The sequence below is a fragment of the Carassius carassius genome, chromosome 9, assembly GCF_963082965.1.
Source record: "Carassius carassius chromosome 9, fCarCar2.1, whole genome shotgun sequence".
Classification (NCBI taxonomy): Eukaryota; Metazoa; Chordata; class Actinopteri; order Cypriniformes; family Cyprinidae; genus Carassius; species Carassius carassius.
This window is the reverse complement of record NC_081763.1, coordinates 22562496-22623443: the sequence shown is the minus strand read 5'-3', so window position 1 is coordinate 22623443 and position 60948 is coordinate 22562496. Positions and strand designations below refer to the sequence as shown.

General features: G+C 36.2%; 3 protein-coding genes and 2 long non-coding RNA genes across 11 annotated transcripts in view; 2 read left to right on the top strand and 3 right to left on the bottom strand.

Annotated features, from left to right (window-relative positions):
- Window positions 1–213: 213 nt before the first annotated feature.
- Window positions 214–20855, top strand: LOC132149320 (mucin-2-like). The gene is made up of 14 exons (XM_059558470.1): window positions 214–417; window positions 9380–11388; window positions 12598–13414; window positions 13526–13627; window positions 13825–13931; window positions 14394–14452; window positions 14541–14686; window positions 15550–15684; window positions 16067–16109; window positions 16544–16581; window positions 16679–16775; window positions 16895–17084; window positions 18246–18260; window positions 19892–20855. Exons 1-14 carry the CDS (start codon window positions 369–371, stop codon window positions 20012–20014), a joined length of 3930 nt encoding a protein of 1309 aa, XP_059414453.1. The 5' UTR covers window positions 214–368; the 3' UTR covers window positions 20015–20855.
- Window positions 18011–28740, bottom strand: LOC132149321 (uncharacterized). The gene is made up of 3 exons (XR_009435016.1): window positions 28492–28740; window positions 28253–28383; window positions 18011–18303 (listed from the first exon to the last, which is right to left on the bottom strand). It is a non-coding gene; the product is annotated as an uncharacterized LOC132149321 (long non-coding RNA).
- LOC132149318 (MAGUK p55 subfamily member 3-like) lies at window positions 22734–42182 on the top strand. Of its 4 annotated transcripts, XM_059558464.1 has the most exons (19): window positions 22734–22872; window positions 28126–28181; window positions 28274–28392; window positions 28585–28662; window positions 29602–29682; window positions 29773–29910; window positions 30193–30274; window positions 30797–30882; window positions 31398–31472; window positions 31593–31789; window positions 32907–32971; window positions 33453–33473; window positions 34456–34497; window positions 38359–38520; window positions 38943–39023; window positions 39478–39571; window positions 39678–39786; window positions 40762–40890; window positions 41220–42182. In XM_059558464.1, the coding sequence occupies exons 2-19, from the start codon at window positions 28145–28147 to the stop codon at window positions 41397–41399; spliced, it is 1776 nt and encodes a 591-aa protein (XP_059414447.1). In that variant the 5' UTR covers window positions 22734–22872; window positions 28126–28144; the 3' UTR covers window positions 41400–42182. The 4 variants fall into 4 exon arrangements, 3 of the variants coding, with proteins under 3 accessions (XP_059414447.1, XP_059414448.1, XP_059414450.1); XR_009435015.1 differs by lacking the exon at window positions 41220–42182 and having other exon boundaries at window positions 39678–40139; window positions 40762–40876; XM_059558465.1 differs by lacking the exon at window positions 34456–34497.
- On the bottom strand, window positions 29905–36882 carry LOC132149322 (uncharacterized). Of its 2 annotated transcripts, none has more exons than XR_009435017.1 (3): window positions 36692–36882; window positions 31071–31121; window positions 29905–30841 (listed from the first exon to the last, which is right to left on the bottom strand). It is a non-coding gene; the product is annotated as an uncharacterized LOC132149322 (long non-coding RNA). The 2 variants fall into 2 exon arrangements; XR_009435018.1 differs by lacking the exon at window positions 36692–36882 and adding an exon at window positions 33190–33286.
- A 16630-nt stretch (window positions 42183–58812) lies between the features above and the next one.
- The window catches only part of LOC132149314 (acid-sensing ion channel 2-like), a 405895-nt gene continuing 403759 nt past the window's right edge, over window positions 58813–60948 (bottom strand). For all 3 annotated transcript variants that reach the window (XM_059558461.1, XM_059558459.1, XM_059558460.1), the window contains one exon: window positions 58813–60948. This exon is cut by the window's right edge and continues 397 nt beyond it. The gene's annotated coding sequence lies outside the window, so the exon portion shown is untranslated.

The window sequence follows — 60948 nt, the reverse complement described above, 5'->3', positions numbered from 1 at the left end:
CTGTGATTTTGATTAAACAAACAAACAAACAAATCTTGTTTGTTAAGATTATTAATATATACGTGCATTTCTTAATGTTGGGTGTGTTGGAGAAAAAGATTTGAATGTGCCACACTGATTTCAAGAGCCCTAGCTGTTTCGTAATCTAGGTGGTGTCCTCCCCCTTCAGGCGTATTTAACCCGCTGCCTCTTCAGAGCCACCTGTAGCGGATCTCTATCCTCCAAAGGAAATTAACCTCCGAAAGCCACCGAGTTAACGGACACAAAGCTCTTGACAAGGAACACATCTTCTGTTTTCATTATTTTTGCATCTTTTTTTATTTTTATTATTATTATTATTTGTATAAACGACACCTACGCAGAGAACTATGTTACTGTCGCATCAACTATTCCTATTGATATTAATCTCGACTTCAGGTAAGCCTGCGATCTGCATGTGTTTGTGTGTGCTGATGGGTTTATTGTAGATATACAATAAGCAATCAATATTTGAAAAGAAATACTAGTGATATTTTATATTGTAGACGAACCCACGTGTAATGATTTGACTTGCGCCATGACCGTGCTTTGTTTTAAGGACCATGGACAGTCTCAAGTGCTAAAAAAGCTCCACAGTTACATTTTTAGTTTTATACTAATAGTCGACTGTGTTTGTAATAGACAAAACTTTCGCCTGCAACAACAAACAAAACGCGAGGCACACATGAATGATCCTGTGGAAGACTGAGTACATAAGACTTTCCGCAGTCGATCCGGCTTTTTAAGCGGAATAACACGCAAAACCTAGTGAGTTGACTACCTAGACAGTATTTTTTTTAGCCATGATAGGCATTCGCCGTTGACATTAGCTAAAATGTGTTACTCAAATGTAGGCTACTTTGTCTTGATTTCATGTCAACATTTTAAATAGTCTGTTTGTCCCTCTAATGAGCTCTGTAAAACATGCAGTAGATACAAAGGCTACATTTAGTAGATTAAATATAGGTGTAATAATGAAAGGGCCTATTACTGTTTTTTTATGTCATTGGTCACTCACAGTTGTGGTTAGAGGGAAACGATTTAAATAACTAACTGAATGATTCACATTATAGATCTCAAAGTAATTTTACATTAAATGAAACAAGTAATACCTTTAATAAACATGCATTTATTCTTCAATTAATCCCCCTTTATCCACAAAAAAAATCAAAAAGAAAAGAAAAATAAAGTTAATTTATTGTTTTAAACTTTCTGTTCTTGTTGACTAATTGAGCCTTTTTTGACTCTTAAAACCTGGAATCATTCGACTCGCAAAACCCCTGGATTTCTGGGCAGGATATTACAGCTCCATTCACACTGTATTTTAACTAAACAGAAAAGATCAGAAGTTTCAATGATATAATGTTTTTGCATGTTGTATGGTGTGACGGTTAGTCTGTGGTGAGTGACTGTACCATGACTATGAGATTTTTATACACACACACACACACACACACACACACACACACACACACACACACACACACACACACACACACACTCTTGGGTGTGAGTGAGCACTCTTGGGATTGACTTTGTCACAGCCTATAGTTTAGTAGCTACCACAGATATCAAATATCCTGTGTTTCATTCAGAATATGCACTTTTGTGTTGCATCTCTTATTGTGATCTCACAGCGTTAATGTGATATTCACTGATCATGAACTGATATGTTTATTTCATAAATTTCACTCAAATTTCAAATGATGAATCACCATTATGGCAGACAGGAGTCCTAGTTAGACACATAATAAACTGTGTATAGATATGTCACCACAGTATGTACCACCTTTTGCCTCAGGGCATGTTTGTGTTTCTAATAAAGTAAGTCCTACTGTGACATGTCAAAGACAGAAAGCAAGGGAAAGGCAGACAGATGGTAAGATGTTATGTGTGAGGGAAATGACAAACGTGTGTGTGAGACAGAGATAGTATTTAAAATATGGCATTAAATGTATCCAACATATGTCTTTTTGAGTAATCATTTGAATCATTAACTCATTAACTTGATTCGTTCAAAAACACTGATTCATTCAGGAATGCAACGAAGTGACCAAACCCTTTCAGAAAAAAAATACTGAACTGTCACTGGGGTGGTACCTTTTCAAAAGCTCCCATGTACCATTGTACCATATTGTTACTAATATTCTTTGTGTGACTTTTTATCAGTGGACAGAGTAGCCAGTAGTAATGTGTCTAAAATGTACATTAAGTATACTATTAACTTCTTGTTTATTGAACTGTTGCATAAAAGCAAAGTCATTAATTTGCTGCCTCCTTGGTACTTCAATACCTAGTCAGAAACAGACCTGTGATGTGATGTTTTTGAACAAGTTATAAATTAAATTGTGTTATTGGACCATTTTAGGCTGGGAGAAGGGAGGATTGTGGAATAAGGCCTTTGTTTCAGGGAGAGCTCTAATCCAGGCAAAGTGCTGTAATGCTAATCTGGGCATTTGAGGGATAAAGAAGCTCTCTAACACAACCAATATAGTTAATGAATGTCTGTCTGGTTTATAATTTAAGAATATTATATAAAACTACAAGAATATAAATAAGTGTTCTTCACCGTAGGCAAAAATATATAATTTTGAGATTTCCAGTTTTCAGAAATTGTTTATAACATGTATTAAATATTTTTTGTAATCAGTTTCTTCTTCTCCTCTCCTCTCCTTGTTTTTTTCTTTTTTTTAGATAAGAGGTTGTAAATCTGCCCCTTTAATTGGACAGTGCAGGAGATGGTTCTCACTGCAGAACACAAGATCCAGGGGGTGTGGTTGGATCCAGATCCAACTCCTCCCACCTTACATATACCCAAACCTACCCGTCTCCACCCCCTGATGCCTAAACCCACCCATCTCCACCCCTAAACCTACCAATCTCCACCCCTAGATGTGGATCCAACCACATCCCCTGGATCTTGTGCTCTGCAGTGTGGGACTACTGCAGTATAGGCCGACTGTGCTTTAATTGGATATGATTGAGTGACTAGTTGTACTAGTGCAGAAGTGCTTCTCCAGAGAACCATCTGTTACATTGCAGTCATTTAGAGATTTGTAAGCCTGTGTAAGAGAGAATAAGGGAGAGTAAATGGCATTATAATAATGGCTTGTTGTGTCTACACATCCCCGGAAAAAGAAGTGTGGTTAAGGAACAAAAAAAAATAAATAAAAAAATTGTAAAAAATGGGGGTACTTAATTATTTAAAACAATAATTTAGCTCAAGTGCTATGTAAATCAAAAATGCTATAACTAGATGATAAAAAAATTTAGTGCTTCGTGCTCATGCAAAAAATCCTGCTAGTGTTTTGGTGTTGTGAATGTTTGCCAAGATGTTTGCTAAGAGGTTTAAAAGGCTTTCTTAGCTTGTTAGCAGGGTGGGGTTGTTATCACGTTGCTATGTGGTTGCTAGTGTATAGGATTTGAGTTATCATTTATGGCTATTGCATGTTCCTAACTTAATGTTAGTGATTTGTTCAAATACCAATAGCGATGATGTTGCTTAAAATTGAATCAGATATTAATTATTATTTTAATTCATGTCACAGCTCTATAAGTCCTTTTTAGGTAAATTTGCAGTCAGTGTTAATTTTGTATTGTTTATATACTTTTAGTAGATAGTACAATACAGTATTTATTTTTATTATATTTTACTTTATTTTTAGATTTTCTATTTTCATTTTCATTTTTGATGAAGCCAGTAATTTATAATTTATTTTATATTTAATAATAGGGTAGTGTTCATTGTATTTAGTTTTCTTTATTTACTTACTTTTTTTTTTTTTTGGCTAACTGTTAAAAAAAATAATTTTCTGATATTGCAGTACCTGCAAAAGTACCTTTCAGCATGTAAATAAACATGATAAACAGCTGCCTGCGATTGGAAGATGCGAATGAATTTTCATATGCAAAAACTATTCTTGTATTTTAAAGTAAATGACAGATAAAGTAAGTTTGAACATGACAGGTCGAATTTATCTTGGTTTTATTACAAAGAGAAGGTATCTAAGGCTCAAACATCAACAACTACAAATGTACAAAGCATGCTACTAATGGTACTACTAATCTTTTTTTGTGCCTAAAATTAAACTATCACTAAATGGCGTTTTTAAACATATTTTTATGGTTGTAAAAAATTAATCATCAGATAACAGTGTGTGTAGACTGACGTACTATTCTACTCACACCCTTGCTGTAAAAAGATTAAGGTGTAAAGAAACGTCAGTTCTCTTTCCATTGTCGTTAAACATGATATGATTATATATATTTAAATAGTTTTAGCTGTAGCTGCTGTACAAAATTGTAAGTGTACTGTATTTAACAGCTTGTCCGATAACCAAAACTCATCTTTGGCTATTGACTCGGATGAAGCATATTTTCTTACTTAACAAAGCACTTTAATTGAGTCATGGAGTGAATGGAGGAGATAATTAAACTAAGAGGGCAATCAGTGTGTCAGAGAAAGCCAGACATGGTCTTTGTGTTGGGTTATGAGAAGGTTGCGTGTGTTTTAGAGAACCAGGATGATAGTGAGTGTGGGTGTGCATGTGTGTTTATCTGTGGGAGGTGGAGGTGAAAGAAGTGCGCAGTTGTTAGGTTTTCTTGATTCCTGACGTCAAGTTTGCTGCTTTGAAGCAGAGAGCCACAACTGCAGAAGTTTCCAGCCTCAGGACATTTCAGGTCTGAATGTCAACCCCGACATGTCACTCTCTCCACACACACATAAGCCATCTTATTTTGTTTTTCTTATACTGTCTAATCCTCAGTGTGTACATGTACGTTCTGACTAAAAATGTATTATTGGGTTTGTATATAATATTGCTTCATAAATATCAGATACAATTACAACACATTAACTAACAGATATTACACTTAATCTTATTGCCACATCACAAATCTAGTGGGTGTGTTTCTGTGTGAGAGGGAGTGAGACAAGCTCCAAGGTCATTTTATACCTGCCACATACACACACGTTAGTTGAGAAATAGAGGGCTTACTGTACATAGCAGTAGTGGAATTTGGTTAGAGGACAGGGTGTTGAGACATCAGCGACTTTGGTAACAGAAAAGAAGCAACTTGATTTCCTTTGACCTGAATGAATGCTTACTGTGAGCGTGTGGTTGAATTCTAGGGCCACCCTTACAAATGTATCCACTGAGTTCCCTCAGGAGGCTATAAGTCTATAATTAATTGACTAACTTAAACTGACAAAGTTATTGGCTTTAATGCCTCACCTCTTATTTGATATTTTATTTGAATCCTTATTGAGCCAGGAATATAAACACTAAGTTAACACGGCATCTTAAGAACTAGTTTGACCAAATAACAGTTGACAAGGGGTAATCAGTCATACTTTCCTATTTAAATTTGACCTATCTGTAACTGAATTTAAAAAGTTACAACTGGTCTCGAAGAAAATATTAATAATAAATGTCTAACTTTTTAAGACTAGTCTAAGCAGTTTATGCAACTGGCCTGATAATATCTATTGTATTATTTAAAATCTAGAGCAAATCAAACGTGATATGTTGAAATTTTAGGTTGATTTTAAATTATTTGTTGATTTATTTCTTGTTTTGTTGAATATTTCTTATCACTTATTTGACAGTCCTGTTGACAGGGCCGTAGCTGGGGTTTGCGGGGCCCCGGTGCAGGTTGTACCGGTGGGCCCTGTTTGAAATTGTTTAATTTATATGTCCATTCTATTAATTTATTTGTGGTAATTGCACAATGTTTAAGTTGTTTCATGTTTGTAGGTGTACGGGTACAGAAAACAATTAATTAAATATAAAATAGCACTGTCTTCACTGTAAAAATGTAATTAACTGTCAAACCAAAATGTATTCAGACACCTTCAACATTTCTTACATTATCACAGTTTATTTGCTCTAGTTTATAAAATGGTAATAAAATATGATAAGAAATCAGAGTTGAACTGTCAGAACAAATTCATCTTGATAATATCAGATAACTTTGATAAAAATATATTTAATGGATAACAATCAAACCAAACTTCAGACAACTGTTAGTATGGCAATATTTCACAACTATCAATACTTTTACTTACAATTACCAAGCAATGCTTAATTCTGTTCAGTCTGTGGTGTGAAAAGGTTGCATTAGCAATTAAAGAAAAAAAATATATACGCAAAACATGAGGTCAAAGTGTCTGAATATTTTTGGTCCCATTTTTTTTCTATCAATTTCACTAGTTGTCCACTGTATGAAGTTTTTTTTGGGGTATAATATGTCACAGTTCGCTTTATTTTGCTATACTCACTTACCTAAATTAATTATAGTGTCCTGCACCTACTATTAAAACTTTTTTTTTTTTTTTATAATATATGGTGTCTGAATAATTTTTGGCTCGACTGTGCACTCATTCTTGTTAAAACTGAGGAGTAATTCAGTCAAGAGCAGTGAGTGATTTTCTCTCTTTCATTTTCTTGGATTAACATTACAGCAGCTAGTAGCTAAATTAGGCGCTGTCACTTTAAGAGACAATGAATGCATCCAATATAATACACATCCGATTTTCTTCCCAGCTGTTTACTTTCACTTAAGACATAACAAACTGCTTTTTCGAACATACTTTCCAAGACGGGTATTTTGATATATTTTGTATGTGTTTGTCGGCACAAGAGCAAAAAGAGTGGCCCCCACTCATCCGTGGGCCCCTATAATCGTCACCACCTTTCACCCCACTTGCTACGGCCCTGCCTGTTGATAATAAAAAAAAAGTGATTCTTAAATCAAATTGTATGACTTTCCTTTTCCATTGACGTCAGTTAGGACTTAGCTAAATAAATATTGAATTAAACATTTTTGTCATTGCAAAGCTTCAAATAATTTAATAATAAGAGATCATATGTTTGTAATAAATGTAATTACCATAGTACATTCCAGTAAGATCACATCTGACCTGACCTCTGCTCTGGTCATAAGAGAAGTCTTATGTGCTCTTTGACCCAGACAGCCTCATTTCTCATTCAGACTTAGTTTCCTGGCCAATCATCCTAAGTCACACACTGCCCTTGTGAAAACAGACAAGATATGTTATTAATGTCATTGTTTAATACAAAATGCAGGATTAGTCAGTATTTTTTTAGCTGTATATATCTGTAATATACTTTACATAAAATGTGCATATACACACACACAATTTATGTCGATACCATATACCTTTTTGGTATTTGGTAATTGAAATTATGTAATTTTTGGGAATATCCATTATGCTTCCACTTTTTTTGTCCTCAGAATCTGATCAACTATGAAGGGAAACAGATGTTTCTAATTTGAATGTAGTGCCTCTTGAGTCTGGTGGATCTCAACTTTAAAGCAATGCTGCCTTAAATCCACAGGGCATGTGAACGTGTCATTATTTGCTGAAAATATTAAGACACGGCCCACTGTATTTTCCATCTAAAGGTATCCATTAAAACAGATTTTCCTTTACCAAGGTCTCCTAACATGGGAGACATTAAAAGCAATATAAATGTTTGTTCGACCTTTTGTGTGGTTTCCAAGTCATAAGACAAGCAGAATATAACTGCAGGTGTCCTTCACCCAATATGACTGTTTGTTCTTGAAAGCTAATGGAATTACTAACAGGATGCGATGCATGTTTTGTACAGTTTTTTGTGTTTGACAGTAAATAGTACTTGATTGACTACTGAATTAGTAACTGGGTGTGCCTGATTGGATTACATGAGACAGACTTACAGGAACTGATTGAAGATTGAAACTTGTGTTCCAAGATAGTATATACAGATGAAGTTATCATATCAGACTATATATATATGTATATATACATACTAACACATAAACCAACCTCAGCTACCTCAAAATATTATTGCTGATATGCTGTTCATTCAGAAGTTACATGAAGCAGAACACTTTTATCATAATACATTTGATCTTTCTTTTAAGTGAAAATAATTTTGTAGAAAAATATTTCGTTTTCTTATTCATGTCATTTAGAGTTCAGTCATTCAGTCCTCAGCTTGAGTCCTCACTCAAGCTTTGCATATGCTTCTGAAAACAAATTAACCAAAACATGTCTGCATTGTTCAACTTGTGTGATTGCTTATTTTATAACTGGATACTTTCTCTTGTTGTTTTACTGTCTTTTGTGTGTTTTGTGAAGTACAGTTGGGCTTTGAGAATTTTAGAGGAGCAACTATTATATGTAGCTATATATATATATATATATATATATATGGAAGAGGCTATATATAGATTATTTTTACACTAAGTGAAAATAGTATTTTCTTAGAGATATTCTATTTACACTAAGTACAAATAGCAATAGACAAAAGTTACTGTCACACTCCTTTCTGCTCCACCAGTACTGCTATTTGATGGAAATCTTTTGTAATGTTGTCTAGCTCAAACACAGTGGTGGGCGGAGTTAGTATAAATAACCTCTGCCAACAAGGCAGAGAATAGACACTCGATAAATATTAGCACACTTATGTTGAAGAATAAACTTTGAAGCCCTTTTGTTTGGACACACTGGCCATTTTTATTTATCTTATTTAATTCAGATATTTGTTCACTCTCACATGCTCATTTCCATAGTAATGCCAAATATGTTACAAATAGCATGCTATACACTAAAAAAACCAAGAATAAAACTAACTAACAAACAAACAAAACTATTTGGGTTGTTTTGCAACCATATTCCAGTACAAAAGTCGGACACATACTTTGTGGCAACACCAGTCTATAAAATACATAAAATGCTTAATACCAAAGTATCATGTCCACAGATAGAGGTTAGATTAGTACTGGGTGTATTGCTTGTGGGGCAGTCGTGGCTTAATGGACTTGTAACCAAAAGGTTGCGGATTTGAGACGGTACCGGCAGGGATTGTAGATGTCACTTTCACTTTGGTTTTAGCGGTCAGTGAAATTTACCCAGCCAAAAAACTACTTCTTATATATAGATACATATACATATATGCATACATACCCACAGATTAAGTTTGTCTAGCATGAATGATATGTAATTGCAAACTTCTATATGACTTGAGACTCTTCAGACCAAATAATCAGGAGGGCAGCGGCACGCCTGAGCAGAACAAAGGTATCTCTAGTCATGTTTTAAACAATTAAAACACGGAAACTACAAGAAGCAACTAAATAGCCAAAGACATCCATCTAGCATACTTGCATAGACAAACAACTAAAAAACTTTGCAGGCTGACACAGAATAAACACTTAATATAAAATGACTATGTGAATAAATATATCTGTGACACATGCTCAGATAAAAAATGTTCATTTTAAGTTGCTTCTCAAATCTTTATGCAATCATCTTTTTTTCTGTTTCTGATCATGTGTCTGTGGTTGACAACAGAAGTAACAAGCATTCCATCTGAGAATACAGCTTCACCATTTGCAAACAATGCCACAACCCCACTGCTGTCAACGCATGATGCTAGTAATGTCCCATCTCCACCTTCATCTACTCAAGGCAACGTGACAAGCTTCTCTACAGTTGTACCCGAAAATGCTACCAGTTCATCACCGATTACACCAGGAAATGCCACGGCTTCACCTGCACCTGTAACAACAGCAGCAGCCAGCACCACAAGTCCACTTGTGCCTACACCAGAGAATGCTACAAACCATCCTGTAACTTCACCAGACAATGCCACAACTGGTTCTTTACCTGAGGCAGGCAACAGCACAACCCCACTCCAAACTACAATAAGCAATGACACTACTCCTCCCATTAGCACACCAAGCAACAGCACAGCTTCACCAATTACAACACCAAGCAATGTCACAAATACAACACAGAATACACCAGGTAATGCTACAACAGCAAACCATGCCACATCTCCACCCTCAACCACATATATTTCAAATCAAAATACACCAGGGAATAATGCTACAGTCAATGCTACCATACCACCCCTGACTACACCAGTAAATGCAACTGCACCACCTCCAACTACAACAGGGAACAATGAAATAGTAAACACTACCACACCACCCACAACTACACAAGAAAATAATGCAACAGTAAACACTATTACACCACCCATGACTACACCAGGAAATAATGCAACAGTAGACAGTACAACACCACCCATAACTACACCAATGAATGCAACTAGACCACCTCTAACTACACCCAGGAACAATGCAACAGGAAACGCTACCACACCACCCATAACTACAGAAGAAAATAATGCAACAGTAAACACTACTACACCACCCATGACTACACCAGGAAATAATGCAACAGTAAACATTACCACACCACCCTTAACTACACCAGTATATGCTACTACACCATCTCGAACTACACCAGGGAACAATGCAACAGTAAACAATAGCACATTGCCCATAACTACACCAGAGTATAATGCAACAGTAAGCATTACCATTGCACCAATAACCACACCTGGGAATAATGCAACAGTAAACGTTACCACATCACCCATGACTACACCAATAAATGCTACTATACCACCTTTAACTACACCATGGAATAATGCTACAGTAAATGGTACCACACCACCCATGACTACACCAATAAATGCTACTATACCACCTTTAACTACACCAGAGAATAATACAACAGTAAATGGTACCACATCACCCATGACTACACCAATAAATGCTACTATACCACCTTTAACTTCACCAGGGAATAATGCAACAGTAAATGGTACCACACCACCCATAACTACACTTGAGAATAATGCAACAGTAAACGTTACCACAACACCCATGACTACTCCAGTAAATGCTACCATACAACATTTTACTACACCAGAGAATAATGCAACAGTAAATGCTACTACACCACCCATGACTACACCAGGGAAAAATGCAACAGTAAATGCTACCACACAACCCATGACGTCACCAGTAAATGCAACTGCACCACTTTTAACTACACAAGGGAATAATGCAACAGTAAATGGTACCACACCATCCATTACTACACCAGAGAATAATGCAACAGTAAGCAATACCACTCCCCCAATAACTACACCTGGGAATAATGCAACAGTAAATGTTACCACACCACCCATGACTACACCAGTAAATGCTAGTATACCATCTTTAACTACACCAGGGAATTATGCAACAGTAAATGCTACCACACCACCCATAACTACACTCGAGAATAATGCAACAGTAAATGCTACTATACAACCTTTTACTACACCAGAGAATAATGCAACAGTAAACGCTACTACACCACCCATGACTACACCAGGGAAAAATGCAACAGTAAATGCTACCACACAACCCATGACATCACCAGTAAATGCTACTGAACCACCTTTAACTACACAAGGGAATAATGCAACAGTAAATGTTACCACACCACCCATTACTACACCAGTAAATGCTAGTATACCACCTTTAACTACACCAGGGAATAATGCAACAGTAAATGGTACCACACCACCCATAACTACACTCGAGAATAATGCAACAGTAAACGTTACCACAACACCCATGACTACACCAGTAAATGCTACTATACCACCTTTAATTACACCAGAGAATAATGTAACAGTAAGCAATAACACTCCACCAATAACTACACCTGGGGATAATGCAACAGTAAATGTAACCACACCACCCATGACTACACCAGTAAATGCTAGTATACCACCTTTAACTACACCAGGGAATAATGCAACAATAAATGGTACCACACCACCCATAACTACACTGGAGAATAATGCAACAGTAAATGGTACCACACCACCCATGACTACACCAGTAAATGCTAGTATACCAACTTTAACTACACCAGGGAATAATACAACAGTAAATGGTACCACACCACCCATAACTACACTTGCGAATAGTTCATCCGTAAACATTACCACAACACCCATGACTACCCCACTAAATGCTACTACACCACCTATTACTACACCAGAGAATAATGCAACAGTAAGCAATACCACTCCACCAATAACTACCCCTGGGAATAATGCAACAGTAAATTTTACCACACCACCTATGACTACACCAGTAAATGCTAGTATACCACCTTTAACTACACCAGGGAATAATTCAACATTAAATGGTACCACACCACCCATAACTACACTCGAGAATAATGCAACAGTAAACGTTACCACAAAACCCATGACTACACCTGTAAATGCTACTAAACCACCTTTAACTACATTAGAGAATAATGCAACAGTAAACGCTACTACACCACCCATGACTACAACAGGAAACAATGCAACAGTAAATGCTACCACACAACCCATGACCTCACCAGTAAATGCTACTGCACCACATTTAACTACACAAGGGAATAATGCAACAGTAAATGGCACCACACCACCCATAACTACACTCGAGAATAATGCAACAGTAAGCAATACCACTCCACCAATAACTACACCTGGGAATATTGCAACAGTAAATGTTACCACACCACCCATGACTACACCAGTAAATGCTAGTATACCACCTTTAACTACACCAGGGAATAATGCAACAGTAAATGGTACCACACCACCCATAACTACACTTGAGAATAATGCAACAGTAAATGCTACATTACCCATGACTACACTCGAGAATAATGCAACAGTAAATGCTACTACACCACCCATAACTACACCAGAGAATAATACAACAGTAAATGCTACTAAACCACCCATGACTACACCAGAGACCAATGCAACAGTAAATGCTACCACACAACCCATGACCACACCAGTAAATGCTACAACATCACCTTTAACTACACCAGGGCACAATGCAACAGTAAACGCAACCATACCACCTATGACTACACCAGGAAACAATGCAACAGTAAACGCAACCATTCCACCTATGACCACACCTGTAAACGTTACTACACCACTTCTAACTACATCAGTTAATAGCACAACAGTTAATGCTACCACACCACCCATGACTACACCAGGGAATAATGTAACAACAACAGTAAATGCCACTACACCACCCACCACTACTCCAGTAAATTCTACCTTGCTACCCCTAACTACACCAGGGAACAATGCAACAGTGAATGCCACCACACCACCCATATCTACAACAGCAAATGCTATTACACCACCCATCACTACTCCAGTAAATGCTACTACACCACCCCCTACTACACCAGGGAACAATGCAACTGTAAATGTTTCCACACCATCCATCACTACTCCAGTAAATGCTACTTCACAACCGCAAACTACACCAGGGAATAATGCAACAGTAAATGCTACCACACCACCCATAACTACACCAGGAAACACTACAACAGAGAATGCTACCCGACCACCTCAGTCTACACCAGGAAATGCTACTACACCGCCCATAACCAACTCAACAACTGGAACCACTGTCTCTACCACTAACCCAACTAACACTACAACCACACCAGGTGTGTTTGAATGAATGAGTTGCATGATTGTGCATTGCTGAATTGAGTAATTCAGAGTTCACAACTGCATTTAATAAGTGACATGACATCTTTTTTTTTTTCTTCTTTTAGCTACCTGTCCTGCAGTGCCCTGCCCACTACTGAGTGTCTGTGTGAACTCCACCTGTCAGTGCGTGACAGGATCTATTCCTTTAAATAATGCCTGTGTTGAAAGTAAGTATCTGATGCCAAGCCTCTGCCCACTTATACTTTTTCTTACACTGGGCCATGGGACATTACAAAAATCCTTCTTTATTTAATTAGTATATAATTATATGATTATAATAATTATAGGGAAGAATCTTTGTAGTAAAAAACTAAAAAGACAATCACTTTAAAACCCTCGCCTTACATTCTGTGTTTATTTCCAGCTAAAACCTTTACTAGTTCACTTCGAGTGAACCGCACTTTTGTAGATGCCATGAATGATCCCAAATCACCTGATTTCCAGGAAACTGCTAAAGAGATAATTGCTGCGGTAGGTCACAAACTTTCAACTTTACCATTCCACTTGTTACTTTGAAAGATTTACTTCTATACACTGATTTATTTCCATTACATGTGCAGTTAGTAATATGGAATTCATAATTTATTTAATAACTCAAAATAAAGATTTTAATACATATTTGGATAAAGTTATGTAAATCGTGTGTGTGTGTGTGTTCTTAGATACTACAGTATATTCAACTTTGAAATAAATTTGAAATATTACTCTAGATTGCTTTGGTAGTACAGACTGTTTTAGTTTAATTGTCATGTCAATAAATCTTTGGACTGCCAAACTAAAAAAATAAATAAAAAGATTATATATATATATATATATATATATATATATATATATATATATATATATATATATATATATATATATATATATATGCTGGATATCCTTCATTCTCAGTGAGCCTAAATAATCACTCTTTCCTCCCTTTTGCCATAGGTAAATGAAGCTCTACATAACCAGCAAAACTACATTAACAGCATAGTAATTAAACTAATGTAAGTGAACCTTTGAAAACAGTTCTTATCCACAGCTCTTACATGTATCATATTTGCAAATTACTAATCCCTTTGTAAATATGTCCAGGTCTGGCAGTATAGTGGCCTCAGTAAACAGTTTTTTTGAGCCCAATTCTCCAGTCACACAGGAATCGGTTATATCTGCCATGAATACTGCTATAAGAGATTGTAAAGTGACAAACTGTGGCATTCTTGCTAATGCTGAATACACTGGTGAGTGGCTTGAAAATATGTACTATTTAAGCTGTGATATGAACAGAGAGAAATAGGTGTTTTACTGCATATCCATACAGAAAACTATACAATACATTGTACTGGTTCCACAAATAAACTGCTTTCATATTATTGTATAAAACAATTTTCACATTAAATCATTATTTATTTACATTACTTGACAAACATTCTAAACATTAATTCCTGTTTAGGCAACAAATTACCTTCAGAGTGTTAACATCAACAGCTGGTAGAAAATGTAAATTTAATTTCCACAAAGATTGTTAAAGCAACTTCTCTTTGCAGTTGTATTAAATTGCAAAAACAATTTTCCCTCAAATAAGAAAAGAATACAGTGCCAGTGCCTAAACATGGAGTGTTTAGAGATGTTTAGCCATGACTCTGGCCATGTTTTGAAATTTTGAATATTTTAGATCACATAAAAGATTGTTTTTCTATATCTCTAAAATGTACTGGAGTTTTCTACATAATATACTTTTCAACATGCTGATATGAACACTATGCCACACATGCTATCATCTAAAACGAATTATTGCTAAACAATTTAATTTATTTTGAATTGATTTGCATTTGTTATAATTATAATGCATGTCACGTTTTATGACTTTATATTAATTTAGAGACTAAACGGAATATTTATATATTTAGAATTTAATATATAAATTAAATATAATGTAACATTTGTTACATTGTAGCACCATTTAAATTTAACCAGCGAAGGTAAACATGATAAAAATGGCTGAAACAATTAAAGGACAATTAAAGGAGAGACTTTCCATCATACATCTATCTAAACAACTACCCACTTATATGTTGTCTGTCTCCCTGTCTCTTTGTTATAGCTACCAGCCTGTGTGCGCAAGTTCCTCCTCCTTGTGATACTAACACTACAACGTGTGAGGCCAAAGATGGGACCCCTGTTTGTTCCTGTAAACCTGGCCATGTATCTAGCCAATACCAGACCAGAAGCTGTAGAGGTGAGCATGTGTCTTTATTACTCTATTTGTGTAGAGTTCCATCTGTGTTTGTGTATGCATATCATAATCATCCGTGACCTTTGAGTTTGCTGTGGTTTTATCCATGGTAACAGACAAATGAATCCTGGTCAGCTGAGAGAAGTGTTGAGAAAATACAGTACACTCACCAAACATTAAACAATGAAGAATGAGGAAATAAAACAAATGTATAATAAATAAATAAAAGAATAAAAAATAATAATAATACGGTTTCATGGCCAGAAAGAAGTGCTTTTGGCAGATATAGCAAATTTAAAATGATACATAGTTTAGTTCATTGTTTTTCTGTCTGCTTCAGCATCTTTCTATGACTCAGTCTATTAACTCTCTACTCTTTTCACAGTTTGTCCTAGTGGCTACAAAGCGCAAGAGAACGAGTGTGTTAGGTGAGTACCATTTCATTTCTTTGTTCTTAATAAACACCCTCTCTGACACTTCATCTCTAAAACTACAATACAAACTGTTTTATGTTTGTCCAACAGGAAAAAAAAGTACAGTGTTTAAATAAAAGAGATTTTCAGTTATGGCGTCCATTTGTAGGGTAACCTCTAAGGCCTTAAAATAGAGGTTTTCATTTGATTAAAACAAGGTCGGTGTGTAATTTATCTGTTCCAGTAATGTGAACCATATTCATACCTCAAACAAGATAGTTCAGGGATACTTAATGTCTTCCTTGTTACAAACTAAACTGCTCTTTTCAATAGTTGAGTGTATCATCAGTATATTTGTAAAAGAAACTACTGCCCCCTTGTGTCAAGGCAATATTACAACAGCCACATCACTGTTTCAGCATGTTTATGTCCTTTTTCCTTTTAAACAGATGTCCATTTGGCTATTCTGGATTCAACTGTGATGACTGTAAGATATTATTATTACTGTATTTCCTCATTTTTAACCATTAAAGTAATTTAGTGTGTATATGTGTAATGTCTAATGAGCTTGTCTCTCTGCGTAGCCTCTTTGTTGGCTCTAGTGGTGGTGGCGTGTGTGTTAGGAGGAATTCTACTCATTGTGATTTTGGCAGTTCTCATCTACATCTGTGTGACTCATGGGTAAGTGTTTATGATCAGGTCAAGTATAGGGTGTGCATTTCAGTGTCTCTATGCAAGTCTTTTATGATTGTTTAGAGATGAACATTTTCCAATTTGTGTGTTTATGACTTATTTCACAGCAAGAAGTCGTCAAACAGCAATTATTGCAGCAGCCCGTACCCTGCCGAGGAGTTCCAGGCCACGTGGCCCTCTCAGAACATCACCCATATTCCTCGTGTCACTCTGACATCCAGTTCCAGCACTGATGCCACTGGCAACAGTCTAGAGATGGCTGAAGGGCCAAGCAGGAAAGGCCACAGTAATGGATTGGTGAGGGTCTCCTTTCATTCTAAACTTCACAAATAAGCTATAAACCAGTTAAACCCTTTGTTTCACAGAGCAGTTACACTTATCTTTAACTTACAGTGGGTTTTGTATCAATTCAAAGACAAGCTTATTTGTGGACCTTTTTCATTGAATAATAAATGATTGTAAAACTAGGTTACCTTTTAAATCTATGTTCTATGTAAGATACTTTAAGGATGCATAAGCACTACTGTTCAATCTGGGGTCAAGTTCCAACTGTTTTCAACCTTGATAATCATAAGAAAAGTTTATTAGCAACAAATCAGCACATTAGATAAATTGACACTGAAGATTGAAAATTCAAATTTGCCATCAATAAATTAAAATATAAAGTTATTTTAAATTGTAATATTTTTTCACAATATTGCTTTTTTTTTTTTTTTTTACTTTATTTTTGATCAAATAAATGCAGCCTTGGTAAACATAAGAGTGTTCTTTCAAAAACCATAAAAAATCTAACTGACCCCAAAACTTTTACAGTAGTCTAAAATTATCTTATTTATAGACTTAATGGCATATTATTTTATATTGCTTAATTTATATTACTAATAATTATACCTCTTTTTTATATAATTTTAAGAATTGCCCCACTGTAAGTTACTAAAAATTCTTCCATTAATCCTGCATGTATCTCATACTAACACTAACAATAGTATCATTTGCCACCACTAACAAATACTAAATATATTGTTAAATCAAACCCTTGTCCATTTCCAAATTTACTCTGCTTGCCAAGCTGAACTACAATACTCCTAATTGATCCAACGATTGGATTATTCTAATTTTCTCTGAAGAATTACTTGACTGAATGACTGAAGTCCATTATGAGCAGTTGTAGTCCTAACAAGGCCACATATTAAGAAAGTCTATTGCATTAATGAAACAACTGCTTTTGTGGTTAGCAGAAAGCTAACAGTAGTACATAGTACTACAGATTTCATAACTTTAATGTTTGAAATCATAATTTTATCATAATGGATGTACAAGTTTTGTGATTGGTTTGCTCATAAACAAACCTCTTTGTGTGTGTGTGTGTTTGTGCACGTATTTGTGGTCACTTTGTTGTGTATGTTGTATCCCGTATATGGGCTTGATTTCTCCTCACTCCAAACACAATGACTGTAGAAGATTGGAGGAAAGGTAAGTCACCGACTCCTGGTGTGTCCTGGTGCATCGTCAGGGACTGTAAAAGACAAAGACAGTCCACTGATATGTATATGAATGCATAACATACTGGCCGTGGTTCCACCTTAAACTTAAAAAGGCCAATTGAACTGAAGCACTCAATATGATGGCTGTAGGAATGGAAGCTCCGTCTCAGTCAAAATATACAGCTTAAATAAATGCTGTTATTTTGAACTATTTGTCAAAGAATCCTTAAAAAAAGAATCATTTTCTACAAACAATATTAAGCAGAACAATTGTTTTTAACATTGATAATACTAAGAAATGTTTCTTGAACAGCAAATTAGCATATTAGAATGATTTCTGAAGGATCATGTGACAGCTATGTATACAGTAGTCATCTGTTGAAGTGGACAACAAAAAGTTGTCCTAAGACAAGTTCAAGATGTTCAAATGTTGACTACTATATATGCACGGCACCTCAATAATCCATTAGAATTTGGGCTGATGGCTCAGGCTCAGACAGCGTTATAGGTTCAATTGAGCTTGATCGGAATGAAAATCAGTGTAGACTTTTTCTAATCTGATCGAGAGGACACATGTTAACACTTGATCAGATTGAAAACCGATACTGAAAAGTACTGTGCGTATGCAGTGACATAGAAATGCTCATCGTCCCCTAATTAGGATAAATATTAAGTATAGTCTTTAAAACAAAGAAAGAAAGCAATGACAGGAGAATAGTATGTGCAAACCGCAGAAATTCTCTTTATATCTGTGCTCATGTCAAAAGATCAAATACAATACTGAAGCTTGTGATATAAACGGTGGACATCAACCCAATCACTTTATGTAATGTTCATGTAAACACTACGTTTGGATTCTTCAATCAGATTTTATTCTGATTGAAACAAAAAGTGTCCAAGTAAACATAGCCACTAAAGATTCAGCTCTGCCATCACAGGAATAAATTAAATTTTAAACTAATAATATTTAGTAATATTACAATTTTTACTGTATCAAATAAATGCAGCATTGATGAACATAAGAGACCATTAAAAAAACTACCAGACCCCAAACTTTTAATGTTTGTTATTGAAATGTATTTCAACAAACATTTACATAAATCGTGGTCTTTCACGGCTTGTATGGTTGAAATCTGTGTTACAAATATGGCTGCCAAGTAAACTGACTTGCCTTAAAGGGACTTAAGTGTTCTTTCATGTAAAGGAATATTCTGGGTTAAACACAACTTAAAAGTTTAAGTGAGTACCTTCTGCAGCATTAACATCACCAAAATAATGAATGTACCACCAAAATCACCTTCTTCATCACCTACGTATTTAACCTAGAAAGAATATTCCTTTATTTTCCTTTCATTTCCTCTTTTCTCTTTGTGACTGGCATCATTATTTCCCAACGCTTTATACTGTGTGACTCTGAAATGAATTACTGTTACATTTGGGATGAAATCTTGATTTTGATGTCTGGTTTGACCTGTCATCGTAAGCTTTGCATGAATTTTTAAGCAGGTAATTATGATTTTCCTGCATGCTGGTATTATAAGAAGTGATGTGCTGAGAGAATGAAGGGTTCTGAGTTGTGTTTACCTGTATGTGGCTAATATGGACTTGTTTCTTCTGCAGTCGGGCTCGTATGACCTCAGAACAGATGGCATGAGGACCTTTAAGGACATAAACCCCACACGGTACTCTTATCTGATGGGTCAAGAAAACCCCTACTTCATACAAGGAGACGAGAAGAGATGAGGAAAACAACAGAGAAAGCCAGTGAGAAGTAAGAGGACAAGAAAAGAGTGCAATAAAGACATGATTTTAAAAAGGCCTTGGATCAAAATGTTTCAGGAACGTTAACAATGTCAAAACCAAACTGCTGATCACAGACTCAAAGTATATACACAAACAGCAGAGATACTGTTTTTCTGCACATTTCATATTCAGTGTTTTGTTATATGACAGAGATCATGCATATGCTACTGTTGTTTTCAACTCAAAATACATATTACATTATTATAATGTACATATTATTAAACCATATTTTGGCACATTTTATAAACATTTCTTATCTGTGGAAGCAATAAGGGCAGACTTTACAGTGTAGTCCAGTAATTCTGATGCATCTAATCTATATTCTGACAGTTACTGCACTTTGTAGGAGAGAGCATGTCATGTGATGTTTGTGTGTTTTAAGTTATATCTATCAGAAAGCTTCTGATACTTTCAGTTATTAAGTTTTGGGCGATCCATCTTCTCCAAACAATGTATTTATTTTATGCCAGGACAATGCATGCCACCAGAAATTGATCTCTGTGCCTGACTGCAATGTTGTCTTTTGAATTGGAGAATTATGCAATAATGAGGAGTTCTCAACCATGTCTCTGTAGTCGTGCCAATAATTATATTTATTTAAATCAGAACATGATGTTGTTTACTTAGCTGTCTGTTTGCTTCATATATATACTTATTTATGTGTAACTGGGATATGTATCATACATAAAGCTTTTGTAAAAAAAAAGAAAAAAGCTCATTGGACAAAGTGATTCAACCTGTTCTTTATATTGAAAGGAAATAAATGAATAATTAATATGTATTACTACAATTTGTCCAGTTGTTCTTATGCCTCTTTATGTGCATATACACATTTGCACATACACATTTCATTTTATTATTATTTTGTTTTCCAGTATTGATATTTTGTAAATGTGAAAAACAGTTGGAAATGAGAAATGGGAAAGTGCTGGAATATAAAAGACAATCCATATAGAAGCAACCAACATACAAATTATAAATATTCACATTTAGATATACTGGGAAAACGACCATTAAGAAAGATGACCTTTTATGCTCTGTGAGTGTGTGTGTGCACGTGTGACAGAGGGGATCTTGTAAATCTTTTCCTTAGAGTCAGATCAGGTGTAACAGATGTCTCTGAATTAATTAGACAGAAGCCCCAAAACAAGCCTTTCAACCCATGATGACCCCTGCAGCTATTAATGAGGGGCTCTGACTGAAGAACATCTGTATTATTCATGCAAGGTTACTGTATCAGAAAGGACCACATGGCCCTATGAAAAACGCACAGTGGGTTTAACCCTATAACAAGCCTGTTATTAATCTAAGACTTCATGTTTCCTGCAATGATGAGACTTACTAGCAAGTCTCTCCACATTTGTATTATTTAGTGGTGTAGAATTTAGTATGTTGATTTTATAATCATTTTCAGGTTATAAAATTGTTTTAGATGGCTTATATCACATATCTGAGCTCAAACATACACTGGGTTTACTGGTAAAAATGTTTCTTTTTTTACTGATTGCAAAATTGTTCATTGCAATCACTGTAAAAAAAAAAAAAAAATACACAAATGGATAATGTTGTGGCAAAACATTACCACTACAAAATGCAAGTAAAATATGGGTGACACATCAGTGAAAACTTAATACAGGAAATTACAGAAAAGTATACAGAAAATACTTTGAGCTCTATTTATGGACTTTTTCATTATTTATTTAACATATATTAAACATTAACATATATTTATACATTTTTCATTAGAAGTTATAAGTTTTATATTTAATACAGTTTAATAAGATTTCAATTAAAAATATCAGTTTTTAATACAAATACTTTCATTACAAGTTATAATATCAGTGACTGACAAATCAGTTAAACACAAATTAGACAACTTAAAAAAAATTTAGTTTTACAAAGAATGAAAGAAAAATTAAAAAGTAAACAAACATTCAGTATTTGCATAAAAGAGTTGATAAGAACATGATAAATGTCACAGATTTAATTGATTCATTTATAAGTTTATCAGTTTTATCTGATTCATAAACAATAAAGAATCATGTTAATTTTTTTTTCATTTATTAATTTATTTATCTGTATATTTATTTATTTATTTATTTTAAAACCAGATTCTAAATCTTTCCGTTCATGCCCATGTTTAATAAAAACATAAAAATAAAATCCATATTTTCTATATGGTCTCATGTTTTGAACCCTACTGCACCAGGGATGAAATCCACCTACATCTCAGGACCACACTTAACCTCTGAGCTCTGGACTGTGGATTGATCCATCTACATGCACAACAAAGAAACTGCAACAATCTCACATACACACACATATAAATATGCTGCATGCCCATGGAAGAGAGAAGAGGGGGATGGGGAGAGCTTTTTTCTCTTTCTCTACCTCCATGTCTTCCATCTGACTGCTCAAGTGAACACAATAATCTAAATAGAGAAAAAAGAAAAGACAAGGGTGGGAGGGTGAGAGATGCCCACTGGAGGCAAAACGGCCCCTCTGTGTCTTACAATGCCCACCTGCATCTGTCTCTGATACAATGGCAGCAGAGAGAGAGAGAGACTAGCTGGGGGATACTGGATGAACGGAGGAGAGAAGGGGAGGAGGGAGGACAGAAAGGGGAGGGGGTATGTGTATGTGTGAGGAAGAGAGAAAACCACAGAGAGACAGAAAGAGAAGCGACAGACAGAGGCGGCAGCTGGAGGAAGAGTCACAGTGAAAGTATCAGTAAGGCAAAGGCCTGGGAACGACAGATCCAGAGAAACAGAATAAAAGAGAGAAAGACGTAGTCAGAGGTAGGCTGCTCCTTTCTATTACCTTCATTTGCTTCATTATACCAGAGCTAAACACAAAGCCAGGCCCAGCATGCACTGCATGAGGTCATGTGTGTGATTGTATGTGTGTTTTGGTGATTATCTCATCTAGAGGGGCTTTATTTTCTCTCGGAGCCAATCAGTGGCATATGTGCAAATCAGCACTGCACTGCAGATGGAGAAGAGAGAGATTCAGAGGAAGAGAAAGACTGAAATGGAGAGAGAGAGAGAGAGAGAGAGAGAGAGAGAGAGAGAGAGAGAGAGAGAGAGTAAGGATACATTAGGCATCTGAGTAGAGAGGAATGTACTGATGCTTTCACAACAGTGCTGAGGAAAACGAGCCAATCTGCTCCATTATTGATAGTAAGAGTCCATCAATTTGTTCACTCTTTGTCTGAGGTGCATGTGTTCCTGCAACAATGTAAGTGAAACAGAATTAGGTCACTGCGAGTTGAATTCTAATGGGCTGGATCTGTTTGGAAGTGGGTGCAGGGTTAGAAAAATGTTGTTTGTGCCAAAACACTGTGTGTTTGAGTTTGCTTTATGACAACAGGCAGTTGAACTATTAATGAATTTGCACTTGCAAAATAGCCTCCAGGCAACACATTCCTCTAAGATCAATGCAAGTTTTGAAGATGGTCCAGGAAAACATTCAAACAGATGTCTATTGTCTACAAATGTCTTGCTGTTTTTCTAATCTGTAACAAAAGGTGATTCTATGTGATCAGTGGCCTTTCAGCCCAATGGTCAGCCTACTATTAATAAATCCCATTTGACACTTATATTAAATATTTCTCAATATGTCATCAATCTGCATCACTTTTATCTTCAGAAGCCCTAAATAATAAACACTTGCTGTCATAACATTGTTATAGATAGATCAGTGGTTCTGATCAAACATCCAAGGGAGCATTGAACTTTACGTTAAAATGTTAATGAATACTTAAAATGCTAAAAACACAAAGTTACGTTTGTTCCCTTTAATAAATAGCATTTTAATCTGCTCTAGTGTGATTAAACGTTGTTATTTGAAACAAGGAGATGACATCATGACCTAACAAATTACTTAAAAATTACCAAATCTTGTTAACAGATTTGCATAGATGCTAATAAGTTTATTCAATCTTATCATTTTTATTTTATCTTAAAGTGTCTAGGTCATATTATTTCAGACCTCACATTCACTTAACCGGTACTGGATCAAAATTTAAACTTGGGGGATATAAAAACTCTTCTAACAATCCTGTACATGCTTTTATCTCTGTCTGGGAAAACCTATCCATTTCTTATATTAACCTTACTGAAATCTCTTCACTAGTATAACAGTTTAAAGAAACCAAATCCCATGCCAAGCAGCTCTACAACTGCTTTCAACTGTGTAAGCAAATAATTAATTATGATTATTTGCCCATCAGTCATAGGCACCATCAGCTAACTTACAGACCAGGGCCGTAGTTGGAGTTTGTGGGGCCACAGTGCAGGTTGTACCCATGGGCCCTGTTTGAAATTGTGCAAAATAAATAAATAGAACAAAGATAGGAATTAAACAATGTTTAGTATTTTCAAGTTTGTAGGAATTCAGGTTCAGGAAATGAATAATCAAATGTAAAATAGCATTTGCATAGTCATCACTATAATATAAATATAAATTAGTTCTTGTTAAAACTGCAAAGTAATTCAGTCAAGAGCAGCGAGTGATTATTATTCCTACATTTTAACAAATTCACTTTCAGCAGATATATATATTTCAACTGCTCACAGGCAAAACATACTTTTGTGCTCTATAGAATATAAAACCCCATACAAACTTCAAATTCAAATTTTTTTTAAAGGACAAGCCCACTGATACAGTACCATTCAAAACTCTTTAAAAAACGTAATATTAATTAAATGAATGCCTTTATGCACGGATTAATTCAATTTACAAAAAGAGACAGTAAAGATATCTATAATGTTATACAATAGTTGTATTTCAAATAAATGCTGTTCTTTTAAACTTTGTATTCATCAAAGAATAAAAATGAAAAAAAATTCTTGAGCACCAAACCAGTCCAAAACTTTGAAATGGTGTATATCAAATTTAAATTTCCTGTTTCAAGTAAAGCTGCACTTGTCAAGCAATTGTTTTCCACTGCTGAGAAAAAAGTTCCATCCTGAACTCAGACCATTGGTTAAATTGTCAAATTGCTGCTCAAACAATGACTAATTGTTTGATGGCACAACAGAGCCAGTCTTTCACTTTTTTTTTTTTTGAGGAATTAACCTAAAACAGGGACTGGTGAAAGTATTTTACAAAAATTACACAGTTTTCATTTAAAGCTAGCTCAAACGTAGAAGAATCTACAGTCTAGAATAAGAGGTATTGAAACTAGACTGTTTTCAAATGATTTTCAAGACTTGAATCATATTCAGTTGAATGAACCATGTGCGGATGGCTTATAGAAACATAAGCTACCCCTATATTTCACTCTGGTCCCCTTCAAAGACTTAGTTAGTAAATATCCACCATACATACAGCAGGCAGGCAGGCAGGCAGACAGCTCCATTCACCTAACATCATTGAATGTGTTTTTATACAACCTTAAAGTTTTTAACAACCAGATTGGATTTGATGTTCTGTAATTCAGCATACATCCAAGAATTAGGAAGGCCAAACAGATGTACTATCTGCTGAAGACTGCCTGACCTAAACAGACCTTCAAAGCCAATAAGGTAGCAGAGAGGTCTTTCTCAGTATGTGTGTGTGTGTGTGTGTGTGTGGTTTTCTTAGATCCAAGCCAAAACCCAAAAAGGGCTCTAAGCTGTTCTGGACAGAAATAGCACACATGATGACGTGTTTATGCTTTTATGTCAAAGCTCATATTTGTCTTTTTAGGTTTATGAACAAGGCATGCAACCTTAACATTACACTGGTTTTCTAGAAGATTATTCTTGATAAAATGCAGCAGTACTGTGTAACATATATGTATACACATATATAAATAATGTATATATACCCTTTTAAAAGTTTGGGGTAATTAAAAAAACATAACTTAATACTTTTATTCAACAAGGACATATTAAATAGTTCAGAAGTTACAGTAAAGACATTAAGAATCTCTATTTTAAATAAATTATGTTCTTCTCAACTTTCTTTCATCAAAGAATCCTGAAAAAATATACCACGTAAAAATGTGTGGAATAAAGTAATAAAATCACTTATTTTATAAATTAATTTCCAAAATCATTTAAAAATCTGGAATTTCTTTACTGAAAGATTGTATATTTGTCATTTAATTTATCATTAAACACTAAAGCCCATTTTTCTCAATATTAAGTCACACACACACACACACACACACACACACACACACACACACACACACACACGCGCACACACACAGACACACACAGACACACACAGACACACAGACACACAGACACACAGACACACAGACACACAGACACACACAGAAACACACAGAAACACAGAGACACACACACACACAGACAGACACACACACACACACACACACACACACACACACACACACACACACACACACACCTCATGTGCCCCTGTGTATTGACTCCACTAAGCTCTTTTGACAATTACATCATCATGAGAACAGCATAAAGTGGGAATGACATCATCCTTAAGAGCAAAAGAAATTGTGGTAGCCACGATGGGATTATTAGTTTCACTCTTCTGATATTTCTGAGAATTTAATGCAGTTTTATGGTATTATAGGAGGATGCAGCTATCTATCGTCACCTTTTTTTCTTTTTACAATGAGTAAATACGGTGCAATGACACATGGCTTGTTAGCAAAATGTTGGACTCAAGTATATTTAGATTTTTTTTTCAACAGGCACAGCAGGAAATGCAATTGATGTTACATTGTGTCACTACATGTAACAGTCACAGATGTTCCAATCATTTTCACAATTAGGATTAGTAACTTATTTTAATTTCAGCTCCTTAAATAAGCATGAGTTTGTTCATATGTACAAAGAGCAAATTTCATTTTCTTCATCTGTCCATTGCTCAGTCTTGACATGCAAGAACATTTTATTTATATACTGTAGCACATTTAAAAACAGTGAAGCTGACAAAAGTGCTAAAAAAAAAACCCAAGTCCATCAACATGTCCATCTTCATCAGCAGTATTTATGGTAAACTCTCAGTCTATTCAAAGTGTCAAACTGGTTCAGTGGATAAAACTCACCCCATGTTACAACCTTATGTTGAATGTTTCATGGAAGAGAAACTGCACCAAAGTTTCTACTTTATGTCTCTCGCCTCATTTCTAGATGGATCAGTGCTGGTGGAAATGCTATTTCTGTTTCACTAGGTACTCTGAAAGTATGGCATCTGTGAATTTCTTTGAGAGAGTGTATGTGAGGGAGAGAGGAAGCACTCTGAGCTTTGTGTTCCTGCTCTCGGCACCAACAGAACAGCATTACTCATGTCTTCCAGTCTCTCTCTCTCTCTCTCTCCCCTCTATTCTAGCACTTTATCATGGCTGAATATTCATTAATCATATCACATAGCACACTCAGTAAGATGATATGAAATACAAGACACATGCTTGAAAGTGACGGGATATTGATGAACCAATCTACTGCAGGCATTTAAACTGATTACTAACCATGAGGAAACCAACAAGAGCGATAGATAGTAGATGAAAAATACATTGAAAAGACATGAATGATCTTGTAGAATAATAATAAAAATAAAAATAAACTAGTGAGCCACTAGTATCATGGGCCTGTGTCCTATGTGAGTTTATTTTTGGTCATCTGTGACATGTTTTTGTGTCTGAATCCTTACACTCCTGGTCTAGTTAGATTTACCAGCTAGATTTATCAATATTGCATGTACAATACAGATTGTTTCAAATCAGATTCACATTAATAAATGGAAAAATAACAGTGTTAATGTTGTAAAATTCAACTATATTCCAACCTTTTTTCAACTATAAGCAGTTCTACAGAAAAATAATAGTGGCATTATTCAGCTCAAGCTAGTTTAATGTTGATTCAATTCAGTTCAGTAGCAGTTGCAAATGTATCTTGTCTTGATGAATACGTTTGTTTAATATGGCTGTTCAGAGGTTGTGCTTGTTTTCAACAACCTTGTATCATCACTGCTCCAGTGTGTGTTCAGATGAAAGAAACAAACCCAAAAACCAAGTAATGTAAAAACACTGTGAGGACTTTGGAGTACTGTAATAAAGATGATCTCTCTTTTAGGTGAACCCCTTCCTGATCTATGAAAGAAATCATGCCAGTCCTCTCTGCAGGAGAAGGTGTGCTGCACAAGTACACACTATAAAAAAACACACTTGTGTGTATGTATAATCAGAATTTTGACACTCACTGATCCCCTGTCCGCATGTAGGGTTGCATGAGACGCTTGCCCTGCTGACCTCACAGCTGCGTCCAGATGCCAATCACAAAGAGGACATGGTCTTCCTCAAGGATGTCTTCAGTGAGAGGGGTCTCAGCTATCTGATGAAGGTGTGTGTGTTTGTGTCATTAATGCAGGGTTTTGAATTGAATTCACCTCACATATGCAGCATCATATATTATAAATTATTTACAGATTGCATGTTTTACCTTAGCTTATTGTTAAATGTATGGCAGCAAAAGTGTAAGAGACCAATCATCTCCAGCTTCTGTAAACATATGCAGTGTACGTGTCTTTGCTAGATCCATGAGAAGTTGCGTCAGTATGAAAGGCAGAGCCCCACCCCTGTTCTCCACAGCGCCTCCACTCTGGCAGAGGATGTAAGTGCTGCAGTCTGTCATATCACATCGCCACAGGCTAGATTAATGCGTCTTTTACAATAATATATGAGATCAGAGTTTAATGGTATCCGGTTGGGGGGGGGGGGGCGGGGGGGGGGGGGTGGTGAATGAGGAAAAGTAGAACTTACACTTCACTGAAGAAAAAAAAAAAAAATTAAATCATATAAGAATGTGTGCCTCTGATTTAGCCATGCTCCGGTGAAAAATTGCTAAAAATGTCCATAATTTATTTTGTATTTTATATAAAAAAATATATATAATCTAAAATAATAATAATAATTTATTTAAGAAATAACAATATCATTTTTTTACCACATTTTCAAACGTAAATAACATTTATATAATATTATAATGTGAAATAAAAGTAAAAAGTTCAGAATAATTATTTTTTTTATGTTATTCAAAAGAGCCAATTATGCTCACCAAGGCTGCAATTATTTGATCAAAATTTTAAAATAGTTGTCATATTATTTTGAAATATTAATCAAATTTAAAATAGTTGTTTTCTATTTGAATAGATTTTTTATATAATATATTCCTGTTATTAGAATAATTTCTGAAGGATTATGTGAACCTGAAGACTGGAGTAGCTGCTGAACATTAATTTTTGCCATCAAAGGAAATAATTACATTATAAAATTATTTAAAGCAGAAAACAGTTTTAAGTAAATTGTAGTAATGTTTCACAATATTTCTGTTTGTTTATTTATTTATTTGGTCAAATAAATCCAGCCTTGGTGTGCATAAGATTTAAAAAATGCTATAATTATTCCAAAGTTTTGACCTGTAGTGTATATAATTGTAAAGATTCATAATATTTGACTTGTTTTATTTGATAAAATTATAAGCCTATTTTTTAAAGTCAGCTGCTTGGTATCTTGTTAAATGCTTTGACTTTTGTCTATCTCTGATTGGTAGGTGGCAGAAGAGTTGCAAAGTGGACCAATGAGTTCTGAGGAAAAAGAGCTTCTACATTTGCTGACATCACCACACCTCAAGGTACAAACAACACTTTCATGATAACTGTTAGTCAAAAACACAATCTAGATATCTAGATCAATCTAGCTCCTGTCCATCCTGCATTGGTAGGCGGTTTTGTCCGTTCATGACACGGTGGCGCAGAAGAACTTTGACCCAGTGCTGCCTCCTCTCCCCGATGACTTTGAGGATGAGCTAGATGAGGAGTCTGTCAAGATTGTTCGCCTAGTCAAAAACAAAGAGCCGCTGGTAAGAGAAATAAACAATGCCAGTTGAACAAATACAGTGACTCCCAAAATATTAGGACACATGTACTGTTATTTTAGTATTATTTATATATTATTATAGTATTTGATAATATTTTGAATAGATTTTATTGTTAGGTTTTCAGTTTTCAAGTTACATTTAAATAAAAGTTCAGTATACACGACAGTTTGGTCCATCAGCATTTTGATCCATCAGACAAATTTTGATCCAGCATAAATGTATAGGTTGTTGAACTGTCTGTTTGTCTCTCTCTCTGTCTCTCAGGGTGCCACTATTCGGCGGGATGATTCCACAGGGGCCGTGATTGTGGCTCGGATCATGAAAGGAGGGGCTGCAGACAGGAGTGGTGAGTGACACTTCAAAGAATTTGTCTTCAATCTTGCGGTCTCGGTTTACTCCATGCTCCAAATATACAGTACACCTGAAAATCTTTTTTAATTACCATTGAGTATACCAGTGGAAAACCAGTGCAGTCTTCAAAGGTTCTATTCATCTCTAAACCCATTGAAGTGTATGAATATCCCTGCACCTCTATTGAGTGTGCTAGATATGATTATTTTTACCTCTGTGATGAGCACTAGGCTGCATGTCTGCTGCAGTGACACATGGCCCATCTGTGTGGTCAAAGAGAGTCTCCAGAGACTCAATCAAGGGAATCAAACAGACTCACTAACCACCTGACCACAGCTGTTGCCATGGGAATATAGTGTGTGTGTGTGTGTGTGTGTGTGTGGTTTTACTGATCTTTTTGGTCATTAAAAATACATTGAACTATGCCTATAAAGTGTATTGTGGATCAAACACAGCAGGTATAGCTTGAACATGTGGTTGTGAATCTGTAAATCAGGTAGTCCTCCTCTATCCGCAGGTCTGGTCCATGTCGGTGATGAACTGAGAGAGGTCAACGGCAGCTCTGTAATGCACAAGAGACCAGATGAGATCAGTCAACTACTGGTAATACTATTCTCCTAGACCTCCTACACATTCACTTGGTATAATTCACTTAAAAAAATAAATAAATAAAAACTACCCACATAAACACAGAATTAACAACTCTTGCTTCTTAAGTTCCTTGTTAAGGAGTTTTCCTATCAAAGCATTTTATTCACACAAAAATGCAAATCGTGTCATCATTTACTCACACTCATGTCGTTCAGCTTTTGTTCTTGTCCTCTCGTATGATTGTTGATTTTCTGTAGAACATAAAATAATATACTTATATATAAAAAAGTCTCAGTCCTTTGCCTGTTTAATGCATTTGCTATCATTTTATTAGAATTATCTTATGTAATATAATATAATAATAATATTATTTCACTTTTTTTTCACCAAATGTTGATTAATTGTGAACAGCTCAATTCATTGTTTAAAAAAAGATCAATCAATTGACAGTCCTAATAAAATCAAACCATAATCATTCCTGTTTATCGTCATAATAAGAGAAGTAATTAAATTTTTTTTTGTCTTAGTCTCAATCTCAAGGCTCTATCACATTAAAGATCATCCCAGCAATCAAAGAGGAGGACAAGCTGAAAGAGAGCAAGGTAATTGACTATAAAATGGCATAAAACTTAGTAATTTATCAGTAATCAGCTCAGCATCTCTCGAGTTTTTTCTCTTGTTCACTGTGTTTGCATCTTGTTCATACCATGTGTTTTCTTCAGGTCTACATGAGAGCACTGTTTGATTACACTCCACTGGAGGACAAAGCCACGCCGTGTCAGGAGGCAGGGCTTCCGTTTAAACGAGGAGACATCCTGCAGGTGGTCAGTCAGCATGATCAGACATGGTGGCAGGCCAAGAGAGTGGGAGACTGCAACCTGCGTGCAGGACTCGTCCCATCCAAACATTTTCAGGAGAGGTGATACAAATCTTCCATAAAACTCACACCCTACTCTCTTAAAGCTGTTTAGTTTGCAGGAAATTAAGAAAGATTTTAGTAGCCCTGTCCAGTTAATCAATCACACAAATCAATCAATAAACAAACAAATTTAGCTACTTGTGCCATTTAACATTGACTGAACAGCAGGGGAGTCATTAGTGCAGGGAAAAGGGTGAGTGCATAGGGCCCAGACATTTACAGGGGCCTTCTTCAATGCCCCCCACCCCCGGTAATTGAATTAAGTACATCTGAATTGTATTAACTTTAAATGTAATATCGAATAAAACACTACAGCAAAAATTATAATCAAGTACTGTACTGTATGTTGGTCAACACATCAAAATGTGCACTCCTTTAAAAACAAAAGATGATTAAAACCAAAATATTCTTTAAATTATAACTTTTAATTTGACATGATTACAATGTGCACTTAAACATATCGTTAAATACACTTAAGTGGCATTTAATTTTAGCATCTGCATGTATAGTTTTCTTCTTTTTTTAATTTTTTAAAAATTTTTTTACTGAAGTCCACATTCAATACAATAAAGCAGACTTCTTTGATTATTTTATCAGCTAACTTTTTTTTTTTTTTTTTTTAAACAATATAACCTAGAATTCTTAAAAACAACTGCAGCATGACCACAGAATAAGCTTTAATGTGTAAAAAGGCAGTTTTATGTTTCTAAATAACAGCACTATTAAGTATTTTGTGAATCAGGTTTACACTAACAGTGCGGCTGCTGTACCATTGTTAGCATTTTTATATCTGCAAATTACAAACAGTCTCTGAAAGCTGTGGTTTTCTTTAGGCTAAATCAATCCCTGTGGTTTTTATTAGACATCGATAAGCCAGCCTGCCCTTTTGTCCCCTCTTTTCATCTCAGTGGGATGAATCTAGATACTCTCATGCTAAGAATGGGAGCATTTTTTCTCACCATTGAATTTTTTTGTATTTTTTTTTATCTCGCTTAATAGTATATTTGATGGCTCCAGAGACAGGAATATCCAGTCAGAATAGTACAAAACATTATTGTCAAGGGATTTGATGTTTTTCCACTCTTTGAAGTTCTCTCCATATGGTTTTTCCCCTCAGGCGTTTAGCCTACAGAATAAAAATGGGCACGCTTCAAAGCTCAAAGTCTCCAAAAAAAGCTGTCTGTGAGTATTTCAGCAATTCTTCCTTCCTTACAGAAAACCCCTTCAGGTATTAATCAGTGCTGACTAACGGGAGGCATAATTTGCTGATGTGTGTGTTGTGTGAAGTCGCCAGGTGATTACTGAGCTCCAACCAAGTGCTTCATTTCTCACTAATCTAAATCTGATTAGAGAACAGACACATCTACAGTTTAGTAAAATGCATAATGCACCCTTCTCACTTGCTGTCTCTCACAGACTCTCCTAATATCTGTTCCTCTTCTGCTTCTTCCTTTATTACTCCATCAGTGTGTGGTTCTTCACTGCTGGACACACTTTGACATGCAAGATGTGGGAATGATGGAATTTATGAAACTCTCTATTTATAAATGAATAAACTTCAGGGCCAGTGTAGAATCTTTTCCAATTCAGAGTAAATGAAGTCTGCAGTTTTGGCTTCTTTTGTCATGATATATTTTCCTTTTCTTATTACTGCTGACACCAGATGACCAAGGATGTGACAAAGGTGGGTCTTCTAGGTCTGAGTTCACACATTCACCCTCAAATATACAACACACTTGTATTGGTTCCACAGCGATTATGAAATTAGGCCAGCGTTTCACCTAATCTATTAATACCTGGACAGAGACAACTGTTGTTCTACTGTACACACACACACACACACACACACACACACACACACACACACACACACACACACACACACACACACACACACACACACACAAACACACACACACACACACACACACACACACACACACACACACACACACACACACACACATGTTCAATGAGAGAGAGGCTTTGATGCATGGCACTTTCCAGGAATAAGGTATATTTTGATGGTCCATTACTTTTTTTAAAGCATTAGAGGAACAAATCACACAAAATGTATAGCCCCATTAAATTAACCTAGTATGACAAGTAGCTAGTTTTATAAAAATCATACGTCTGTATCTTCCCTTAATGTTGTCCTTGGTCCGTCCCACTTTAGAGGTCTTGACCTTTTATTTCTGAGATTATCACTTCACTCCCTTTCCTTCTTTTCCTTTATCAAGTTTTCCCTTAATACACTATTAACTAATGTTCTGAGACCTCATCACGTCACTTTTCCTCTTCAATCCTTTTTAAAGGTGCACTCAGTAATACTTAATTAAATTAATCAGTATCACCTTTTCTCATCTTTATCTATCTAAGGGCCTGTTTTCCATTTACTGTAGGTTATAAACAATCATTGTTTCCTCTGAGTCCCACTTAACCACACAAGTGAATCATAACATTTATACACTATCACACCAATATCTTCATCCTGGCAAATAACAAACCCCTGGGTTGGCCACGCCCACCACAGACTACTGAAATACTTGCCTCCTGCCTGCATGCCTAACTGTTGAACCTGCTTGGGTAACTGTAGTTCTGCAGCCCTCCTTCCTCTCTCCTGGTCTCCTCTGCTCACCCCTCTCTCCCTGCTTGCCTCCCTACAGAAGACTGTGACTGTGAGGGCTATTTCAATGGACAGTACATAGGTGAGAAACTGCATGCCCACTCCTGTACCCAGCACCTGCTAAATGTACTAAACTGCCTGAGTGAGCTTCTATTACTGCCTGCCTCTCTGCCAAGAGCTATGGCCGAGCCCTTGATGAGGGGAGGCCAGATTGAGGGGTTTAGTGTTGGTATTTGGCAATATAAAGGGAATTTTAGGTCAGTCAAAATCTTTCATGGTGAAGAAACCAATTTGCAGTGGTGCACTGATGCCTTTGGAAGAGAGAGTGGAACCTGGTTGCTATTTTTTGTTCACACTTTTGATTTAACATAGTATTAGAAAGAGTATGTGAGTGGAGCAGAACGACAGCAATCTCCCCTCAGAAATCACTTCACTCCAGCTCCTTTAATTCAGAAAGAATGCATTAAATCAATCAAAAATGACAGTTAGGACATAAAAAAGATTTCTATTTGAAAAAGAAATGCTGTTCTGTTGAATGTTTTTATTAATAAAGGATTTGGGCGGGGGGTACATGTGACATTGAAGACTGAAGTAAAGACAGCTTTGACATCACAGGAATAAATTAGATTTTAAAATGTATTAAATGAGAAAACAGTTATTTTAGATTGTGATAATTTTCACAATGGTACAGTTTTTAATGGTAATGTTTTAATCAAATAAATCCAGCCTTGGTGAACATATAACTCATCTTTCAAAATTTTTTTTAATCTTAATTATTCCACACTTTTGACTGGTAGTATTATAAGTGAAATAAATGCAGTTATTGTACCATTTTGAGGAAACTGGATGTATATGATGTGAATAAGTACACAATTGTGGAGAAAAAGTGCAGAATTACCAACAGATCTATGATCATTTTCACACGTTTTTCACACTTTTCTGTCATTAATTTTCATAAAGCATTTTATAATTCTGATCATTGTCTTTCGGATAATAAAATACATTATTAAATTATAAATTATATATATATTTTTTTATTATAAGTATACATTTATTTTAATTATGCATTAAAATAATTATAAATTAAATTATATAAATTAATTCAAAATAATATAATTGATATATAAATATAAATACTTTTTTTTTTAGCTATTAGTCCGTAATCACTGTTTTGCACTTGATGAATTCTTGCTCACATACAGTATAGCTCTGTTTAAAGTCTCATTAGTTAATAAGTGCTAATTTGAGGAGCTGTTAAAAGAGTGAAGAAAAGGAAGTGATTTTTCAGTTCATATAGTGTTAGATATTTCATTCTCAGGCTATCACAGTATTTTCACAATGTAGCAGCTGCAGAAATCTGTGTCAGGAGGGACAACCAACAAGCTGACAGCTTTTCATCTTCATATCTTCACTTATCTTCACCAGATGTCTCTTTCATTATGATCTGTGAAGAGTTTTAGATACTGTGACTTTCTGTGGCTCGCACGAATATGATATTTGAAACACTGAAGCAGATTTTCAGCACATAAACTCCTTTGTTCACTAACCACTTTTTTTTCTAAATGATAATCACACTGAGATAGCATGTGCAGTGATTATTTAAGTTATGCCTCCTTTTTAAATCTACATTAGGCTTATTATAGATTGTGCCTTAATCTCTTGCTATTTGCTTGCCATAATTAATATTGTGCTATTTCTGCCCATGGAAATCCCAATTTTATTAGAACTAGATTGTTTTGTTCTAGTTGTTGAAAGAAATGTATTTTTTATATTTAATTGTATTTATCAAGGATGCATTAAATCGACAAAAGGTAACAGTAAAGGCATTTATATTTTTATCAAACCATTTTTATTTTAAATAATATCAAGCAGCAAAACTGTATTCAGCATTAGGAATTGTTATAAGACATGTTTATTGAGCAGCAAATCAGCATATTAGAATGATTTCTGAAGGATCAGGTGACAATGAAGACAACTCAGGAATAAATTACATTTTAAATTATAATAATATTTCACAATATTACTGTATATAATAATAATAATAATGAAGCCTTGTTGGATATAAGACACTTCTTTCAAAAACATTAAAACAAATCTCACCAAAAGCCCAAACGTTTGAACACATGCTGTCCCCTTTGTATATTGACCAACAACGGAGACAGCATGTGCGAATACACAATAAGTGTGAGTAATTTGTTCTTAGTGTCACATTTCTTTCTGTTGTTTAAATGTGATCAAATTATAGTTCACATTGAAATTGGGTAAGAATAATTTACCTTACCTTAGTCACCAGGCAGGTAGCACTTTCCCTTGTCCAGTCTCTGTGTGAATGTGATCCTATGCTGCCTTCTGCTTTATTTAGTCCTCCATCCCTAAAAACCCCACTAACCCCAGAGCCACTGTCAGGCTGCTGCCCTTCTATTGGACACTCTGCACATTCCACCCTGCACGATTGGCTGTGCACTCACTCACTGAGTCAAGTGTGTGATAGCTAATGTGAGTGATGGCAACCCTCAGCCTTAGCCACTGACCTAGAATCATTGCAATAATCTGGTAGTGATGATAATAGTAGGAAATGACAAAGATGACTAGAAGTCAGACTTACTGACAGCATGGAGTCAAAATTGGCAGAATTGAATATCTGAAATTATATATATATATATATATATATATATATATATATATATATATATATATATATATATATATATATATATTAAAATTCATTGCATGCTCCAGATGCAGGAATTGTGATAAAACGTGCAGATTCCATGCTGGCCAACTTTTGGGGTAATGCTGATGCAGGAATGAATATTTCATGGTCAGTTGTAAATGACCTCAGGAGTGAATGTATGAACTGCAAATCTGATTTGGGGTCAGTTGTTGAGGGCAGAGTGTGGCTTATGCACAAGTGTGAGGTGGTCTAATGCGCACTGTAGTCTCTTCGAAGTGTAATGCAGTGGCTCCCTCCTGTGGCCAGGTGTTTTCCTGGGACTTTTACTCAGGTACAGTCCTCGATCTTCCCACACAGCTGCCACCATTAACCTCCATGTCCTGAAAAATAACACAGTTTACATCACTTCTCATAACAATACTGACTGAGGTGAAGATTAGAGTTACGCTACTGGAGTTGAAAGTTATCCAAGGAGCAGAATTTTCATGGTTACTGGTTAGGTTATGGTGATGTGTTTATCACGACTATATAAAATAAAACTGCTTAAGAGTTTAAAGAGTGTAAAAATTGAAGAATTTCAACACTTCATTTTTATTATGGTTGCACTTTCTGTTTCACGTAATTATCTCATAACATGATTAAATGCACTGCATGAGGTTGAATAGTGTTAGAGAAGAAATCAAATGTAACTTCTACAAATAAAATAAATATACACTACCATTCAGATGTTTGGGGTCAATAAAATTTGATTTATTTATATTTTTAGAGAAAAATACTTTAATTTACAAAGAATGCATTACAATTGAAAGTGACAATAGAGACATTTATAATGTTAGAAAATATGTATTTAAAAAAAATAAAATAATTATGTTCACTGAAGAATCAATTGGAAAAAAAAAGCAGCAGTTGTTTTTAACATTGATAATAATAAATTAATGAGCAAATCAGCATATTAGACTGATTTCTGAAGGAACATGTGACACTGAAGACTCGAGCAATGACTGCTGAACATTCAGCTTTATCATCATGGAGTAAATTATATTTTAGAAAATATTTCAAATCAAAAACATTTCACAATATAATAAATGCAGCTTTGGTTAAGATTAAGACACTTAAAATAATTAAAAAAAAACATTACTGACCCAAAACTTGTCAATGGTAGTGAAAATACATAAACACAACTATTAAGCTTGTAATCCCCCAAACACCCCCCCCCCCCCCCCCTCCCCCGTTGTGTAATAAATATTGAATTTCTTTGCTCTGTTTTAGCTGGTTTAAGGAGAAGCTTCCGTCTAAGTCGGAAGGACCATCGAGGTTCTTCAGGAGAGGCCAATGTTTCTGACCAGAATGACTCAGAATTCCTGACCTATGAAGAAGTGACACGTTACCAGCAGAAGCCCAATGAGAGACCACGATTAGTAGTTCTCATTGGTAAGATGTGGTATAAAAAATTAATTTTGTTGCAACAAACACCCAACTGATTAAAAGAGATATAGAATAATGGAAAAGAAACAGTCTAAATATAGAAACTGAAGGCACAGTGGTTGTCTAAGTCTACACAATATTAGCAAGTAGTACCTAATTAACAAACCTTGTATTACCATTAAAGTGCTAAGAATATATATTATTAAAAACAAAACCTGAAATGCACAATACCTTCCATAAACAACTACCAGATCTAAAATGTTTGCCAATCCGGTTCGTTGTATCCCACATTATGATGATACACTGACCTCTAATGGCAATAATGGTTCAGCTTAAGCATACATTTTTTATTTTCTTGTACACTGCACTTTAAGTAAATAAGTTACTTTATATGCAATATTTTTAACTTGCTGTCTATCTTTACACAGGTTCTCTGGGAGCACGTATCAATGAGCTGAAGCAAAAAGTGATAGCAGAAAATCCTCATCACTACGCTGTGGCTGTGCCCCGTAGGTCTTGCCTCATTTTCTAAGCAAGATAAAAAAAGCTTTCTGATAAATACACTAGCTGAATTGCACACACACAAAGGTCAAACATTGAAACTTTCCAATGGTTCAGTCGATTGAAATGATCTGTGAACTTTGAAGTCACCAAAAATTGTAATGTTTACTCAACTACATGTTCTTCCCAACACACACAATATGACCATTATATATATGTGTGTGTGTGTGTGTGTGTGTATATATATATATATATATATATATATATATATATATATATATATATATATACGCACCAACTGTCTTTTATTTTTAAGTAATTTTACAATTTCTGCTTTTTGTGTTTCACACATATAATTCATACAAGGTTTGGTAGTGTGTGAGGGTGAATAAATCCCAGCCTCATTTTTCAACTGTCCCTTCAAACCACATGACTTTTTTGGCTATCTGTTCTCCATCACAGACACCACGCGGCCCAAAAAGAGCCATGAGAAGGAGGGAGTGGAGTACCACTTTGTGACTAAGCAGGCATTTGACGCAGATGCACAGAATAACAAGTGAGTCTCACTGTGGTGTGGTCCTTTTGTACTGCTTCTATACAAGTTTGACCTATCCAATATATTGTCTAGTTGCCATACCCTGACTTGAATTGTCTGTGTGTAGATTTATAGAGTATGGTGAGTATAAGGAGAATCTGTATGGGACCAGTATAGAGGCCATCCGCTCCGTTCAAGCCAAGAACAAAATGTGTCTAGTAGATGTACAGCCTGAGGTAAATTACTGCAGATTTTGCCCTGGGTGTTGATTCAAGAATTACTGTAAACACTATCATTTATAATTTAAATAAAAACCGCTAAATATTCTTTTAAATTATGCACAAAAGCATGTGTTGTACATTTGTACTTTTTGTTTTGGTTTTATTTGCAATTTTCATGCATGCTTACAATAAATAGCCAAAAGGAAGTCGTTTTCCAATGCTGATATGTACTGAAAAGTTTCACCTTCAGGTGGAGCTACTTGCCTATTACAACAAGAATATTAGTTGTGCAAGACCACATGCAGTTCTTTACCCCCAATGGCAAGAATCCCTGTTCTGGTCATTGGTCACTCTAATACATTTTTAATGTGAGATTTTACTGCTACTGGCTTAAACTAAATTTAAAGTTTGGTTTATCAGGGCATACAGGCATCATTTATTTATTATATAATTCTGTACATGGTCTTCTAAAGTTAATTGCAACTGGGTTAAAACTAAACTTACACTAACGTACACTATTTGAGAAACTCTTTTGGTAAACCATATAGATTATATTTTTAAATGTTTTAATGCCAAACCTCATAATAAAGAAAAGGTTATGAAAGAGTCAGACAGAATGATAGACAGATCATGTTAATATGCTGAATTGGTGCTCAAGAAGCATTTCTTATTATCATTGTTGAGAATATTGATAACTATGTTTTGCTTTTTTTTTGTGGAAACTGAGATAGTTTTTTAGGATTCTTTGATGAATAGAAAGTTCAAAACAACAGCATTTAAATTTTTAAAATAGAATTTACATTATTACATTACATTATTATTACATTATTTATATTATAAATGTCCTTACTATGACTTTTGATCATTAATTTAATATGTCGATGCTAAATAAGATAATTTATTTCTTACCCCAGATTTTGAACAGTAGTGTAGATAGATATTTTCATTTATCCCTCCACATTACTGGTTCTGTTGTTTGTCCTGCTACAGGCTCTGAAGGCCCTACGGACAGCTGAATTTAAGCCTTACGTCATTTTCGTAAAGCCAAGAATCCCAGAGAGTCGCAGACGCCGCAGTGCTGCTACATCACCAGGAGGAGGAGAACATGGACGAATAACAGTGAGTCTGATCACAGGTTTACATCAGTCGGCTCTCGGGAAACCCTGTGGCACTGATCAACGACAATTCTTTCAGCCTCTGAAAAAATCAGCCTCAAAATTTTGTCATTTAATAATAATTGGAATAAAATTGCAGAGTCTGTCTGGCTTAAAAAATCATCTTAAGGTTTGTCTCACTTGCAAAATTGATCGTGAACTCGTAGAATCTACAGACAAAGTATTGCTAGCTTGATTACTGTATATTTTTGCACACATTAACTGATATCTCTTTCATTTCATTCTCACTATAAATATTCATGCACTACATTCTCTCATCTCCTCATCTATCAGGAAGAGGACCTGCAGGAAATGCGTCTGTCGGCACAGCAGATAGATCAACAGTACGGTCACCTTGTGGATCAGGTCCTGATTAAGGAGGACACTGCCAGTGCCTGCGCAGAACTACGTAGCATCCTGGAGAGACTGGAGCGGGAGACCTTCTGGGTTCCTGTGAGCTGGGTCAAAGCCTAGGACCTCTGCTTCATTTCAGACTTTAAACCTACATTACCACTGATGGCTTTTCTTCCAGTCGGACTGCATTCACCCACCTGGACCTGGCTTCTTTGAGTGCTCCACCATCTTTAAGAGGAAGCATAAAAAAAGACTAAAAAGACTTGAAGGCCATTAAAGATGTCTGTCTTATTACTCATTTTTTGTCAGGCTGAGACATGCAGGCACATAAGCACTTATATTAGCATGAATGATCTAATTTATTTTTGAATGACATTAATTATTTATAAATTTCGCTATAAATATTATTTGAAATGAAGTTTATTTGATACTATGTGGCTTCCTTTCAGGTTATTTATTCTTTCAATAGACTGCTCACTAGAGCAATACTTCCAGTGTCAGATTATATTATCAGAATGGTATTGACCTTTGGTATTAAATGGCTGTGGAATGTGGTTACCGTAGCAACAACATTGTTCTTCTTGAATTGCACATCTGGCCAGAGCAAGTGGGAAATGTGAAGATTTTTCAACAATGCATATCAAGCCGTTCCCACGCACACCCATGCAGAGACTCATTTAGCAACCGTAACTACTTCAGTTTGAGATCATTTGAAGTTTCAATTTCCTAGTGTTGCTTGTCAGACTTTGTTGTCTAATTTAATCATAGAAATCAAGTTCTTTTTGAAGAGCACGCCTGATCAATGTTTTCACAGGAAAATATTAAACTCCTGCTGTGCCAACAACTGTCTCAATGCACCAAGCTTGACTTTTCAATGATTGTCTTCATTTGGAGGGTTACGAAATACAACCCGAATTCCGGAAAAGTTGGGACGTTTTTTAAATTTGAATAAAATGAAAACTAAAGGAATTTCAAATCACATGAGCCAATATTTTATTCACAATAGAACATAGATAACGTAGCAAATGTTTAAACTGAGAAATTTTACACTTTTATCCACTTAATTAGCTCATTTAAAATTTAATGCCTGCTACAGGTCTCAAAAAAGTTGGCACGGGGGCAACAAATGGCTAAAAAAGCAAGCAGTTTTGAAAAGATTCAGCTGGGAGAACATCTAGTGATTAATTAAGTTAATTGATATCAGGTCTGTAACATGATTAGCTATAAAAGCTTTGTCTTAGAGAAGCAGAGTCTCTCAGAAGTAAAGATGGGCAGAGGCTCTCCAATCTGTTGAAGACTGCGTAAAAAAATTGTGGAAAACTTTAAAAACAATGTTCCTCAACGTCAAATTGCAAAGGCTTTGCAAATCTCATCATCTACAGTGCATAACATCATCAAAAGATTCAGAGAAACTGGAGAAATCTCTGTGCGTAAGGGACAAAGCCGGAGACCTTTATTGGATGCCCGTGGTCTTCGGGCTCTCAGACGACACTGCATCACTCATCGGCATGATTGTGTCAATGACATTACTAAATGGGCCCAGGAATACTTTCAGAAACCACTGTCGGTAAACACAATCCGCCGTGCCATCAGCAGATGCCAACTAAAGCTCTATTATGCAAAAAGGAAGCCTGTGATGTAGCACACATGTGCTAATACAAAGAACCACACTCCACATGGTTTTGTAAGATCTTTATTTTGTTTGTTTTACTGTAGTGGCAGTCACATGAAAGGTGCACATTCCAGGTGACTGTCATCAAAGTGGAGCATGCAGGTGAAGTTGTACAAAATCTGTTTGTATATTAATGTTTGTTTCTTTGTCTTACCGGTTCCTGGAAATGCCTAGTAGGAGGGGCCCGCGAACAGGAAACAGATTATATGACATCCTGAAGGGGAGGAGTTGGTCTATTAAGAATATTTAGACCTAAATGTCATGATGGTGTATGTGTTTGAAAGTTTCTAAATATTAATGTAACTTGTTAAACTACATATATTATATAAGTACTGTTTGTAAGATTGTAAGTACACTGTGAAACATTAATTGTACAGCTAGTAACTGATGAAGAGTTATGATTGGTCAGTTTGAAAAGGAAGTAGGTGGTCAAAACTATAAAAGAACAGATGAAATGTTTGGAAGAGAGAGGGAAGGTGTGCTTCGTTGGATTAGTAGCCAACCATGTAACTATTTTTTCCCTTTGTGTTTTTCTTTGTTTTTGTCAAATATTGACTTTGAACAGTTTTGTTTTTGTTTTGTTAATTGTTTTCTGAAGTTAAACTTGGATTTACAGTGGACTTTTTGTTTTGGATTTACAATGGACTTTTTGCTTTGGACTTTGTTGCACCTTTTTGGAATTTGTGGCACCCTGAATTAAAATGAAAACTTTTCCATGGACATTTTTGAAGTTTTGACATTTTTTTTGCTGCCTGTTTAGCCACTGTACTGACCGTCCTACGACAAATGGTGTCAGAAGTGGGATAAATAACGTCTTTGTGGAGTAACTTGCAGTAGAAGGAATCGACAAACCTCAAGATGGCTACTAGAGGACAAGGAGGCCCTCAAAGGATTACCCGAGCTCACCCAAACCTGTTTTCTGAAGGGGAGGAGGACACTGTTGAAGCTCAGGTTGGTGATTTGGATTATGTGGCTGGGGCACCTGAAGAAGCTGTGACGGACTTATATTCTGAAACTGAACCTGTGGTGAGACCCAAGACCAGTAAATTCAGTACACCCCGTGATGAAGCAGAGACTATTGGGGTAGGTCAAGAATTTTTTTTGGAAATGAGGAAGTTTATGCAACAGCAACAAAGGAATGAAAAGATACTATTTGATGAATTGACTGGTTTAAAGGCTGCTGTGTTCCAGAAACCCAAGACAGGGTGGGAATCAATTGAACAGTTAAGCCAACATACTCACTACCCATTACCAACACCCAAAACACTTCCACAGGCAGCAGGAAGAAGATCATTCCTTTCAGAACCTCCTCAAGGCCAACTTGAAGACCATATGCCAGTTATGCCTCTACCACCGGCAGCACCACCGGCAGCACCACGGGCAGCACCTTTTAGACGCTATCATGAACCACGAATTCCTGATTTTGTAGAAGGTGAGGATGTGGAGAGCTTCTTTGTGCGGTTCGAGCGCATTGCTAGAACGTGGGGTTGGCCAGCCGATGAGTGGGCTGCACGAATGGTAACTTTATTAACAGGAAAAGCTTTGGAGGCCTATGCGGGTATGGACGAACTACGCTCCGGTTCCTATGATGACATCAAGGCTGCGGTCCTGGCCAAATACAACGTGTCTGAGGAGACCTATCGCCTGCGTTTCAGGAGCCTTGCGGTACCAATCGGAGAGAGTGTAAGAGAGTCATACCATCGCATCAAGGGTTTGTATAAGAGGTGGATGCGACCCGAAACGAAGAGCAAAGAACAGTTGGGAGAAACTGTCATACTGGAACAGTATTTACGAGTATTGCGTCCCGACGTGAGAGTCTGGGTCAAAGAAAACCAACCACAGACTGGCGAGGAAGCTGCAAGGTTGGCTGAGAGGTACATGGCTGCACATCGAGATCTACCACGAACCATCAAAGGGACTGTGACTGTGGGGAAGGGTAAGGTGGAGGAACCTATTGATAAGACTGTGGGACTGCCTGGGAAAAATTCGAATGCATCTTTCATTTGTTTCTATTGTCAACAACCAGGACATAAGGCTTCACTTTGTCCCTTAAGAAAACCCAAAGTAACTAACTTGTGTTATGTTCCCAGGAATGAGTGCTTTGGTGAATCGACAAAATCTACAGGGAAACATAGTCACCTCATAACGGTAACCGTTAATGGTCAAACTGCTCAGGCTTTGGTTGATACAGGTAGTACACAAACTCTGGTGAAATCTGACTTGTTGAATGGTGAAATGTTGAACTACGAAGATACCGTATGTTTGGGATGTGTACATGGGGATAAAAAAATCTATCCTACTGCTGATGTCTCGGTAGTGATCGAAGAACAGGCATACCTGTTAAGGGTGGGGGTGGTTGAGAAACTAGCCTATGATGTTGTGATCGGGGAAGATTTTCCTTGTTTAACTGATTGGGTTACTTTAGCATCCAAAATGTGTGCAGTGGTTACACGGTCTCAGACCAAAGGTTTGCAACCCCTTCCTAATGCTGATGATGATTTGTTTTCTAGTGTGGGGAAGGACAAAAAAACTAAAAGACAGAGACGGCAAGAAAAGCATAGGGGGAAGGATAAGATACAAGGGAGTTTACCCCATTTTCCTGACCACCCTGAATCTGAGTTGATTAACTCCCGTTGGCAGATTCCTGATAATTTTAGGGAGTTGCAAAAAGCAGATGTTACTCTACAACCCCTGTTTCAAAAGGTGTGTGAGGTAGATGGCAAGCCTGAGGGGGTACCAAAGTTAGGGGGGGACGACCGGTACATTTTGAAGAACAATCTTTTGTACCTGGCCGACATAGAGAACCCGAGACTAGTAATACCTAAAACACTGCATCAGATGATTTTACATCTGGGGCATTCCATCCCTTGGTCAGGACATTTAGGCCAACAGAAAACATACGAGCGAGTCAGTCAACGATTTTATTGGCCAAAAATGTATCAAGATGTGCAAGAATACTGTAAAACTTGTTCTGAATGTCAAATGGTAGCACCTGTGCGTAAAGCTGATAGAAGTTATCTGCAACCTCTGCCGATTATTGGGATTCCATTTGACCGTATAGGGATGGATATCATAGGTCCATTGGTGAAGAGCAGTATGGGTCACCAATATGCATTGGTGATCTGTGACTATGCTACTAGGTATCCAGAGGTGTACCCATTGCGTTCAATTCAAGTTAAGCACATTGTGAGATGTTTAGTTGATTTGATTGCAAGAGTTGGGGTTCCTTCTGAAATTCTCACTGATCAGGGAACAAATTTTATGGCTAAACTGATGAAGCTACTGTACAAACAGTTAGGCATTAAGGGAATCAGAACTACACCATTTCACCCTCAAACAGATGGCTTAGTAGAACGATTCAACGGTACATTGAAGAACATGCTTAAGAAGTTTGTTGATGAGTCGGGGAGGGATTGGGATAAATGGCTTCCTTTTTTGCTATTTGCCTATAGAGAGGTCCCTCAATGCTCAACTGGTTTCTCCCCCTTTGAGCTTTTGTTTGGCAGGCAAGTTCGTGGCCCCCTGGATGTGCTCAAAGAGGCTTGGACAGCAGAGGAACCAGCCCAGCGCAGTATCGCTTCATATATATTACAGATGAGAGACAAGTTGGAGAACTTTAGGACTATGGCTAGAGAAAATTTGTCTGCTGCTCAACAAAGGCAAAAGGTATGGTACAACACACATGCCAGGGAAAGGGACTTAAAACCAGGACAGAAAGTTCTGGTACTGCTACCATCAGGTACCAGCAAATTGTTGGCCAAGTGGCAGGGTCCATATGTCGTGACACGAAAACTGGGCCCAGTAACCTATGAGATTTTGTGTCCCGAAAGGAAGCAGCCTAAGCAGGTCCTTCATGTTAATCTCCTGAGGGAATTCAAGGAGAGGGTGTCTGATTTCAATGGTCCTACAGATGCTAAAGACCAAGCGATGATGGTGAGGGCTATAGTGGAGGAAGAGGAGGAAACCGATATGGAACCAGTCCGATCACCACAGAAAGCTCCTGGATGTTCTGCACATTTGAATAATCATCAACAACAACAACTAACTGAGGTACTTCAAACTTTTCCCTCTCTTTTCCAGGAAAGACCGGGCCGTACCGAGCTCCTCACGCACAATATCATCCTGAAAGACACTACTCCTGTTCGGCAAAAACCCTATCGAGTCCCGGAGAAGATGGTGGAACAGTTAAAGACTGAAGTGGCAGCCATGCTGGAAATGGGGATTATAGAACCTTCTAACAGTGAGTGTGAAGAAGCCTTCAATTCACTTAAAGACTTGTTATGCCATGAACCAGTACTGCAGAGTCCTAATTTCTCTGAAAGATTTATTGTACAGGTTGATGCTTCGGATGTTGGCCTGGGAGCAGTGCTGGCCCAAGGAGAGGCTAATGAGGAGAGGCCGGTGATATTCCTGAGCAGAAAACTCTTTGGAAGAGAGCGGAAATACTCAACCATTGAGAAGGAAGGACTTGCCATTAAATGGGCTGTGGACTCCCTACGGTATTACTTGCTCGGCCGTGAATTCACCTTAAGAACTGATCATCGTGCACTGAAATGGATGCAAACCATGCAGAACAGTAATTCAAGGATACTGCGCTGGTGTCTGACTCTGCAGCCTTATGTGTTTACAATTGAGCACTGCCCGGGTAAGAAAAATCTTATCGCTGATTATTTATCCCGTTTGTCTAATTTAGACTATCCAGAAGGGGTGAAAGGGAGAAATGTGATGTAGCACACATGTGCTAATACAAAGAACCACACTCCACATGGTTTTGTAAGATCTTTATTTTGTTTGTTTTACTGTAGTGGCAGTCACATGAAAGGTGCACATTCCAGGTGACTGTCATCAAAGTGGAGCATGCAGGTGAAGTTGTACAAAATCTGTTTGTATATTAATGTTTGTTTCTTTGTCTTACCGGTTCCTGGAAATGCCTAGTAGGAGGGGCCCGCGAACAGGAAACAGATTATATGACATCCTGAAGGGGAGGAGTTGGTCTATTAAGAATATTTAGACCTAAATGTCATGATGGTGTATGTGTTTGAAAGTTTCTAAATATTAATGTAACTTGTTAAACTACATATATTATATAAGTACTGTTTGTAAGATTGTAAGTACACTGTGAAACATTAATTGTACAGCTAGTAACTGATGAAGAGTTATGATTGGTCAGTTTGAAAAGGAAGTAGGTGGTCAAAACTATAAAAGAACAGATGAAATGTTTGGAAGAGAGAGGGAAGGTGTGCTTCGTTGGATTAGTAGCCAACCATGTAACTATTTTTTCCCTTTGTGTTTTTCTTTGTTTTTGTCAAATATTGACTTTGAACAGTTTTGTTTTTGTTTTGTTAATTGTTTTCTGAAGTTAAACTTGGATTTACAGTGGACTTTTTGTTTTGGATTTACAATGGACTTTTTGCTTTGGACTTTGTTGCACCTTTTTGGAATTTGTGGCACCCTGAATTAAAATGAAAACTTTTCCATGGACATTTTTGAAGTTTTGACATTTTTTTTGCTGCCTGTTTAGCCACTGTACTGACCGTCCTACGAAACCACTGTCGGTAAACACAAGCCGCCGTGCCATCAGCAGATGCCAACTAAAGCTCTATTATGCAAAAAGGAAGCCATATGTGAACATGGTCCAGAAGCGCCGTCGTGTCCTGTGGGCCAAGGCTCATTTAAAATGGACTATTTCAAAGTGGAATAGTGTTTTATGGTCAGACGAGTCCAACTTTGACATTCTTGTTGGAAATCACGGACGCCGTGTCCTCCGGGCTAAAGAGGAGGGAGACCTTCCAGCATGTTATCAGCGTTCAGTTCAAAAGCCAGCATCTCTGATGGTATGGGGGTGCATAAGTGCATACGGTATGGGCAGCTTGCATGTTTTGGAAGGCTCTGTGAATGCTGAAAGGTATATAAAGGTTTTAGAGCAACATATACTTCCCTCCAAACAACGTCTATTTCAGGGAAGGCCTTGTTTATTTCAGCAGGACAATGCAAAACCACATACTGCAGCTATAACAACAGCATGGCTTCGTCGTAGAAGAGTCCGGGTGCTAACCTGGCCTGCCTGCAGTCCAGATCTTTCACCTATAGAGAACATTTGGCGCATCCTTAAACGAAAAATACGTCAAAGATGACCACGAACTCTTCAGCAGCTGGAAATCTATATAAGGCAAGAATGGGACCAAATTCCAACAGCAAAACTCCAGCAACTCATAGGCTCAATGCCCAGACGTCTTCAAACTGTTTTGAAAAGAAAAGGAGATGCTACACCATGGTAAACATGCCCCGTCCCAACTATTTTGAGACCTGTAGCAGAAATCAAAATTGAAATTAGCTCATTTTGTGCATAAAATTGTAAACTTTCTCAGTTTAAACATTTGCTATGTTATCTATGTTCTATTGTGAATAAAATATTGGCTCATGTGATTTGAAAGTCTTTTAGTTTTCATTTTATTAAAATTTAAAAAACGTCCCAACTTTTCCGGAATTCGGGTTGTACCATGCCAAAGCACTTGAGCTTTACAATACCTATGTAAATATGTAACTAAGCTTCCTGGAGTTTAGGATTGTTGGGTGTAGCACCCAGGTCCCTTATTTCAAACTAAACTCTGGTTGTTAAGGTCTGTGTGACAGTTCAGAGTGCATATGTTACATCTGCAACATGAACTCATGCATCTGTCTAGAACTTTCTACCATTTCCCAGCATATCATACAAATCCTCTTGATCCTACCTCACCTCGGATTTGAACTGAAATCTGTTGCCTGTTTCTGCAGTTCTTCAGTGTATATTCTTGTATGTCATGATTGCAAATAAATATCCAAACCTATCAAAAAAGGCCTGTCTTAAATGTGCGCAAAGGTGAGTTTTTTTGACAAACACTGCCTCTTATTATACATTTGTCTAATGCATTTAGATTTAAATGAATGCAGCACTCCAGAGTTTTTTTTTTCTTTCTTTCAGATGATTCTGTCAGCCACTCTATTGCATATTAACATTATGAATATATTCTTTGCCACGGGCAATCAAACCAGAGACTGTGTTATCCAATTTTCAAGCTCTACAGGCCATTGTTTTTTAGATTTTCCTGTTTCATGTTAGATTGGATTTATGACAGTTTGACAGCTGCTGTCCTAAAACATATTGCAACAAACAATGTGAGATTTGTCAAATATGAGATGTCCACAACACTCGGACTAATCACTTTTCCTAATATGCAAGCAAAATGGTATACACATCAGTCAAACATGGTCCTAGCTCTGCCAAATTCAATCTGGAAGTTGTGAAAAGCTGAAGAAAACAGCTAAACAACACATTCCCTCAGTGGAGTCATCAAGAAATTCAAGCGTCCAATCAAACAACCCACTGGCTGAGACCTCTTAGTGTCAGACTTGCTTATTCATTAGTAGATCATGGTCTTTAATTGGAAACTAGACAGAAGGTCTGGACTCAGTGAAAGCTCAGCTATCTTTTACCAGCTTTACTTCACAGGTCTCTGAGCAGTGGCATATTTGTGTGAAAGACTTCCATCTTTCTAATTGGACTGAGAAGGAGGGGATGTGATGCTTGCTAATTGACTTTTGTTTGAATGTGTAGGAGGGACCGGTATTTGTTTGGTGGCAGAAAGATCCTTTGAAGTAATCCTGTCTCAGTCTCATTCTCCCTCTCAAGCAATTAAGTTCTGGAACATTTTGCTTGCCCTATAAGACGGATGGGAAGAAGAAGAAAAAGCAATTTAAATGGGTGGCAATTGATCTCAATAGTATGGAAGTCTTGGCAGAGGCACGGATTTCTATTACTGGCACAGAATCTTAATATCACAAACACAAAATTTTAAGAAGAAACTGAAAAGCGAAGCTGAAGCAAACAACTCACAGGCAGTGTGATATTACTATACTGAAAAGGTAAAGCAGATTAATCTCTGGGAGGAAACAATATTCTCATTAACTGGTTTATTTATTTAGTCTTTTGTGTATTATATGCGTTTGACAACATGGTGATTTACACTGCATTGTGTTGTGTATCATTAGGGGCATTGCTAATAACGCTGCTAAAGGGCAACATCAATAACTTTGACCAAACAGTATCCTGTTTAGCGTTATCATGGCCTACCTTTATTTATGTTCACCAAATATCATGACAGCAACCAATACTCAGGGCCTGGTTCCACCATAATATAAAAAAGAGAATTCTGACATGTTATCTTAATCTAAACTGGAGATTCGGTGGAAAAAAAGTCAGAATTGAGAGATTAAAAGTCCCAATTACCTTTTAATTTTTTTATTCAATGGTGAAAAAAAGAGATATAAGGGATAGGTATAAAATAATTGCATGATATAGAAGAATTGCAAGGTGAAAAAAAAATCTGAATTGTGAGATAGAAAGTCAAAATGACCTTTTTAATATTTTTGTCCAGTGGCAGAAACAAACTTTCATAATTTTGTAATTGGATCATCTCTTTGTGTCATCTGCACTGGGCCTTTGCAGTTTTGCTTTGCTGTTCAGACTCCACAGGGTTGTGTCAGGATTTTCATTACATAGCAGTCATTTAAAATGTTCCAGAAGCATCCTGAGGACTGATTATCTGCCTGTTACGTCAGACATGCCATGATGAAAACAGCACTGCTGGCATTATGACTTGCTAAAAAATTAATGAGAAAATTTTTTTGCAAAATTTGTACCTTTAGGGGTGTGACAGCTTGCCATTGTGGGCTAAAGGATACATCAGTACCTTAACGTAGTACAGGCACAACAAGTGTATCTTTGAGGATACTGCCCTGCTTACAAGCTGTTGTACTCTTAAAGGTGTCATTTTTGTACAGTTTCTTTCCTGACAACAAACTTTTTTTTGCAGTTATGATGCAGATTTACCTTTTTTCCTACTTCATAACTTTAAGCCAACTGAATATCTGCAAAAATGTATGCAAAGTGACCTATGAGGCTGAGGATAGCTAGTTTCACAAACAAGTCTTTGGCATGAATTCTGTTTGGCTCATAAAAACGAAAATTTATGAAGAAGCATGTGTGATTATTCTTTTAATGAATAAACCACCAGATTCTGCTTGTAGTTGTCTGTTTTTTCATTACTTTTGCTAGTTTAATTTTGTTGGTCTATTACGTCCACATGCAATGCCTTGCAAAAACAGAAGAGGGCATGTGGTGGGTGATTTCATTAGTATTACTGAAAAATGGTAAAACATCCATCCATGTAGGTTTGCAGGGAAGCTATCCCAGTACTTTGGCCGAAGGCAGGGCAATATGGCCAGTCAATGGCAGGGTCTTCTGACCTACGGACAATCTCTAATTCTCCTATGACAAAACCTCTGAATGTGAAAATGAACAAAAAATGGAAGCGATGTAATACAATCATTATGTTTGATTTCCTGAAGACTTTGACTGATTGAATGTTAATCACACCAGAGCTATAAAAACTGTAAAAAGGTAAAAAAACAAACAAACAAAAAAAACAAAAACAAAGACCCAGCAGTTGCTACAGTACTCCTACACAAATAACATCTTCTAGCTACACATACTGTTTTCTTATGAATTACTTATAGGCTATATATCACATATCAAACTGGAAATGTGAGCTGAATAGTTAAAGGGTGATTTGTGGAACACTTTTAAGCGAAATTAGTATTCTATACATGTGAGATGAGCAGGAAAATAAAAGCTTTGTGTCATCTTTAAGGATTTAGATAAATTACCTCTTGCAGAACATCTTCTGCCCGTACTTGTTGTTTAGCCTCGGGAGGCTTATACAGACGCCGTATTTTCTTTAACAGATTGGCTTCATGTCATCAAATTCCTAAAGAATTGATAATGAACAAACCACAGATTTGAGGCTTTAAATGTTCCAGACAGATTTTCAACATGACAGAGCTGACATGACATGCCTTAGTGTCATGTTCAATCATGCACCACTGATACTGAAATACAGCACAATAATAACAAGTATATCGATAATTGAGAATGTCTTTGTTCTTCTGAAGTTAAAGTCTATTGACAACATCTGTGTGCAGCTGATTAGTGCATAGCGGATATAATCAAACCAACTTGTACAGGTGCAATTCAGTAAATTAGAATGTTGTAGTAAAGTGGTGTCAAATGGCTGACACCAATGCCACACTCATCATTAGAGCTGTTGGGCAACTGTATGAAATGGCAATGATTTCCCCAGGCCTCATTGTTTTCACAGTGCAGTGCCCTTATCATCAGGGTATATGCCTTTTAACCCTCTGGAGTCTAAGGGTATTTTTGGGGCCTGGAGAAGTTGTCATGCCCTGACATTTGTGCTTTTTTCAGTTTCTTATCAATATCTGAATGGGTAAAGTCTCACTGTAAACTGCACAAACTGGGCTATAATAATATGTAAAATGCATGTATGTACATGATTGTGTTTTTGAGAAAAAAAATATTATGCGTGGTTAGTGAAAAATGTTAAAACACTTGAAAAAGGCAAAAAACAAACACATAAAGAACAATGGTTCCCGGGATTTTTGAGAACTGGAGCTTGTAGCCTAGAATTTTTCTTTCTAAATTATGTGAAAATCATCTTGTTTACTCACTTACAGAAAACAATATATTGATTTACATTTTCTAAAACACTTTTTGTTGGTAAAAGTCATATGCGAGTAGGCGTCAACTATCATGAATATCATTGTGATTTACACCTGAGAAGACAAAGGCCTGCATAATGAGCTGCATAATGAGCTGCATAATGAGCCATTCAGTCATCTGTGCCACTGAGAGGAAGGAGTTACAAGAAAGAATGTGAGAACAAAATAAATCTATATAATTTTATGTTTGTAGTTTATTTAGAATATATTTAATTATCCCACAACATACTTTAATATCCACTTGGGGGAGCAGTTAAACAGTTTATAAGGAACAATCAAAGCTGACTTTCAAACAAATTTTTTGGCATCAATACTCCATTCACACAATCCTTCAGAAATCCTTTTATCTTATTTTCTACAAAAAAACATTTATTGTTGTTATTATTATCATTATTATTATTATTATTAATGTTGAAAAGAGCTGAGAATATATTCTAGAATATTTGTAGGTTTTTTAGGGGGAATAAATTGAAAGAACAGCATTGTTTTTACATTTTTTAGCCTATAGTTATTTAATTGTTACATTTATATTATTTACATCAAGCTTTTGAATTGTATAGTATTGTATATTGTTATTAAAACTTCATAATATTTCACTTGATTATATATTTAGTCAGGAATTATAGTTTGGAAAAAGTCTTTGGAAAAAGTCTAACTAGTAAAATGTTTACACGTTATGTGAAAACTAGTACAAGTATATAAATAAATAAAAAGACTTACTCATGTTTATGATCTCTGCTGAATAAAGTGCTTCATTCTTTTTTTCTGAGGAAATCCATTTCTTAAATCCTCAACCACATGACATCTTTCTGGGGTGAATTATGTCTTATTCCTCTCATCGAGAAGCAAACAGTAAAATCTCTCAGAGGCAGTGAACAAGGGTGACAAGACACATAACATATGACTTGTCCTCAACATAACTGCTTCTTATTATTCATGAAACATATCTTAGTATTTAAGTTGGGAACTAATGTGCAAAATTTCTAATTACTTTTTTGATGGAAGGGTCTGATGGTTCCAAAATACAGCTAAACCCCAACATAGATGACATTACAATGAAAACAATTTCTACCAGATAAGCAGTTTGAAACTGGACGTAAATTATGTGAATAAATGTGAACTTAAAATTTTACTGTGAATATCCTGTCAGTCTCATACCTGAAATCTTAAGGGGGGGGGGGGGTTGCAATGGTGTTTCGTGTCTTCAGAGTTGTTCACAGTGTTAAAGAGATGGTTTCTCATGCTAAACATGGCCAAAGTTGTAAAAAACAATTTAGAAGAATGACTGAGAATTTTTGTGCCGAAAATCTTACTTCCGGGTTGGTACAAGTTTCGGCTGTTTTTTTCCGAATAGTGGATCTAATGATGTAGACGAGAACGGAACTCCTTATATGAGCATTTCTCTTGAGATCGTGCACATCAACGCGCTTAAAAATCGTCGGCAGCGCTGCATGGGATTTGTTTGAGAATGTCTCCAAATAAGTGCATTTTTGGATGTGAGGGAAAGTTTACCGTGTTCAGCTTCCCCAAAAACCCAGCATCACACGAACAGTGGATGCAGTTTGTTTTTCCGGGGCAGCAATGGAGTGTATCAAGTACAACCCGAATTCCGGAAAAGTTGGGACGTTTTTTAAATATTAATAAAATGAAAACTAAAAGACTTTCAAATCACATGAGCCAATATTTTATTCACAATAGAACATAGATAACATAGCAAATGTTTAAACTGAGAAAGTTTACAATTTTATGCACAAAATGAGCTCATTTCAATTTTGATTTCTGCTACAGGTCTCAAAATAGTTGGGACGGGGCATGTTTACCATGGTGTAGCATCTCCTTTTCTTTTCAAAACAGTTTGAAGACGTCTGGGCATTGAGGCTATGAGTTGCTGGAGTTTTGCTGTTGGAATTTGGTCCCATTCTTGCCTTTTATAGATTTCCAGCTGCTGAAGAGTTCGTGGTCGTCTTTGACGTATTTTTCGTTTAATGATGCGCCAAATGTTCTCTATAGGTGAAAGATCTGGACTGCAGGCAGGCCAGGTTAGCACCCGGACTCTTCTACGACGAAGGCATGCTGTTGTTATAGCTGCAGTATGTGGTTTTGCATTGTCCTGCTGAAATAAACAAGGCCTTCCCTGAAATAGACGTTGTTTGGAGGGAAGCATATGTTGATCTAAAACCTTTATATACCTTTCAGCATTCACAGAGCCTTCCAAAACATGCAAGCTGCCCATACCGTATGCACTTATGCACCCCCATACCATCAGAGATGCTGGCTTTTGAACTGAACGCTGATAACATGCTGGAAGGTCTCCCTCCTCTTTAGCCCGGAGGACACGGCGTCCGTGATTTCCAACAAGAATGTCAAATTTGGACTCGCCTGACCATAAAACACTATTCCACTTTGAAATAGTCCATTTTAAATGAGCCTTGGCCCACAGGACATGACGGCGCTTCTGGACCATGTTCACATATGGCTTCCTTTTTGCATGATAGAGCTTTAGTTGGCATCTGCTGATGGCACGGCGGATTGTGTTTACCGACAGTGGTTTCTGAAAGTATTCCTGGGCCCATTTAGTAATGTCATTGACACAATCATGCCGATGAGTGATGCAGTGTCGTCTGAGAGCCCGAAGACCACGGGCATCCAATAAAGGTCTCCGGCCTTGTCCCTTACGCACAGAGATTTCTCCAGTTTCTCTGAATCTTTTGATGATGTTATGCACTGTAGATGATGAGATTTGCAAAGCCTTTGCAATTTGACGTTGAGGAACATTGTTTTTAAAGTTTTCCACAATTTTTTTACGCAGTCTTCAACAGATTGGAGAGCCTCTGCCCATCTTTACTTCTGAGAGACTCTGCTTCTCTAAGACAAAGCTTTTATAGCTAATCATGTTACAGACCTGATATCAATTAACTTAATTAATCACTAGATGTTCTCCCAGCTGAATCTTTTCAAAACTGCTTGCTTTTTTAGCCATTTGTTGCCCCCGTGCCAACTTTTTTGAGACCTGTAGCAGACATTAAATTTTAAATGAGCTAATTAAGTGGATAAAAGTGTAAAATGTCTCAGTTTAAACATTTGCTACGTTATCTATGTTCTATTGTGAATAAAATATTGGCTCATGTGATTTGAAATTCCTTTAGTTTTCGTTTTATTAAAATTTAAAAAACGTCCCAACTTTTCCGGAATTCGGGTTGTACGTTTGTGTGTTCTGGTCATTTGAGTGACGACTTGTTTTCTAAACAAGGCCCAGGTCGATCCTGGATTTGCACATCGTTTGCTATTAAAACATGTAGCCATCCCTGTGATAAAAGACCCCATTCATGTAAGTACAATTGCATCAGATTTCTGTATTTTGTTGGAAATCAGCACATAAGTGAATATATGTTAATGGAAACAACATGAAACATCAGTATTATAACTCCGCTCACGGCATGCCTCCAGGAGCTCGGCTTTTTCCGGAGAGAATCGAAAAGCTGTATTTTTCTTTTATAAATATGATAAAACTGAAGACTTTTTGGATATATGAAGGATGCAGTACTACTCTATAGGTACTCAAGATTAACATTAGATTAGGTGAAACTGTGTATGTTATGTACCCTTTAAAGTTTGTGTGTGAAAACGCAGTCATCTGAATCATTGTGGGAAATCACTACAAATAAACTGCAGTTAAAGAGAAAAAAACAGTTTAGACTCAGTGAACTGCTCAAGCACATATTTAGTCACTCATTTCATAATATCCTGTTCTACTCTGCAGTGTATTTATTTATTTATTTATTTATTTATCTATATTTATATATTAAAGTGTCATTAATATAAAATACTAAATCAGCTATTCTATTTAAAATAGTTTTGACTATTTAATTAAAATAGAATAATTTAATAACTGATGACAGTGAAGGAAGTATCCCAGTAAAAGAGAGTAAATTTATTCCATTACTTAAATAAGAGTATATGAATATATAAATATTTAATTGCCCATTTTTTAATTGAAGATATGGCATCTTACCCCAAGGGTCTATTCTTGCCTTTTCACTTAAAAAAAAAAATAAAAAATAAAAATACATTAAATAAAATAAAAAAGTATTTTATATATTTATTTGTTGTTTAAAATTATCTTATTCCACAAATCCAGAAAACATGTCTACAAATTTCGAATAAAAAATAGACACAAAAACCTTTGATATTCAACATGATATAGTATATCATATACTATAACATATAGATTATAATTTTCCAAATAAGCAAAATTAGATTAACCTCTAAACCATTTTATCTGACTAAATCTCACAAATGTTGATATTTGGATGAAATGGCAAGAAGAACATAGACCTTCATTAAATGTGTTGAGATGAGATTTTGTGCCATCTATGGTCAAGAGAAAAAAATGGTGTCATCAAACCTAATCTTACCCACGTTTGACGCTAATACACGCGCACACACACACACACACACACACACACACACACACACACACACACACACACACACACACACACACACACACACACACACACACACACACACACATATATATATACATATATATATATATATAAACCTGTGATAACAATCACGACAGCAAGGTAATCTTTGATTTCTTAAACCAATAAACAAATTTTTCTGTTTTAAACAATTAATGTGAAAAGGATGGCAATGAACAGCAATGTGAAAGCTCTGTGACTCTAACTTCTGCACAACGTATGTAGCTGTAGCATTTAAGTTGATTATAGCTGCTAGCTTGTTTTTCTAAGAAGTAAATGGCACAGCAGAGCCCTTGCACTCAGAACTCTAAGGCATCTCTTTTGTTCTCTGTGATGTTTGTTTATTTGTATCTCCGTTTATAAGGGTGGTAAAAAACGAACTTGTTTTTGTTAAATGAAATTGAGTTTTTTGCATCTTCGCTTCTCTGTTTCTTCTTTACCGCATAGAGGCATGAATAATCACATGCTGTCAAAACTGTATTTCTCCATTTGTTTCTGACAACCTAGACAGACATGTGTAACCTTCGCCCGTGCTCACGCACACAGGCATAAAAGAGCAACAGTGCACCCGAGTAACAAGAAATGATAAAGGGACAGCAAGAAAAACATTTCAATCAAATTAGATTAGAGGCAGTGGATATCATTGTGAAAGTTGTCCTGAAATAGACTTATGATGAAAACAAAACAAAACATATACATACATATTTGTAGATAGATAGACTGCTCGATAGACAGACAGAGGCAAAGACACAGGTGCTGTAATCCATGTAGACTTTATTGTTTTCATCTCTAAGGTCTGAGGTACTGGAGCAATTATACATTGGAGTTAGAAACCCTCAACTCCTCAGGTTTCTCCTAATGAGAAAATAGCAAAGGTGATGTGACACCCCTTTGGTGTTTGTCTGCATGGCAAGTAAGAGTTCACTAAAATTACTGTTTAACATTATGAGTAACTTCATAATTTACTGTTGTGTAAGTACTGTATGGACAGATGCTGTGGGTTTCTGCGTTTGTAGTGTGTACATGTTTGTTTGTTTTTTTTTTCTTCTATGCATGTGCTTGAAACCTTGAGGTTTACAGCTTTATCTTTGACATATTTAGAATAAATCATCAGATTTTAGGGCAAATAAGGATAAGACATTCATCCTCTAAAGCCCATTACATTTGATTAGCAAATTGAATTGCAAATAAAACAACTAAAAACATTTACATTCAGTCACGGATACTTTGCAAATCAGAAAACTGTTCAGACTGGATATTTGCTTCTTTTTTTTTACCTACTATATTTATAGAATAAAATATAACACACATTAAGCAACATGTGTCTGTAGTAACACAATCACATGGCCCTCTCATATGCCACAAACAACCCATAGCACACATTCATTATTCTATTCCTTGTGAAAAATTATAATGTTTATAATGGTGTTGTTTAATAAATTTTGCATTATGATATAGGTGCAAATCACGCCTCTTAATACTGTTGCTCCAGAAGGGGGCATGAAAATAATTACTAATAATCTTCTAAGAAATCCTTTAAGCTCAAATCTGATTGGACAAAGGGGCCCTAGGTCATGTGTGAAGGCCTGGTTTTATTAAACCAGATTAAATACCTTTTTTATATGTAGATTCTAAGAGCTTCTCAACAAATTTCTTGTCAGCCAGTGGCCTTCATGAACAATTTGTTCAAAAGATTCACCTACAGTTTTAACACACAAGCTCTAATTCGTGCTTTTCATATTGTGACTGAAATTTGTGTCGGTCAATATTTTTTAATTGAATATTGAAGGGTGTTAAATTGAGAAATGCAATCAAGCTCACTCTCGTCACCCAGAACTGACCCTCCTTTCATTATTTTCAGAACGAATGATTTGGCATCAGTTAATGAATTTTGGCTGAAACACTGTACATGTTGTAGAATGATTGGGTCAGTTGAGGTTTCATTCATACTGATGTATAGTGTAACAAGAACCTCACATTTAGTTCATGAGCAGACAAGAACATAATCACACCTTTGAGCTGTCTATCATCCATCATCAAAGAACACCGTGGGAACATAGTAAATATCAGATAACATATGACAATTACAATGTTAATTAACCCCAGCAAAGATGAAGAGCTCTGAAATGAGGAGATGAGATGAGACATAGACAACATTACAGGCGTCAACTCACATAATAAACCACCATGAACTCCTCTAAATCCTTTAATGTTCGAAAACATCCCACTTACGATAGTTGGGAAAGGGAAATTATGATCCTTGCCAAAAAATCTCTGAAAAGTGCTGATGTATCTCTCAACTATGAATTAGAAGCATGAAAGATCATATCAGTTTTTCTAATATCAGCTTTAAATTACAAATTAACACCTCTTACACGTAACAAAATGAAAATCGCTAGTTGCATGACTATATTCTTATGCAGAAAGCGACAAAAACACTTTTTTTTGTACTCTCTGTTCTTAATTTTTCAAATGGGATTCAGAAAGCATGTAGAAGAGCCATTCACAGCCACAATGGGCTCATAATGGCTGCCATTGTACCGTGACCCATTTGGCTTTTCTATGAAGGATAAAAAAATAAAAAAAGGAAAGAAGAAATGGTCTCTCAGTTTTATGATGCATCCCTGATACATCAAGAAGCCAAGTGAGATGTAGAAACACATAGCAAACAAACAGCACAAGAAGACAAAACTGTCTCCACACGTGAGAGAGGATGAAAAGTTTGAGAAAACTATTGTAACACATGAAACTGACACATGCACAGTTAGAACAGCTTCGCAACATTTTATCCGTTAATAATTTACAGTGTTTTGGCAGTAGACTTCAAAATGGCGTCTGGCACAGGGAGAAAGAGAGGACGCGAGAACATGCCGAGGCTGTGCGCATCTGCAGT

Coding starts and splice junctions, on each gene's coding strand:
- LOC132149320 (XM_059558470.1), top strand. CDS start 369: ATGTTACTGTCGCATCAACTATTCCTATTGATATTAATCTCGACTTCA. Junction 13,932..14,393: donor CTAAAGAGATAATTGCTGCG/GTAGGTCACAAA, acceptor CTTTTGCCATAG/GTAAATGAAGCTCTACATAA. Junction 15,685..16,066: donor CCAGACCAGAAGCTGTAGAG/GTGAGCATGTGT, acceptor CTCTTTTCACAG/TTTGTCCTAGTGGCTACAAA.
- LOC132149318 (XM_059558464.1), top strand. CDS start 28,145: ATGAAAGAAATCATGCCAGTCCTCTCTGCAGGAGAAG. Junction 29,911..30,192: donor TCAAAAACAAAGAGCCGCTG/GTAAGAGAAATA, acceptor TCTGTCTCTCAG/GGTGCCACTATTCGGCGGGA. Junction 39,787..40,761: donor TAGTAGATGTACAGCCTGAG/GTAAATTACTGC, acceptor GTCCTGCTACAG/GCTCTGAAGGCCCTACGGAC.